Raw genomic sequence first — 72,089 nt, 5'->3', positions numbered from 1 at the left:
AAACTCAAATAAATCCATCTGCCTCTGCCTCCCAAGTACATATTAAAGATTTAATTTTCCTGGGATTAAATATGTATACCAGGGAATGAAGGAGCATATATAGGGAGAGACAGCTAAAATTAAGGGTCGTTTGAGATGTAGTATGGAAACCTTATATAACAGAAGCTTCCTAAAATTTATATATATGAAGGTGAACTAAATAAAATCACCAATAATGTAGAGAGACATAGTCCCAACAGACCATCTCTTGACATCAAATGAAGCTGCCAGTACCAGGATTGGACTACCTCTAATTAGGTCGTTGACCAAAGGGGTTCCATGAAAATCTCCAAATAACCCATGCTGCTGCCAAGACTATAAGTTGCTCTCCACAAACTGAGAGCAAAACCTCATTGCTGAAGACACCTACACAACTCATTGAACATGGAGAAGTCAAGCTAGTGCCCACACAGAGCCTTCATACCTACATCTGTTAGTGTCTTTGGTCCAGGAAGATATTCTTCACACTAACAAAAAGAAACATAAATAACAGTCTCAACAATGTTTAAAAGTCCACATTCAAAGTCTCTTCTGAGATTCATGCAATCTCTTAACTGTAATTCTGTACAATATCAAAAATCAGAAAACACATACTTCTAACATATAGTAGCACAGTATATACATAACCATTCCAAACACAGGAAAGGGAGCATAGTAATGAAATACTGGACCAAAGCAAGACAGAAAACCAGCTGGGAAAACTCCAAACTCTCCATGTCTGATATCAAAGCACTCTTCAGATCTCCAACTTCTTTCTCCTTTGTTGACTGCAACACACTTCTTTCTCCTGGACTGGTTCTACTCCCTGTAAGAAGTTTTCCCTGGTAGGTATCCCATGGCTCTGGCATCTCCAACATCTTGCAATCTCTAAGACAATGCAGGCTTCAATTTCATAGCTTCACACAATGGTATCTCTAGGCTTCCATTCAGGGACACCCGTGACATATGCCTGGCCTCCCTCAGCATAACCCTTCTTCTTCTTCTTCTTCTTCTTCTTCTTCTTCTTCTTCTTCTTCTTCTTCTTCTTCTTCTTCTTCTTCTTCTTCTTCTTCTTCTTCTTCTTCTTCGTTTTCTTCTTCTTCTTCGTTTTCTTCTTCTTCTTCTTCTTCTTCTTCTTCTTCTTCTTCTTCTTCTTCTTCTTCTTCTTCCTCTCATCCTCTTTTCCTCCTCCTTCTACTCCTCTTCCTCCATCTTCTTCATCTTCTCTTTTTTTTTGGTTTTTTTATTTGTTCGTTTTTTGAGATATGGTTTCTTTGTATAGCCCTGGTTGTCCTGGAATTTACTTTGTAAGGCAGGCTTGTAATAGTCTATTCTGTCTATTCTGTCCCTTTAAGACACAAGCCATGCCAACTCCCTCATCCATCTGCTGAGGCAAGCTGATCTTCAGCTTCCAGCCTGAGTCCCTCCCCTCCCCCCTCTCTCTCAGCTTCACTGTATAAATAAAGAATACTAATGACTTGATCTCTCAAAGTGTTGAAGCAATTAACTGAGTTGTCCTTGTATCATCTTAAAACAATCTTTTGCCTTCTTACCCTTTCGTATTGGAGTACAAAAGTGTATGGAAAATTAAATGCAGGTGATTTTAGTATTCACTGGAATTCCTTTCCAATACTATCCTATGTCTCTGTTTTATTATTTTACTCATGTCTTCATATTCTTTACTAACTTTTCGGATCCCCATGACCCTACCTGGGCAAGTGGTATTTTTGTTGAAGCTGGTCTCTAACACTCTATAAATCAGACTGACCTCAAACTTAGAGATCTTTCAATTATATCTTTACCAGCTTTCAGTTTTCCATAATTTTCTTCACTGCTTAACCTTGACTGTCCTTGAACTTGCTCTACAGAGCAGACTGTCCCCAAACTCAGAGATCCATCAGCCTCTGCTTTCCAAGTGCTAGAATTAAATGTATGTGTCTCCACTTCCTGGTGCTCCTTTTCTCCTCAGATTGTACGTTTTGTAATTTGCTGTGTTCAGCTTACTACTTTTCATTATGAATCTCCATTAGAGTTACCACTAAAAACCTCATGACACAATCTATACTAGGCTGTTTTGAGATTTCCTGGGTTCAATGGAATTAATCTAAAATTCTTCATTTTAGCCTCATACACTCCTCAAACAAGGGCAAAAGTCAGTCATTTTTTTTACCAAAATATCAGAAGAATGATCTCTAGGTATCATGCTAAAATTCTTCTCATCTAAAACCTCATGAATGTGCACACTACTACCCAGTACCAATTTATCTTTGTTAGGGTTTCAGTTGCTGTGAAGAGACACCATGACCACAGCAACTCTTATAAAATAAAACCTTTAATTGGGGTGGCTCACTGACAGTTTCAGAGGTTCAGTCTATTATCATGATAGGGAGCATCGTGGCATGCAGGAGGACGTGGTGTGGAGTAACTAAGAGTCCTACACTGAATTGTATTCAAACTATCACACCAAGCCAACTACTAACCCTTTGATCTACAATGGTGTCCAGCCTGCAAGATATGAACAGATGGCTCAAAGCTTGTGGGAGTAACCAACTAATAACTGGTTTGACATAAAGCTTACTCCGCAAGATGGAACCCATACCCAGCACTGCATAGGTAGGCAAGAACCTGAGACTAGAGAGCCCAGGGATCTAGGGTAAAGCCAAATACTACTCTTCTACTAAAAGAATGTAGCAATGAGGGGCTGGAGAGATAGCTCAGCGGTTAAGAGCATTGCCTGCTCTTCCAATGGTCCGGAGTTCAATTCCCAGCAACCACATGGTGGCTCACAACCATCTGTACTGAGGTCTGGGGCTCTCTTCTGGCCTGAAGGCATATGTGTAGGCAGAATATTGTATACATAATAAAAAATAAAGCTAAAAAATAAAGGATCTATCTGATCTTTAAAAAAAGAATATAGCAATGAAATGGATCCTAACGGCATTCTGCTATACTCATGGATCAGTGCTTAGTTTAACCATTATCAGATGCTTCCTCCCACAAAATATGGAAACAAATACAGAGACCTACAGCCAGACAATATGCAGAGAGTGAGAGACTCTGCAACACACAGCCTTAGAGGGGATGTCAGGAAACCCTGTGGAAGAGCAGGCATACAGTGTTAAGAGCCACAAGAGATAGAGGACAGACACATACACATACACACACATGACCTTCAAAGCAACAAGGTCAACTCACAGAGACTCAGGCAGCATGCACAGAGCCTGCACAGGTCTGACAGGTCCTCTGTATATATGTTATGGCTTCTAGTCTAGTGTTTTATGGGATTCCTGACTGTGTTCAAACAAGTGCATCTCTGACTTTGAGCGTTCTCTTAGGCTGTTTATCTTCTGCTTGTTGGTTTTGCCCAATTCCAATGTGCTCAGTATTTTTAAAATCTTATTATATTTTATTAAAAAGAAAACACACATATTGTGTGTATCTAATTCCTGATGCTGAGGAAGTAGAGACAGGTACATCCCTGGGGTTGTCTGACCTACTGCCTTGCTTAGCCTACTTTGTGAGTTCTAGACACTGGGAGATCTATCTTTTTTAAAAAGTGTGTAGCAGTGAAGAAAGACAGAGACACAGAGCTCAGCTAAGTACTATATATATGAGTGATGAAAAGGATAATCTTAACTGGGTAGAATGAAAAAATAAAAACACAGTACAATTGTTGAGCCCCCAAAAATCCCTGATGCACGCTACCAGCTCCTATGTGAGTTCTTGTTTGTTTAATCGTTTTTGTTTTGTTTTGTTTTTCTGAGATTGGGTCTTGCTGTGTATCCTAGGCTGGCCTCAAATCCATGATCTTCTTACCTCTGTCTCCTAGGTGCTGAGATCACCAGAATGGGTCGCCATTCTCAGATTCCTATGTGATCTCTATGATGCTTTGGAAAGAGCATGAACTCTACATCCCCCTCTCCAGAGCATCAGATGGGAGCTTCTTCCTGCATTCGTTTCCTTAGTTCTGCAATCAAAGAAATATGTAAGCAGACAAAATTATCTGGGTAGATCTTCATGATAAAGATGTGTACCCATTCAATAAATGTGATATATATTTTATTCTGGTATCTGACCTGTTCTGCTGTTAATATGTGAAGTAGTCCTGGAAACACCTTTCATGTCTGGGGAGAGAACTAGAATTTTCCAGGTCCTGTATGTGTCAGGCACTGTGCTAAGTGCTTTGACGTTTGACATGCTAAATTTTAATTTATCCCTTGTAACCCTGGAAGGTAGGTATTCCATTCTAGTTTTGCATATGGAAAACTCACACCTCAGTGAAGAGCAAAGGCTGGACGACTGATGATAATTCCTCAGGTAAGTGTATGAATAAGATATGAGCTCCTCTCACCGACACTTATAAAGGCAGCCACTCTAAATATGAATAAAACAAAGACATTTCTCTTTTTAGATGAAAATTTTAAACATTACTAGAAAAATACAGAATCAAAGGACTAGGTGCATTTTAACCTGAAGATACAGCGAACAGCTCCAAATATTCAATGGGTTGTAACCCAAAGAATGGAAGACTTGTTTAGTATTTCTTCAAAAAACAGAACTTGAACAAAGAGATAAATATAATCAACCAAGAGGTTAGTGAATCACTGTACAAAATACATAACTTTTCTTAATAGCTTTAGCCCCATGTAAGGCGTTTTGCATTAAACTATTCTCTTTTAGTAAGAGGGAGAATTACAACCTCACGTAGTTTGTAGAAGCCTCAAATAACTTACATCATAAGTTCTGTGCTGATGGCTACGAATGTCCTCATGCTATCGGAAAGAAAGTCTAAAACTGACAAACCCGTTTACTATGAAAACTGTCCATGTGATCCCTCCGAATCCTTCAGTATTCTACACAGGTAAATCTCTAGGATGGACAGAAAAGGCAGCTAAGCCTGCTAGGCCACAGGAACTAAGAAAATTTAAATGAACCACATCACATGGACAGGCTCCATCCAGATCACTAAATATTACAATATGAAAATAGTTTCAACTTCCTAGGATAGTATTTAAGGACAAAATTCATACATAATATTTTACCTTCCATACACTTCTACCGTAATGCAATGTCTCTTCTCTCCCGTCATTGTATCAAAATAGAAATCTGCATTACAAGATATAAATTCCACTGCGATAAGTTGCCTTAAATAATGAAAATAAGAGCATTCACATGTATAATAGAGTACTGAGAGTATGTCATAATACATAAAACATTATCCTTGGCTGTTGGGAATTACTCTACTGCTTACAAAGCACCTTTGCTGCGGGATTCAGTTAAAAGCAATAACTCCGTATCCCACTGAAAAGAGGCCTCCTAGTGAAGGGAAATTCTCATGGTTTGTCTTTGGTGAGGAAATTCGGCCTTCTCTGATAATGATGCGCACATGAACAAGCACACCTGGCTTTTCACTTCTTAAGTGAGCCATGTGCTCAGGTTGGAGAAGCCAAGGAGTTAGCGAAGGAGGCGGCCACTCCTGTACCTGTGCTCAGAACTCCGTGCACCTCCTTCATCGGCCTTAAACGATCCTGATACTACCGTGATGCAATTCAACCAACTGGGCACCTTAATTTCTTTCAGCAATTTTCCTTCTGACATTTCATCAGTGGGACTGCCAAAAACAGGTCCGTCCCTGGTAACAATATAGCCTGTGGCACACTGAATATCCCCACAAATCCCTTCCGCCTTGCCTGCAGTGACAGGAATGCCCACAGCACCTTCAAAGACTGATAACTGACAGCAAAGAATGAAGCACCATCAGTCACTTGTGCAGTGACCCTTTCTTGACGCTTCCACAGCATCAAACCTCTGAAAACTTCCCAGAATCCCAAAAGTCAAATTATGTAAGTAATTACTCTGACATTGAAAAGAAGCCTATAGATATTTTGTCATGAGTGTGATATAAACCTGGCATAAAGTTTTACATTAAGTTAATGATTAATGTAACAATTGTTTATCACAACCAACATGGGGCTGATACCTGGCTTCTTAGAGTATAAAATAATTTCATTATGTCTTTTGTCATTTCTGCACTGGTCACTTGACCAGAAAAAAGTTAGCAATGAGACGCTACTGTAAGACACTTCCACGGTGTTGGTTTATAAAACCAGACATCCAGCCATCCACAGTAGATGGATAAAATTCAATGGAGAGCAAAATCACATGCAGCTCTTTGATTATGAAGTGGTGACTGAGGCAGGCATCTACGACCAAAAGCAGTATACCAGTGAAGGAAAAGCCAACATTTTTGCTCATTCCACTAATCCATATCCATTCCTTTATCTAAAACCCTGTCCAGTAATGTAAAAGTAATCTTCAACCATAATTCAAACTTGCCATGTCTTCTAAATCTTGCAGAAAAAATATCTGAGTGATCATAACCTTCTGTAGGATTCAATGTTAAATAAATTTTGATTAAAGACATATTTCACCAGGCCTAGTGGTATGTAGATACCTATATTCCCAGAACCTTGGAGATAGAGGCAGGAGGATCAAGGACTCGAGGTCATCCTCAGCTTCATAGCAAGTTCAAGGCCAGAGTAGGCCTTCTACATCATTCCTATCTACAGTACCTATGAAACAATAGGTTCCAGTTCCTCCTCATGGTCACTGTGAATTCAGCCCTTTGTAATTAAGTCATACACCCTTTGTGCTTTTGTGTTTGGTTTCTTTCATTTAGTATCATGCTTTCAGAATGACTCATTTTTAAAGTAGCCAGAGGTACAGAGGTACATGAAAAGAAAAAAAGCTACGTATTACAATTGATCGTAGCTAGATTCACTAACAAAAAGTCAACCGATACAAAAATCCAAGTGTATAGCAAAGGATAAAAGGGCATCAAAACTTTCCTCAAGGGGTAATCTTCTGAATAAGAAAAATGGTGAAAATAAAAAGCTAAAGATGTATCTTGCCTGTGATGTCATTCCTTCGGAACATTGTTTGTCATTTTCCAGAAACTAATCAACATTAGACAAGGCTTTCCAAAGGCGTTGCTTGTGCTTAAATATCAGGAGTCTGTCAAACATCACAGAAGTCACTGAAGCTACTGTACAAGATCTACAGAAACAAGGGCAAAAGCAGAGGAGCGCTTTAGGGCCTCCCAGCTGGCAACCTTTCAAGTCCTAAACAGTGGAACGTACCCTGATTAGCATTCTAATATCAAAGGGAAAGCGTGACTGTCTTGCTGTTCTGAAGAGCCCCCAGGGAAAGGCAGAAGAAGAACAGGAAGTGTGCTTGAAACAAAGAAAAAAAACTGAGGAAGATGGAGGCATCAAGGTTGGCCACTTATATCAGAGCAACAAGCCTATGTCATTTCATCCCTATGCCAACTACAAGGCCAGTCCTGATTGGTCTGTCACCGTGGTCCTACCACCGAGCTTCTAACTCTAAGCCATCCTTCATGGAGAATGCTTAATCACCACAAGTTAAATATCAGCATGGGCATTTTTCTTTATCAAAATCCTTGTATTCTAGTACACCCAAAGTCCTCAATCATTCCACTCCTTGTGTTTACACAGAGTTTTAAAACAGATCTTGTTTCATAACCCAGTCTAGCCTGGAACTTACAGGAATCCTCCTGCTTCAATCCCTAATACTAGGATTAGAGGTGTGGATCACCATGCCCAGCCCATGTCATTTGAGAGACAGTTCAAACACCTGGAAATCAGCCATGGCATCTTTCCCTTTCCACCTAAGGAAAACTATTCCCTGGTTGTCCCAAGTTGCTACTGAATGTAGACACTCACATGTGCTACTTTTTAAAAGATAGATAAGTTGAAAAGGCCAAAGTGATTGCACACTGAGAATCACAGTCTAACTAACTGCCCATGTGGCAAAGTAATAGTTGTTAGATATCTCTGGTTCTCAGTTCCCTCAACAGTGTTCATGTCACTGAGTGCACATGTTAATTACACAAACTAATCTGGCTGAAACATCCAGAGCAGTTCTGAGTGCTCTTGACAATGCTAGACACTGCTGAACCTCATACAACACTCATGCATGTCTTTTGGATGAAGCAATCAGCTAGAATTAAATAATAAATGTGGCCAAATAGAAGGTGCTTCTAATCAGCAGCTTTCTTTTTAAAACTGAAAAAAGCTACTTATTTAGTGTGTGTGTATGTGTCTGAGAGAGAGACAGAGAGAGAGAGAGACAAAGAGAGAAAGAGACAGAGAGAGAGAGGATGCATGCCACGGTGTACATATAGAAGTGAAAGTTTCTTTCCCTCCACCATATGAATCCCTGAGATCAAACCCAGCAGAAGTTTTGGTAGCAACTGTGTTTACTCTCCGAGCCACCATACCAGTATCCACAGTCTTTGACAAAAGATCACCTTTTTCATCATGATTTCCAGAAATGAAATTCTCCCCTGCCTTTTTTCTTCTTCTCAGAATAAAATTCAACTCCCCCAAACAAAAAATAAGTAAATAAAAGAGCTGGATAGGAGAGAAATGTCTGCAATAAGTGGTTCTCTTTTGTCTTTCTTTATATTGTTATACAAACCCTACATGTCTTTTTATTGATCCTTCAATCTCAGAATCATGAACAACAATCTCCAAAAGATCAGTCACTCAGCTTTCTTGAACCACTCAGCTTTCCTAGGGGAAAAAAAAATGCCCCTCTCAAACTTTGTCAAGGGAAGAAAACATTAAATAATAAAAACAAGTTAATATACACATTGGTGCCAAGATGTCCCCAGCCATCTCTAACTTGTGTGGCTGTTGTCTGAAGTTCCTATTGTATCCAAACCAACCTTTATCATCCTGATTGGCTCTTTGGTTTTTGCAGTTTCTATAAAAGTTCTTTGAGAGCTTCATAGCATATTTTTTGATCATAGTCATTCTCTTCCCCCAAATTCCTCCTGTATTCACCTCACCTTCCCCATTCATCTAATTTTGTGTAATATTTTAAGCCTTCGCGGCCAGTTTGTGCTGCGTAAATATTCTTGGCTGTGTGGTGTTTCACTGGGGAGTCATTGACTTATCAGATGTGGAAGTTTGAATGTAACTGGCCCCTGTAACCTCATAGAGACTGGCACTATTAGCAGCTGTGGCTTTGTTGGAGTGTGTATGACCTTGTTGGAGGAAGTGTGTCACTGTAGGGGTGGGCTTTGAGGTTTCCTATGCTCAGAATACCACCCAATGAGTTAGTCAACTTCCTGTTGCCTGCAAAATGGAGGACCCTCAGCTATTTCTCCAACATGCCATGTGCTCCCCATCATAATGATAACAAACTGAATCTGTGAAACTGTAAGCAAGACATCCCAATTAAATGTTTTCTATATAACAGTTGCTGTGGTCATGGTGTCTCTTCAAAGCAATGAAAAAAACCTAAGACACTGGGGGTTATATGTATTTACTGACTTCGAGAATTCTCCCTTGGCTTCCTACATTTATAATGGGTATCTCCAACCCAACCACTGATCGTTATTCTTGCACTCTGTTAGCATATTTAAATCTATCCTTTGAACCAGAAAAGAAAGATAAGTGATCTACAGTAAGGAAAGTAAAAGAGATTCACAGTGGGGGCATGTGGCCTGTCTGTTACACTCTGGCTCCCTCTGTATGGCTCCTCAAGAACTAATGAAGACTCCCCACTCACCCTAGCATCCTTCTCAATTAACTCAGATTGGTTCAAATTAAGTTGCTCTTCAAACAGTATGACTCTTTTTAGGTATTTTTCATGTCTTAAAGTAAAAAGTGAAAGTCCCCACAGTAATTGGCCTTATCTGTGGCACATTCTTTCACTGTCTTTACTTAGTTATATTATTTTAGCAAAATGACAAATCAGGGCTGGGAAGATGGCTCGGCAGGTAAAGGCACTTGTTGCCCTGTCTAATGACCTAACTTGATTTCTGAGACTCACAGGAGGAAGAAGAGAACCAACCCCCACAAGTTGTCCTGGGATGTATGTCCTGTATGTACACCATAGGGCCCGCACCAACATAAACACACACACAATAAATAAATCTAACAAAATTTTAATGATACATCATATTTTATAACTATTCCTAGAGCCTTCAAACAGCACAACTGCTCCATCAACACAATGTATTTTTCTTAGTAATTTATTTTTCTTTAAATTTTTATTGGTTCTTTGTGAATTCCACATCCTGCACCCCAATCCCACTCATCTTCCCATTCCTTCCTATCTACCCTCTGTCCTTACAACACCCCCCAAATAAAACAGATTTAAAAAAAAGTCTTACTGTAGATGCTGTGGTATGTCACAGTGAGTCAGTCACATGCTATATTTTTTAGTCCACTCATCCTTACCTGCAAATGTCATTGCAATGAATCATTGCCAGGCTTCTGGCTTCTGCTACACTGACAATACAGGATTTTCACTGGGACTCCTTTTGGATATGCTGTTGCTGCCCTGTGTCGTGGAGATCCTGCAGCTTTGGATCTGCAGGACTGGCCATGCTCCAGCAGATCATAGATGGGGCAGACATTGGTGTGGGCCAACTCATAGCCCTGAATCTGGATCTGGGTGATTGCTGAGTTGGTCAGCCTATCAGCTCTCCCACAGCCTCACCACCAGGGTGAGCTCTCCAGCACTGCCCTGGCTACCTCACCCAATGCCTCAGGCAGCAAGGGGTGGAGCCAGCTCTTCTGCTTGGAACACTGCTTGGCAAATGAGGGGCAGGACAAACTCTCCAGCTTTCATGCCCTCAGGACCAGCCTACCCACGCCCCTGCTACCTGGGCCAGGCCTACTGTGCTGCCCAATTGAGATGCAGGGCCTGCTCTCCTGCAGGCTGCATTCAATGAAGAGTGGTGCAAACTCTGTGCAACCCTTGGATATCAATGTGTTTTGCAAGGAGGGACCGCTTGTTCATCCAGGCCTCCCAGAACCAAAATAACCATAGAGAAACTATATTAATTAAAACACCGCTTGGCCCATTAGTTCTAGCTTCTTATTGTCTAACTCTTACATCTTAATTTAACCCATTACTATTAATCTGTGTATCACCACAAGGTCATGGCCTACCAGCCAAGTTTCAGCATGTCTATCTCCGGCAGCTGCTCCATGGTGTCTCTCACTCCACCCTTCCCTCAGCATTCAGTTCAGTTTTCCCTGCCTACCTAAGTTCTGCTTTGCTATAAGTCCAAAACAGTTTCTTTATTCATCAGTTGTAATCACAGCACACAGAGAGGACTCCCACATCAAATGTGGTCCTAGGCAGCAGTCCAGACCAAGGACAACCACATGGCCTTTGGTGGTAACATGGGCCATGGACATCGACACAGAACCCTGCTGCTGCATGGCCTCAGACATGGCCCTCAGCAGCAGTGCAGGCCAGGACTTCATGGGCTACTCTTATCAGGCCTTTCTCCTCCACCTTGAGTCTCCAGATCTGCGTTTCTTCATAGTGCCCAAGCTGCTCTGCTTCTCTCTCCCTCATCGCTGCACCCCATGCTTGCACAATCACAATGGCTCCCGCTGTTTGTGGACCATGTGTTGGGTGGGGTCTCTGGGTGTCATATTCCTGTCCACTCTGAGGGGCAGTGGGTGGAGCGTCTTGGTGTCTTTAAGTGTTTCTCCAATCTAATGCTTCCAAAGGAAATAAATCTCTTGCCAAAGTTAGACACAGCACAGTGAAACTGTAACTCAACATAGTATCATCCAGTCCGCGGTTGAACCACCACCCTCGAGAGATGAGCAGAGAGGCCACTGATGAGAAACAAACACAGCAGGACATGTCCAGTCACATGTGGGTCTTTGCTCTGCGGGTACACTCTTCTTCTTGGGCTAGGATGCGGCTCTGGGAGACACAGCTACTCATACCATGGTCAGCTTTCCCAAAAGAAGGCATAGGCTCATTAGCACTTGTGTTTGTTACTGGCTCTATTGATGGGCAGTGTGATTCTCCTCTTTCCAAGGAGCAAGCACAGCCACCAGCTCCCTTCCTAGACCTGTTCTGGCGCACTTCAGAGCACACAAACCCACTTATCCACTGCCCATTTGCTTGCTTCTTTCTCCCTTATCTCCCATCATTCCATCATCTACAAACTCGCTTCTCCCTGAATCATCTACTAACTCGCTTCTCCCTGAGCTCAGCCTGCCATGGGGCCATGGCATTGTCTTTGCACTTCCAGGCAGTGGTGTGTCCAGAGCCAGCTAGAATCGGGCCAGGCCCTGGTGTCTCATTTCCCAGAATCCAGCATCCAGGATCTATTTCTTGATCATCCCAGTCATGGTGCCTGCAGCTCTCACCATTTCTCACACAAGGTCATTTCTTCAAGGCATTTGTGTACATGTTCAGCTGTGTGTGCTTGTGAGTGTGTGCACATGCCTAGTGTTACTTTCCACTTACTGTTTTGAGAAAAGGTCTCTCAATGATCTAGGAGCTAGCCAACAAGCCTGAGAAATGCACCTGTCTCCACCTTCTCTGAGCTGGGATTAAAAGTATTACAAGTGCCACCATGCCCAACATTTTTTCATTTTGGTTTTTAATGCATTGATGTACATGTATACATGATGTGCACGCAGTCCATTGGCAAGAGGCCAGTGCATCCCCCAGGGGCTGGAGTTATACAGCAGTCGTGAGCTGCCATGTGAGTGCTGGAAACTGAACCTGGGGTCTCCAGAAGAGCAGCCAGTGCTCTTAACCCCTGAGCTATCTCTCCAACTGAAGCTCTTTTTAAAACCGGGCTCTCGGGGAGAAGCTCGGGTCTAAATACTTGCATGACAAACACTTTATTTTTAGCAACCACAACATGAGTGAGCCATGTTCCCAGCCCCATTTTTCAGAATTTCATAAATCCCTTCATTTTCGACTGAACAGTAAACTTTGCAATTGTTTCAGCAATTTCAGCAGGAGATAGAAAACTCCAGTGGCTTCCCATGGCCTGGCCTCAAAATTGACTCAAAGGCAAAGCAATCCTTCATTTCAAGAAAAGAAAATTCAACACATTACACTCACAAAATGTACTCACATAAACAAAGGAAAATTAGGTGTGATTTTTTTTATAGCCAACCAAATCCAAATTAAACTTTTGTGTTTCCTTTCCTTAATTTAATCTCCCAAGAAAGATCTAGCAATCTTAATGAAAGAGCCCCTAACTTGTATTTCATCTGATTTGACAGTGTCCACATAGCTCCCAAATGGCAAAAATGTATGATGTGGGAATGTTGGCTCTAATAGGAAAAATACAGCGTGGAAAGGAACTCTGAATGTGCTGGAGGCAAGACCCACAGTCAGCTAGCTGGTGGGGGGTGGGGAGCACCATCAGTACCCATGCTCGCTGCTCATGCCCCCCCTGTGAGCAGCCATGTTAGCTAAAGCGAAAATGTCACAATGATGGATCAGAACTAGATGCTCCATTTGGAGCCAGCCTGTGATCTGTCACTATGTGAAAATCCCCTTCTCCCTGGATCTGGGAAAGATAAAGGAGATAAAATCGCACATTATTTTTAAGCCCTGCTTTAGCAGGCTACAAACATGAAGCCTTCTTTAAGACATCATGGGACTCAGCAGAGCTGATGAGTCGGTGAGTTGAGCTAGCTAAAGTCCTCTAAGCTTTCGGCTCTTCATGCTTTTCAGGTGTACAACTGCTCCCCCCCCCAAATAAAAACCAGCTAACACCTGTTAACTTCAGCTTTACTTCCTATGTGTCCCCTTCCTGCTTGAACAGTGGACACGTTACTCCTCTCCCGCAAGCTCACCCAGATTCTAATCCACAAGGATCCCTCAGGTTCTTTTCAAATGGTGCCTCCGTTTCATTTCCAGTGGAAGCCCTGGAGAAAGGCTCACCTCTACCAATCTATCTCCAGCGAATATCAAATCACATTTCACCACAGAGATGTTAGTGAGACTTTTATCGGCTTTATTAAAGCTGTAAATTTTGATTTTAAAAGCTGCCAATGCCTGTGCTCCTGGAGTCCTCCAAGCACAAATTAGTTTCTTGTCCTTGATGCTCAGCTTCGTCCCCTGAGCAGTCAGAACAACAGGACACCCCATGGGCCACATATGGGGAATTGTCCTATAATTCAAAACAGCTCGATGATATTTCTGTTATGCTATTAGATTCATATTAGGCAAAAATGCCACAGCTCTACGTAGAGAGAAGAACTTGTATCTAAGAACTGCAGGCCAGGCAACATCACTGAAGGCACTGGTCTTAGAAACACGCAATCGATACTTTGAATTGCTTGAAATTATCTACCCAAGAAGCCCAACCTCATGCCTTCCTCTTCCTTCTCTTGTTTTTAGCTCTTCCATCTTGTAGCAGAGTCAGCCCCACTTTGGACTGGATTCCACCACTGTCTCGCTCCTCCTCACCCCTTAGGAGCCTTTGCCTCCCGCCCCCACCAATGCTATCCCCTGAACGCAGAGAGGCATACTTTTTGAAGGTACCTTTATGCCTTTTGAGTTTGAGTCTGAATATCAAAACTTATTCATCTTCTTTTCCACCTTCTGAAATTCTAAATCTCTTTTGTTGAGATTTATCTCACATGAAGGTGGAAACTAAAGAGTTGGCTCCACGGTTAAGAGCGCTTTCTGCTCTTTCAGAGGACCTAAGTTCGGTACCCAGCACCAACATCAGGCAGCTCTCAACCACTGTAACTCCGGGTCCAGGAGATCTGATGCCCTCTTCCGTGCTCCATTAGATATCCCCACATGTGGTATACACTCATACAGACACACATACACATAAATAAACAGTAAAATAAATCTTAGTGGTGTTGGTGCTTTTTAATCCCAGGACTTGGGAGGCAGAGGCAGGTGGATTTTTGAGTTTGAGGTCAGCCTGGTCTACAGACCAAGTTCCAAGACAGCCAAAGAACACAAAGAAACCCTGTCTTTAAAAATCAAAAACATAAAAAAAGAAAAATAAATCTTTATTTTACTTCTTTTTAAGTGTGTGTGTGTGTGTGTGTGTGTGTGTGTGTGTGTGTGTGTGTGTGCAATCATGCCATAGCCACTGAGATCAGCAGTGTCACAGCTTCTGAGGCTGGAGTTAGTAATGGTTGTGAGCCACCTGCTGTGGGCTCTGGGCACTGAATGTTGCTTCAACAAAAGCTGAGCCACCTCTCCAGCAAGGGCCAAGTCTCTCTCTCTCCCTCTCTCTCTCTCTCTCTCTCTCTCTCTCTCTCTCACACACACACACACACACACACACACACGTTCTAGTCGCAATGGGCTCTAACCACCCTTTTCTTACCCTCTTCAGACTTTGTACTTTTCTTCCTTTACCTCCTGCTCAGCATCAGATGACCCTGGCCATCCTCATTAAACAGTTCCCAGTACAGTATAAAATGGAGCAAACTTCCGGAGGTGTGTGCAACCAAAGGACAACTATCAGGAGTTGTTTCTCTCCTTCCACCACGTGAACTGCAGGTTTCAGATTTTGTGGCAAGGCATCGCCTGTGGAGCCACCACACTGGCCTCCAAAACTACAGTCACAGAACCTAACTAAAACCCCCAAATGCATACATGTTTCAGTACTATTGAAGAGACAGACTATACCAACAGGGTGGAGTGCTGATAAAGATGGGAAGGTTGGTCACAGGGATATTTTCCTCTTCCCTAGTTGTAGGTGTTGATGCTGGGAACACAAAGCAAAGTGGGGAGGGGGTGCCTCATCAGCCTTTACATCCTCAGCACCCGGACACCACCTGAAACATGATAAGTCTTACATGCAAGTAAGAAACAAACATTCTAAAATTCAGCTTAAGCTGGGCATGATGGCTGTTGCCTATCATCACATCACTTAGGCTGCAGGGGTGGGAAGATCAGGCGTCCAAGACTATCCTCAACCACACAGTAAGTTCAAGGTCAGCCTGGGCACCATGAAGCCCCAAATCAAAACTAAAACCAGTTGGTAGGAGTATATGCACAACAAACCATGTTTTTAATTATATTTTTAATAATTATCAGTGTTGATGGCCACGACATTGGCCTGTTTTGTTCATCGCCGTGCTTTAGACCTTAGAGTGAGTGTGCCAAGTCCCATTAAACAGTTCCCAGTAAATTATTAAATGGAGCAAAATTCTGGAGGTCCTTAAAATCCAGTTAAACTTGGGACTCCATTTTACTATTGATCAGAAGTCACTACAAGGCTTCAAGCCAGAAAGCTATATGATTAGATTCAGTTTAAAAACCCATCTGGTGGCTGAATAAGGAATTAAAAAAAAAATGCCGGGAGAATACAAAGCTGCTGCTCATGTCTACAAGAAACACAGCAACGCTGCAGCCTGGAGTAGCAGCCGCAGGGCTGGGGAATGAAGGCTCATCCGACAGAAGTTTTCTGGGAGAGCTGATGAGGTGTGGGTTCAGACTTGGTGCCGATGACACGGCTAGAGGGGTGGGGGGACAGAGTGACAGATGGGTGGGAAGCTGTTGATTACGCAGTGGAGTGGTTTTCAGAACAGCTCTGTGCTGTTTTTATCTGTCAGAGGCTCTTATAGCTGAGATATCTACACAAGTGTCTAACGGACAACAGACTGCCCAGGAAAAAGGCTAAGGAGAAGTAGTTCCTAGGAGTTAAGACATAAGTCAGTGGTTATGGATCGACAGCCCAGAAGCCCTTGGGATATTTTTGGGTTTGTTTTTTCTTTTTGCCAGCACAGGAAATTTTTTAATTTGGGGGCTTAGCTGGAAACCTTTCCAAATAGAAAGATATCACATTTTAGAAGGAAAAAAAATTTCAACTTCTCATCATGGTTGGAGATCTGATAAGATGAAACTCGAATTCTCTCGAACAAGTCAAGAGCAAGACGTGGGGGGTTCTGGGAGTGGTCCCTTAGGTGCAGTATTCTCTGCCGGTCCCCACGAGGCCACATTCTAAGCTCCACCCTCCGATCGATGTTTCCACAATCTTCACGGCTGTGTAGGTGCTCGTCTTGGAGAAGAACTAGGCGAAAGCGAAGAGTCTCTCACATTACTCCTTCTGTTGTGAGTCAGAAAGCTAAAGCTCCTGAAACACTGAGGCGAAGGGCCCGCTACTCGCCTCGCCCCTCACAGTATATGCCTAGCTCCTCGACGCCTTTGGCACTGGGACCCATGCTGGCATACTTTCAGAATATACTCCAGATCGCCCTAGCGGTACCAGAAGCTCAGCACAGGTGCCTCGCTGCAAGGCTGAAGAACTGAATTCCATCCCCAGAAACCACAGAGAAGGAGAGAATTAACTCTTCCAAGTGATCCTTACACCTCCACGTACACACTGCAATACATATGTGCCTGTACGTACAAAATAAATAAACAGATGATAGCAAGATTGACAGATGGATGGATGGAAGAGAGATGATAGATAGATAGATAGATAGATAGATAGATAGATAGATAGATAGATAGATAGATAGATAGATAATAGATAGATAGATAGATAGATAGATAGATAGATAGATAGATAGATAGATAGATGATAGATAGATAGACAGATAGATGATAGATAGATGATAGGTAGATAGATGAGAGAGAGAAAGAGAGAGAGAGAGAGAGAGAGAGAGAGAGAGAGAGAGAGAGAGAGAGAGAGAGAGAGAAGATAGATGATAGGTAGACTCTCTTGACAGTTTATTTGCAAAAAAAAATAATCCAAACTACTTGAAAGGCTGAGGCAGGGGGATGGTAGTTTCAACTTCTACCTGGGTTATGTAAAATGAATGCAAGGTCGATCTGGGAAACCTAATGAGACCTTCTTTCAAATAGTAAGTAAAAGGGGGGTGCTGGAGGTACAGCTCAGTGCTATTACACTTGCCTAGTAGTCGTAAGGCTCTAGATTCAATTAGGGGAGAGAGACAGACAGAGAGAGACAGAGAAAGAGAGGCAGACAGGTAATCAGACTGACAGACAGACAGGGAAACACAGAAAGAGACAGAAACATACTGGGTAAGTTAGTTAACCGTTCTGTAACTCAGAGTCAAATAATAACTGAGTAACCAATTCCTTAGCTAGCAGGAAGTTATTAGGTAAAGCACTTTAAAGAATGTGAGACGCTAAAATGGAGGGGGTTACAAACGATTTTCGTTGCTTTCTGGAGATGCCAATAGCCTGTGAGTTGACCCGTTCTCATCCTGGAAAGTGCTCATCGGCTCCCTCCCTGTGTGTTAATATCATAGACAATTGAACAAGTGTGTTTGATAAGAAAATACTGAAAGAAAAATGTTTCTGTGTTGAACTGCCTCTTCGGAGACTTGCTTACTTTCTATAAGTGTCCAACAGGGGAAAGCAACTACAATTTGGAGACATTTTCCTGAACAGCCTGGCCCTCGGAGCCTAGGTACATCTTACAGAAACCAGCTGACATTTCAGACGCGGTGCCTGTATCACCCAGGTGATAGGCGTTGCTATGGCGCCCTCTTGAGGATGTTCTGCCTGGCACCTCCCACGCGGATACAATGTGGATTGCGATGGTTCTCAACCTTCCTAATGTTGTAGCACTTTAATAAAGCTCCTCAGATTTTGGTGACCCCCAACCTAAAAATTATTTTTCATTGCTACTTCATAAGAGCAATTTTGTATTGTTATGAATTATAACATAAATATCTGATATGCAGTATGGTCTTAAGCGGCCCCTATGAAAGGGTCATTCTACCCGAAGGAGTTGGTTGTGAACCTATAATTTAGACAGTGCCTTTAGCCCCAACTAGGGGTGGCTGGATTCTGCTGTTATATGTCTGTGTGTGTAAGGACCTCTCAACTGTGGGACTTTTGAATCAGGATTCTCTTACTTAACCAGCAAAGCAGCAGAAATTGCCTAACGGTGCTGATGGAGTGGTACCTGTGTTTGTGACAAAACAAAACTTTGTTAGGAGGCAGAAGTTTTCAAAGTTGTATTCTGATTTAATGTAGGAGGAGGCTGCTTGTTTGTCCCGGCAGCCCAGAACCGAAATAATCACACAGAAACTGTATTAATTAAATCACTGCTTGGCCCATTAGCTCTAGCTTCTTATTGGATAGCTCTTACATATTAATTTAACCCATTTCTATTTATCTGTGTATCACTACAAGGTCATGGCCTACACCAGCAAAATTTCAGCATGACTATCTCTGGCGGCTCCATGGCATCTCCCTGACTCTGCCCTTCTTTCTCCCAGCATTCAGTCCAGTCTTCCCTGCCTACCTAAGTTCTGCCCTATCAACAGCCCAAGGCAGTTTCTTTATTCATTAATGGTAATCCGAGCATACAGAGGAGACTCCCACATCAATTCAATATTTATTTATTTGTTTAATAAAATATTAGATTACTACTCTTTGGAAATGACAATGAGAATGAGCCCGCTGAGTGCAAGGCAATGAATTATATGAAAGTTTTCAAATGTAATTTAATAATATGATTAAATACACTAATCAGACTGGGGAGGGGGCTGTGAAGAGACCTGATCTTAATATGTTAGTACAGAGTTGTATCAAACTTCCAGGCTCAAGAGATCCTCGCACCTCAGACATTAGAGTGCTGGGGCCATAAAAAAAAAGCCACCATACCCATCTTGACGTAGTAACTAGATATTGTACGCTTTACAGGAGAGGAAACTGGGGCTCAGAGAAATTAGCAAAGTTCAGGAGATTGGTAAAGGATAAAGCTGGGGTCCAATGAGTAACAAGCAAACATAAACATGTATGCATATTGTGCTTATGTATGGTCCTCAAGAGGTCACGGTCCTAGAGGAGCACAGCGGCCACCTGCAATCCTAGCATTCTGGCCTACACAGTGGGCTCCAGGATGAGGTCCTGGCTCCAAGTGAGTATACGTGGAAGCCAGAAAACCAAAATCTCAGCAATCCGTGGTGACTGACATGTAGACCACAGTGCCCTTACCTGCTAAAGTTCCCAGTGTCTCTCAAAAGAGCACCACGACCTGGGAAAAAAATCTCCAATACACAGGCCTTTGGAGAAAGCCCATCTTCTATCCAGAATACATATGCCCCCATACAAGATGGTCACATAAGGAAGAGAGGGAGAGAAAGAAGTGGAAAGGGGGATGTCTCCAAATACATCCGCACCCTTTTCGAGGTCCTTTTCTTATCATTTTATAGACTACACTTGACATAAGGCTATGAGCAGAGCTTTAAGGGTGCCAGGAAACACCTTTATTCCACAGTACAATGTATACAAATTAAATAGCAGGGAGCTGGCAAGACAACTCGGCAGAAAAGCGCACTCGCTGCCAACCCTGTCAACGTGAGTCTGACCCCTGGGAACCCACAATCATGAAAGAACTTATTTCCACAATCTTTACACACACACACACACACACACACACAACGACTAAAATTACTTTTAGTAGTTGGAAATATATATATATATATATATATATATATATATATATATATAGTCTAAGCTCTCTTTACTGTAATATTTCACTTGGTCATTTATTTCTTCAGCTTTTATAAATAAAATTATAATTTATTGATTTTTGTTGTTGTTATTGTTTAACCTAGAGCATTTTACTAGTAGAATAAAGCTATTTGTTGGGACATGGAGCCTGGGAGAAGTTTCCCATAGATTCATGTATTTCCCCTCTCTCCTAGGTAACCCAGGGAGTATATATCCTGTACTATTTTTTTTAGGCAAGGTGTGATATTTGTCAGGCAGAGTCCGGTTTCTTGAACTTCTGATCCCTCCACTTCCTCCTGCCAAGTGCCAAGATTCCGAGAACACACCACCACACCCAGCCAACTTGCCTTAATTGTTCCCCCTAGATTTACTTATTTAACTTGTTTGGTGTGTGTGTGTGTGTGTGTGTGTGTGTGTGTGTGTGTGTGTGTGTGCTTAAATATCTATAGTCATGAAACTGGAGAGGAGGTAATGAGAGAACAGGAAAAGTTCTTAAAGGAAATGGGAATAGAAAGGGTAAAAGCACCCATGTACTAAGGAAGCTGAAGTTGAGCAAGGGAGATGGTTCGCCCAGTAAAGGCACTTGCTGCCACGTCTGAGCGCCGGGATTCGTTGCCCAATGGGAGGAGAACTGATTCCCAGTGTTTGCTCTCTGACCGACACGAGCGCACTGTGGCACGCATGTACCCACACACACATATGCAATGAAAGAAGAAGAGCCCAGAGAAACAGGAAGAACGGGGAGGATGCAGGACAGGCAATGGGGCTGGGCATGAATGAGAACACAGTATCACAACGTGGATGAAGATGACTTGATGAAGTCCATTGTTTATATAGCTTAAAAAATTAGTATTTGAAACACTGTTTCTCAAACACTGTTCATTAGTAAGCAAGAAACCTGTGTTGCCTAATATAAGTACATCTCTATCTGAGCAGATGAGTAAATGCTAAATTGCAGGCCACAGCCTTAAAAAGCAGCAACAGTTCAGGCTGATACAGCTTCTTATTAAAGCAAACATTATGTTGACATTTCCCCCTTTGTAAGAGCTTACAAGCTTTACCCAGTCACGAGTTAAAGCATCCCTTTGTGTGTGCACACCTACGGGGATTCCAGAGATCAACCCCCAAGTCCAGCTCCACCTCTCACTGAACCGAGAGCTCACCGATTGGTCTGGGATGACTGGCCGGCCAGTAAACCCCATCTTCCTGTCTCTACCCCCAGCCCCAGATTCAGAGACACTTGCCTGGTTTTTAGTGGGGTTCCCCATTCGTGCTAATGCTTGAGTGGCAAGCACTTAGCACTAAGCCATCTCCCCCAATCTAAAGCGCCCTTTAAATTTTTAGCATCTGATAGGCTTAACTGGAAAACCCAGACAAGCTGGAAATTTGTTCAAGAAAATGTATTTACATTCCAAATAGAACCAGCTGCTAAGTCCTCTCTGAAGCTGAGTTATGTCTAAACCAACAAATCTGAAGACACACAAGCACTAAATGTGTAAACATTTAATCTGATGCAGGCAAGGTTGCCTGCAGGTTGTCTAAAGCCTGATTCTGTCCTCTGAAGCTCTGCGTGCGGGCTTGCTCCCTGCGTGAGGACCTGAAGCCACAATCTGGGTATGCTCAGCTGGAGACAAAATCTTCCACTCAGTCTTCCCTTCTTAAAGGCACACTTGTTAGGCGGTCTGTGAATTAAACAACTGGAATTCTGCTGTTGTTGTTGTTCTTGTTCTTGTTAGCAAAACAAAAATCTTTATTTTGTTTCTATTGCTGGGTAAAATTATCGGAAGCATGGCTGCATAAATTAGCAACCTGTGTCCATGGCCAAGTTCTATAGTCCAGCCAATCAATAGCTTTTTGAGAGGAGTCTGCTACCTGTGATGATTGACGTCTATAATACAAGAGCTTTGGGGCAGAAGCAGGAGATCAGGAGTTCGAGGTCATGCTCAACTACCTAGTGAGTTTGAGGCCAACCTGGGCTACACAAAGCCCTGCCTCAAAAGAACAAAGCAAAAAAAAAAAGTAGGAAGCTATAGATTCGTGTTTTTGGAAGCACTGGTAATGAATAAAAACCACCTTGCCATAGATGGAGAATCCTAGAGTGAGTGACTTCATGTGTGGAAGTCCAGTCTCAGAGTCTGGCAGCCTCCTTCAGGGATGTGAAATAAAAACATTTCTTTTCTTCACTTTGCAGGCTTATCAAATAGTGTCATCTGAGGACACTGAGAGATGAAATTTGTCCACTAATCATATATATAAGTGTGCTTTGAGGAAATGATGTAACAAACAACTCCATCCTCTGCTTGATCAGACCAAAGCCAACAGATCTTAAACAAATCCCCTTAAGTCCTTCTAGGGTATTCCAAACTGCATTTAGTTTAGAGAAATGAGAGCGAAAAATCGGCACTCACCTAGCATTTGAATTAGACCTTCCAGCAGCAGCTGAATTACAAAAGCAAACTTGAAAGAGTTTGCTCCACCTCTCTCCCTTCTGATGTGGGATTTCCCTCTGTATGCTGGAATTACCATTAATGAATAAAGAGATTGCTTTGAGCCTATAGCAGAGCAGAACTGAGCTAAGCGCGGGGACGGGGGGGGGGGGCACTAAACTGAATGCTGGGAGAAAGATGGGCAGAGTCAGAGAGATGCCATTAGCCCTGCTGGAGATAGACGCTGGAACTTTAGCTAGTAAGCCACAGCCACATGGCGATACACAGATTAATAGAAATGTGTTAAATTAATATGTAAGAGTTATCCAATAAGAAGCTAGAGCTAATGGGCCATGCCGTGGTTTAATTAATACAGTTTCTGTGTGATTCTATCGGGGCTATGTGGCTGGGAACTAACTAGCGGCCTCCTCTCAACACCCTGCCTCCTCCACCCACCCTGAGATGAGTTCATAATGAATATAATGATGCTGGCTGAGATTTTCCAGCCCACTCACATATATGCCCTGAATATAACTAGGTTTAAAAGGTTATAGATGTAGGGCCAGGTAATGTTAAGGGCATTTGCTGCCAAGCCAGATGACCTGAGTTCGATTCCTGGAAGGCACACTGTGGGAAATAAGAGTCGACTCCCACAGTTCTGTGCTCTGAACTCCACTTGTATGTGTACCATCCCTGTGCAGGCACACAAAAGGCCAGAAGAAGCCTTTAGAACCCCTGAAACTGGAGTTACCCTTGAGTCACCCCATAGGATGTTGGGGACCAAATCTGGGTCCTCTACAAAAACTATAAGTGCTCTTAACAGCTGAGCTAGCTGTTGGGGGGGGTGTTTATGGTTGGATTTTTTTGTTGTTGTTTCTTTGTTTTGGTTTGGTTTTTGGTATTTAGTTTAAATTACACTATTTGTGTCCCATTACATCTGATTCTGAGCCAAGTAGCTTTTATGTTGCTTTGCGTGAGAGAATTTTAGGAATTTGCTTTAGCTATTAACTTGTTCTTCTTATAGAAAAAAATAACTTCATGAAGAATGAGAAACGAAAAAGATCGGAACCAAATAAATAGGAAAAAAGCAAACAGGCAGCTTCTAAGAACTAATGCTCAGGGCACAGTTCCCAGCACTCACATGGCAGCTAACAACTGTCTGTCACTCTGGTTCCAGGAAATCCAATGACTGTTTCTGGCCTCTGTGGACACTGCATACATGTGGTACACAAACATACATACAGGCAGAACACCCATACACACAGAATAAAAATAAATAAATAATTTAAAAAATAAAAAGGAACAAAGTCTGTTTACTTTACTTCAGAAAGACCCTTAAAGTTGAGGTCCAGGGCACTAAGGACTACGGAAATGCTGGACTATATGTCAAGCACCCTGCTTACTACACAAAGTGTGAAATATGAGACAAAAATGTCTGTCTTCATAAAACTACCCTCGAACAAACCATCAGCAGATACACACTGGGTGATGGTGACAGCCACATACATGGACTAGAAGCATAGATGTCTGTTAACATGCTCTCACACGGCAACAGAGCTGTGGGAAAGTATTCATGCATAGAAGGAGATGGCAGAGATGAGAGAGCTTTCTAGAAAGTCAGAAAGCGCCATCTAAGCAGAGACTGAAAGAGTGGAAGGAACTAACCAACCATTAGATGCCTTGTACACACAGGTAAAGTCCCTGAATTGGGACATAACCATCCTTGCTGTGTTGGAGGTTAGTGTGGTGGGGGTCTAGATTGGCACAAACACACACAGACACGCACACACAAGAAGAGAGTATTTTTATAAAGGTCAGCATGAAGGGGCTGGAGAAATGGCTTAGTGGTTAAGCATATACACTGTTCTTATAGAAGTCCCAGTTCAGCTCCCAGAAACTAACTCACACAGCCCACAGCTTCAGCCCCACAGCATCCGATGCCTCCACAAGCACCTGCACGCCTATGTGCATAGCCCCACACAGACAGACACATGATTAAACAAATTTTTAATATTTTTAAGGTAGGTATGAAAAAAAAAGGTCAGCAGTTAACTCAGACAGCCTGGAAGCTGTCATAAGACCCTGAGCTAAGAGAAGGAAAGGGAGGAGCATTTGAGCCCGAAAGCTAGAGACTCACTTAAATGTCATGATGTACAGTAACTTGTGTCTAACCCTCGTACTCTGAAGGGTGAGGCACAAAGATCCTGTTGTCACGACCAGCCCAGGCTGCACAGTGAGACCAGAAAGGGAAGGAGGGAAGAAAAATGAGGAGGGGTAGGCAGAGAGAGAACAGATCAGAGCAGAGGGTTTGGATAGAACTGGCAATCAGAAAGGCTTATATTAACTCTTCAGCTGCCACGCTAGGAGCCGTGACTTCTACATCATGCCTTTAAAGACGAGACAGTGACGCCCAATATAAACTTCTACACCTAGTGTACCAGGACTTGTTTTCTAGGGTGGTATCTTGTCTTGTGTTTATTTTGGCATAAACAAAATCCTAGACACAACTTAAATATTACTCTTGGAGATGAAATAAATAGTGAACTTAATAACTTCCTAGATAAAAATTTTGTTTGATTTAGCTTTGTTTTGTTTTGTTTATGTAGCTCTGGCTGGCTGCTCTGGAACTCACTATGAAAATTGGGCTGGCCTTGAACTCACAGAGACAGAGAGAGATGCTGTTGTCTCCCTGGTGCCAGGATTAAAGACACTGCCACCATGCCCACCCCTCCTGGCAATTAAAACAACTCACGTAACTAATGTTATGAACAATGAAATTAATTGCTATGTGCTACACTATGTATTAGAATTTCTTTTCCAAAACCTACGTAGAAAGTGTCCATAATTCAATTAGTAAAATGTTTCCCAGCATGTATACGGCCCTGAGTTCCATACCCTGAACTGCACAAAACTGGGTGTGGTGGTACACACCTGTAATCCCAACTCTCAGCAGTGAAAATGGGGGGGAGGGATCAGAAGTTATCCCTGGCTAACGGTTAGTTTATAGCCAGCCTGTGCTACATGATCCTGCTTTAAAAATAAAATAAAATAAAAATTAACTTCTAGATAGTAATTCATAGTCTAAAAGAAATGTCTGTGAAAGTAGATAGTATATATACACATACATAAACAATATGGATAAAATGACTGGCAGGAGGGAGTCCCCGAATGGATGGTTATCATTGCGTGTTTGGAGAATAACACCCAGAAGTTTTGCTGTTTTACTTTGAAAAGAAGTTGGTTTTCCCCTTAGATTGAGAAAATTATTAGTTTGATGCTAAATGGGACAGGAGGAAAAAGAGAAGGAGGAGAGAGAGAGAGAAAATATATCTGCTTCACTTCTCTGTGATGACAGCACCATCTAATGGTCAAAGTTAGCTTCTTTTTTTGTTTATTTTTTGTTTTTATTTTTCAAGGCAGGGTTTCTCTGTGTAGCTTTGATGGCTTCATTTTTTAAGATTTGTCTTCTTTAACTGTAAAAGGATGTGAATCCAGAGTTGTAGTGCCCAGTCCCAGTGGATACAGCTACAATATAGCTCCTGCACCTAAGGCTCAGGGATCATGGCCGAAGAGGAGAAGGAAGGACTGTGAGAGCCAGAGGATCAGGGAGTCTGTTGTGAGACTATGTCTCCTAGGAATGTCAGAAACCACACCCATAAAGCTCAACCACATGGCTTCATAAACAGACCCTGAACAGAGATGACACCACCAGACACGCCAAAGTGGATGGGAAAGCACATAGGGCTCGACCCTACACAAGGAACTACAGGCAACTGAGAGGGCAGGGCAAGGCTGCAAGGAAGGGCACCCAGCTAGCTATTCATATCAAGGCTATCTCTGAAAGCATACACATGGCTAACGTTATCCACACAGAGCAGGTTAAAAATTAAAAAACAAAGAAAAAGAGGTCGTGACCTTGAAAGCAATCAAGGTGTAGTATGAGAGCTGGCTGGGAAGGAGGAAAAGGGAAGGCGGTCATATGGTGTAATTATAATCTTTAGAATGAATTTTAAAATATTTTGAAGAATGAAAAATGATGCGATTTTCAGTATTTTAGTATTAGAGTAAAGGCAAACAACCACAGTGGCATGAAGGTGGGGTATCTAAAGTATAATGTTTAAAGGAACATGCCATTGCATACTGATTCAAACTTGTACTCCCAGGACTTCAGAAGCTGAGACATAAAGATAGCAAGAATCTGTTTCAAAATATGTAAATAGACAAGCCTTCATAACTATGTAAAGGGTTCATGGCTTAGGGTAATCTCCAAGATATAGGAAATAAAAATTTTAAATATAGGATATATGAGTTATAATATATCTCCTCTGCATTTTAAAAGCATGCTGTTTGTTTACATGCATAGACTCTCCCTGGACAGGCACAATGGCCAAGGACGCTGGCTCTCTTCAGTGAGAATAACTGTATGGGCTTCAACATGGGAAGAAACTTTTCTCCTGTGACCTTTTCAAGATTTTAGCTTTATTAATATGACATCAAACGTTTTAGATTATGTGTATTTGTTTTTCCTAATTGAGTGTGCATACTTGGCACTGTGGAGGGGAGATGAGGGCTTCAGATAACTTGGTACAGGACTTACAGATGGCCGTGAGCCAGCATGCAGGCTGGGAACCCAACGCAGTTCTCTGCAAGAGCGTAAGTGCTCTTAACTTCTGAGTCGTCTCTCTGGCCCTGAAGGATAAAGTTCTAAAAGCATAAAAGCTAAGGGAATTTTACTCTGCACTACTGTCAGAGCCCAGCACTAACGTGTTTCCTAGTCTTTAGATGATGTATCTGACCACAGGTTAAAGTGGGATTTTTCTTGAAATAAAACTCAGACAGATTCAGATAATCTCTTTGGAGTGCTGGTCCAAAAACTCTCCAAAATAAATATCCTGGGACGAACCAAACAGAAAGTTCTCTACTGTTAAAAAAAAAAAAAAAAAAAACCATGCTTTCCAACTCTGCAACATCATCACTTCAGGGATTATTGGTTCCCTAACTGAGAACTAGGGGTGCCCAGCACAAGAAGGTACTTACTGCTAGAACATGCCTGAGCCCTAGAAAAAGAAGCCAAGATCACAGACCCGGTACAGTAACAAGATCAATGGTATTAGACCAACAGTCCATCACAGAGTGATCATCAAAACAACATACTTGGCTGCCACCAAGCCCTCACCATGACATAGAGTCGGGGAAGATTGACAGGTGGTAATGTCCATGTGAGGACTAGTACTTGTTTTGACATTATGATCAAGGAATGCTGATCAAAAAAAATTAAGTCAGGTTATTGATTTCTAATGTTATTTTTCTCTTTGTTTGATCATGTTTGGACATGATCTCATGTAGCCCAGGTCAAAGACTCTGTGTTGTGGGGGATGACTTTGATCTCATGATCCTGACACCTCCACATCCAATGTGCTGGTATCACAGGTGTGCACCCCTTGATCTGGTTTATGCGGTGCTGGGGATTAAACCCGGGGCTTTGGGCATGGCAGACAAGCATTCTACCAGCTGTGCCGCAGCCCCAGTCTCTTTACCCCAAGCTTTTCAACAGTGTTCCCATAACCTGACGCTTTACCAAATCTGTGAAAGGCATGAGTGGTGCCATTTACATCGTGAGATGGTTACAAAGAGACTCAACAGTGAGCAAAAACTAAAACATAGAATTGGGTAGAGAAACAAGGAGATCAGCTTTTTAAATAAATCATCCCTCCTAACAAAGAACAGAGGAGGCCTGGGTAACCTGCAGCAGGATTAAAAGGAGACCGGGAATGGTCATTTCCTTAGGTACATGGGCCCTTTGGGTCCCATAGATTCTGTCGGATCCTGTGCTTTCTCAGTAGACACTTAGCATACTAGAATAGTTTTAAATGATAAGAACCAGGATGTTGCCAGTTGGGGTGGCTCATGCCTGTCAGCACAGCATTCAGGAGAAGGGGGCCAGGGAGACCAGGAGTGGATGGTTATGCCCAGCTATGATGGGTGTTCAAGGGTAGAGTGGGCTGTATGAGGTCTTGCTCAAAAGGCAAACCAACCACCAAACAAACGGAAGAACTAGGATTTTTGATTTTATGCCATAAACAAAAGTAAGTAAGTCTCCAACAGAATGGGGTGACTGTCCTCTAGACAGCCCGGCTCCACTCTGGTGGAAGAAAGACAGTAAAATGTCATATGTACCTCAAAGTTTGAAAACAAACTCTTGCTGACAGACATGCATGAAGTGCATAGCATGGCCCCAGGAGAGCAGAGGTCAGCATTTCACCTTTAGAATGTGGTGCAGGAGAATTGTCTGTATTCTATCAATCATGTATTTTAATAAAATGCTGATTGGCCAGGCAGGAAGAATAGGCAGGTCAACCAGACAGGAAGTAGAGGCAGGGCGATGAGAACAGGAGAATGCTGGAAAGGAGGAAGCCCATTCCCCCTATTCCAGCCCAGACCACAGAGAATCAAGATGTAACCTGCCTGGCTGAAAGGTACCAAGCCATGTGGCTAACATAGATAAGAATAATGGGTTGATATAAGTTATAAGAGTTAGCAAGAAGCCTGAGCTAATGGGCCAATCAGTTTTATAACTTATGGAGATCTCTGTGTGATTTTCTTTGGGGCTTGCTGGCTGTGGGGTACTGGGAGGGACAGAAACCCCCAAAAGGCAGGCCCTCATGTTACAAGGATGGTGTTAGAAACTTATTAGAACAGCTTACAGACTATAGTCTGACAATGTCTGTCTATAAAGAATCTAGTTAAGTTGTTCAGTTCACAAAACTGGATGACTCAGCTGTTCTCCCATGCACACCAGGATCGTAAAGAAGCAGACTTTATTGCCAGTGAAGGAATGGACTTTGTAGCAACGGTGAGAACAAACAGGTAAAGAGAGAAAGTTTCCTTCTTCCATGTCTTATATATAAGCAGAAGGTGTCGCCCAGATTCAAGGTGGATCTTCTAAGCTCAAGTATCCAGATTAGAAGTGGGTCTTCTCACTTCAAAGGATTTAATTATGAAAAAAAAAATCCTTCACATGTGTGCCCAGCCATTTGAGAATCAGTTATTGTCATATGTAGTCAAGTTGAAACTGGGAATAGTCATCTCAACCTCCATAAATTAAACCCACAGAAGTCAAACGTTAAAGTGTACACAAAGCAAATGGTTGATAAAGATATGAATAATTTGTATTGGTATGGATTTTGTTTTATTGATATAAATTTAAGGTTAATTTTATTATATGTATATGTATTTCTGATATTGATTAAGGTATTGTGATTGTGTAGCTCATTTAAAATGTAATATATAATTAAAAAAATATAGGTTGTTAATGGATAATCATCAATAATAGTCAAGCTTGTAGTCATGTTAGTTAGATTTCTTCGATATATAGAGATATATTTCAGTTAGATAGGCAATTTTCATATCTTTCAAAGACTATGAAGTATGACATTTAAAATGTTTTAATAACTTAGGGATTTTCATGACAATAAAATGCATCTTCTCCTGGCAGCACCAGCTACTTCAAGAGGAAGATGAGCATTGAAGAGGCTCCTTATGGAATTTGTTAGCCATTTGAGTAAGAAACTGCTCTTGCCTGGATTGCTTCACTGTACATGCAGTACCCACAGAGAGATGACTGCTAAACTTGCCCAAAGGTGAGATAATCCTTCAGGGTTCCTGTTTCATTAAAGAGTCTGTGAAACATTCTACAGGACACAAAAAAGTGACTAAACTGTCTTTACAATTTCCTGCTTCATGGAAAAGTCTGCTAAATACTATAGACCTATAAGCTAAAGATAAATGCCCCAATGGTACAAAAGAACTTTGGGTAAATGTCCAGGCAGCAAGATGTCTCTGTCAGTTCTAGAGTTTTAAAAGTTGTTTATAATACACTTCCTGTTTACTTAGGTAATATTATATCTTTCTGGAGTTGAAATAGATAGATAGTTATAGTTGTAGTTTTCCTTTGTTATGATAAAAAATAAAATAGATATAAACATTGTAACTATAATTCTTGCTTAATAACTATCTTGTTATATGTAATTTTACTATGTTAAAGTTAAAGCTTTCCTCTCCCTTTTAAACAAAATAGGGGAAACGGTGTAGGAGGTCCTTCTGTTTATGTGCTGCTTTCATTGGTTAATCAATAAAGAAACTGCTTGGCCTGATATGGCAGAACTTACATAGGCAGAGAAGACAGAACTAAACTCTAAGAGGAAGAAAGCAGAGTCAGAGAGCCACCATGGAGACGCCAGGTCAGACATGCTAAATCTTTCCCAGTAAGCCACGACCTCATGGTGTACACAGATTATTAGAAATGGGTTAAATCAAGATGTGAGAATTAGCCAATAAGAGTCTAGAGATAACAGGCCAGGCAGTGTTTAAATAAATACAGTTTCTGAGTGGTTATTTTGGGTATAAGTTAGCTGGGTGGCAGGGATGAAAAAGGGACACCACTCTCTGTAACAAGTGGTTTTTGAGAATTAAAAGTCAAAACTGACCAAATAGTGTCATGGCAGAAGTACACAGGGCCACCAAGCAATCGGAGTCAAAGGGAAGACTGTAAACCCCTACTGTTTGTGTTTATGGAGAAAGAATCTTGTAACCAGTCCAGATTGCAAAATGAGCCTCCATCTAAGCCAAGTGGATAGTAGAACTTGCTGTATTCATGTAGCATTGATGATGAAATTACAGAAGGCATCGTGGGGACTGCTACACCACAGAGACCAGCAGCAGTTAGCAATCACCCACCTTGCCAGAGGGATAACTGTGATGAGTCTCAGGGCAATCACTCTTCTGCAGGCTCCTTGACTCTGTCCTGTAGGCTTGATGACTCAAAGATTTGGAAGACACACAACAGAATCTTTTGGAATTTCTGCAAATCTAATTAAACTCTTACACAGTAAAAGAAGAAAGATTAAAAGTTATTCTTTTATGGGTTAGGAGTCCAGTTTAAAACTAGAGCTCACACTTAACATGTGGAAAACCCTTGGCTGGGTCCCAGTCACAGAGCACAAACTTTGTCTCTTTCAAACGTGTAGAGACAGGGCCCTCAAGAGTCTAGAAGAAGTGTGCCCCAGAAGGGAAAGGTTAATGGCATGTCAGTTCCTAATTTGTCTGGAGACACAAAAGATTTCTGTCCAAGACTTTGTTAAAAAGAGGAACTCTTGTAGGGCAGAGGTGGTGCATATCTTAGATCCCAAAAGTTTGGAGGCAGAGGTAGGCAGATCTCTGTGAGTTCAAGCCAGCCTGGTCTACAGAGCAAGTTCCAGGACAGCCAGGGCTACACAGAGGAATTCTGTCTCGAAAAAAAACAATGCAAAACAAAACAAAAAAGGAAAACTAAGGGCAAACACAGGCACCAATAAGCTTTGTCCTTTACCCTTCTCTCCCTTCCTAACTATTACATTCCATTCCTAAGCTAGGTCCATTACCTTATTTGGCCATTGATTCATTCGTCCAACAATGAAATAATCCATTATTTGGCTGTTATGTCCAGTCAGGACTGATCCTAGCATTAACTACCCTTTTTCTCCTTAAAAACCCACTCCTGCAATAAGTAAGTAAATAAGCCCACCTTCTGTTACTGCAGCAGCTACTGCTGGCCTTTACCCAATCCAGAAACAGTCTACCACCACCCCAGTCCCAACCTCCACCACTTACCCCTCTTGACTAATAAATCTCCTTTGTGCTGAGAATTTGGTATCTGGGCCAGGAAAATGGTTGAGTGGATAATGTTCTTGCCTCACAAACATGAGACCCTCAAGTCAGATCCTCAGGATCAATGTAAAAGTTAAGTAATGTGTTATTTAGGGTTTCTATTTCTATGAGAAGACACCATGATCACAGAAACTCTTATAAAGAAAAAACATTTCATTGGGGCTGGGCTACAGTTTCAGAGGTTTTGTCCATATCATCATGATGGGGCACCGTGATGTGCAGGCCAACATGGTGCTGGAGAAGGAGCTGAGACTCCTTTATCTTGATCCTCAGGCAACAGAAACAATCATATACCACATTGGGCATAGCTTGAGCACATAAAAGACCTCAAAACATGCCCTCACAGTGACACACTTCCTCCAACAAAGCCACACCTCCTAATAGTGCCACTCCCGATGGGTCAAGCATTCAAATACATGAGTCTATGGGGGCCATACTTATGCAAATCACCACAAGGACAATAGTAACAACTATAACCCAAGTGCCAGAGGTTGGGGGAGCAAAGACAGGAAGGAAGGTCTCAGAACTCACTGGTCAGCAAGACTAGCTGAAGCACCAAGTTCCAGGCTCACTGAGAGATTCTGTCTCAACAGTAAGACGGAAAGTGACAGGGAGATACTGGGCGTTGAATGCACTGCACAACTGCACACGTTTACACGCATGTATGCGTCTATGATGGCACTGTGCACACTGTGACACTGCACCTTAGCCGGCGTCTTCTCGGCAATGGCAGTCCTGCCGTCTTCTCAGTCTCTAGTCTGTCTCTTACTGCACACCAGTGTGCTGGGTGTGATAATGTGTCACGTCAGCTCTAGCCATGCTTCTGATTTTGTCCTGGGTAGCCATCATGCCTTTTTCTAAACACCAGGGGCAGGCTGGATGTGGAATCCCGTGCCAATCGTTCCGAACCCTGCTGTTCCAGTCCAGCTCCTTTCCGTGCTGCCAAGAAGAAGCCAGGAAGAAGGCTTTTTCACTGGACTTCTTTGAGGTCCTACCTAGGCTTTCTGAAACTTTTTTTCCTTTAAATTATGTGTGTGTGTGTGTTTGTGTGTTTGTGTGTGTGTGTGTGTGTGTGTGTACATGTGGAGGGCAAAGATCAACTTGCAGAAGTCAGTTCTCTCCTCCTGCCATGGGGATCCGAGAGATCAAACTCAGGTCATCAGGTTGACAGCAAGCACCTTGACCCTAGCAGAACCGATCAGCAGCCATCTCCATTTATCTTCAGTTTAGTGGATTTAACTTGGTGTTTCTGTGTGGCATCTGCAACTTCCTTCATCGCATTAATTTTATTGCATTAAAATTTGGCTGATATTTCACAGGGTATTTTCCCTTTTCCTTCCTTCCTTCCTTCCTTCCTTCCTTCCTTCCTTCCTTCCTTCCCTCCCTCCCTCCCTCCCTCCCTCCCTCCCTCCCTCCCTCCCTCCTTCCTTCCTTCCTTCCTTCCTTCCTTCCTTCCTTCCTTCCTCACTTCACTTAAGCTTCGCCCATACCTGTGTAGAGTACAAGCTAGGATCGACATATGAAAAAGATAGGCATTTTTGGCTTTCTGAGTTTAGGTCACCTCAATTAATATAACACTTTTCAGATCCAGCCATTACCCTGCAAATTTCACTAACAGAAAATATTGAATAAGAAGAAAGAAAGCCCAAGAGCTCCTCACTGTAGGGCAGTAGCAGAAAGCCCTGAAAAGGGACCCATGAAAACAGAACCCAAACTCAGCAAGCAGGTACGAAGTCTGAAGGTAAGCATGGCTGGGAAATTACCTGCGTGCTAAATTCTCTTCCCTCCAGCCGGGCTGTGTCCTTAAGGTTAAAGGATACATTAAAGATCAACCACAGTCTTATGTCACGCCCACAAGGCTCGTGCGTGCCTGCCCACGGGTAGTGTTTGCCGGCTCCCGTCCTATAAGCTAGTGGTATTTGCAGATAGGTGTGTGATGGAAAAAAGTAAACAGCGGAATACTCACACCACTTCCTGTTTCCTCGTCAGTTCTTCACAAGGAAGTGAGCCTTTATTTGTTTATTCTTCGCCTTGAGAATGTTAATTCACATCGGAGGAGTCCTGATTAAAAGCCAGGCAGATTAGGGAGCTCGGGCAATGGACTAGCATCCTAAACCCACATTTTCATGGCCTGCAGGAGAGCCAGTGAGACCTCACACTAACAGGCCAAGTTTCCTTCTAACCTGACACACTGAAGACTCTTGTCTACACCAGCCTCACCGGTCCTTCCTGGCTTCTCTCGGGATAGGAATGTTTCTGGTAAGTGATTATATGTGTTCAGTGTTTTCTTTGCCTTAAAATGAAACTTTTTTATTCATTCACATGGACTGTTAAGATGTTTTCCTAGTCCAGATACAAGAGTCTGCTGCTTGTTTCTTCCTGAATGTATTTTTTTTAACAGTAAAAAATATGTTTTTACCTTCCCAGAGGAAGAAGGACACTGTCTACTTTGCTGGAAACATGTCCTGAAAGGGGCTTCCCTCTCCTCTGCTACATTTCTCTGGTTCATCCTCATTTTTTTCTCCAAAGCTAGAAAATGTGTATTTTTGTTGAATTCACGAGCAATTGAACAAACTAAATTAAACCACAAAGCTTTACTGAGTTCTGGTACTTTCTTACTGTGGAAAACGCGGTACCACGAAACAAGAAAGAACTACAAAGAAAAATGCTGGGCAACATAGTTAAATAAAGTCCTTCTTATTTATTGTGACAATTAAAAGCAGATTAAATGATAGCATTTCCTCTTAAATATATATCTTTATATAATGACCAGCTGATAAAAATCTGTGGCCCACATTATTTTTCTACATATTTAATCTAAAAATTTTAGGAAGGATGTACAGGTATGTATACATCTCCAAAGGTCACACTGAGTGAACCAACAAGTCAGATTTGCTCATGATGTGATAAGTGTGGAAGTTTTGCTTGCGTCAGGATAGAGAGAAAATGATATTGGATTGTTAACAATTTTTAAGGCTCTTTGGGGTGCAATACTTATTATATATATGTATGCATTTACAATGTTTTTTTGGGGGGGTTGTTTGTTTGTTTTTGTGCCTAAGGTCAGTTATTTAGGCCTTCAGTGGCAATGCCTTTGTGTTCCTAGAGTTTCATCTTGAAAGTAGTTTCGGCCTGAAAGAAAATAGAGTGACTGCATCAAGAATATCCAGAAATAAACAATATGGAAGTCATGATTGGCACGCTGCTGTGCTAGCTGCCTCTCTGGCTGTCTACAATCCATCTATCTACACCCCCATCAGTTTAGCTTCATCATGTATATGATGTATTATAAAGTTAAAGACTGCAGCAAACTTAAGTCTAAACAGTGAAGAAAATATGTCACTTGGGTTCACCATGTTACCTTTTTCCTAGGATAGAAACTCCTTCCCAGTGGCATAGAAAGGAGACCTGGCGACAGGTCCGGAAGGAGTTGGAGTGGTAAAGGGAGGTATGGCCAAAATATATTGAATCCACCTGTGAAACTCTCAAAGAAGAAAATTTTAAAGACCCTTCAAAAATTCCTGGCATAGTTGTGTACACCTTTAATCCCAGCAGTCAGGAGGCAGAGGTCAGCAGATCTCTACAAGCTTGGGGTCAACCTGGTCTGTATCATAAAGAACCTACCTCAAAAAAAATCTAGTGTCAACTGAAACGCATAATATTTAACGTGGCATTTGGTGAGTGTAATACAAATCTCTGTCGAGGTATAGAACACCACTCTCACTCCCTATCTAGAAAATTATTCATTTTCCTATCTAGTCAGTCATTATTCATTCCCCACAATGGCAAATATTCTTCTCCTCGATACACTATGTACACACACGTAGAGTTTTTAAAGACTTATTTGTGTTGTATCAGTATTGTTGAATGGTATTTCACTGTGTGAATCTATAACAATCTACATGTGAATTCTCCGCTCGATGGACACCTAAGCCTGGTCCAGTTTGGGCTATTGTGAATAAGCCTGTCCATGAATCTATGCACATATTTTCTGGATGTGTTTTCAGCCTCTTATGTAAAAATATATGGGAATAGAATTGCTTGGCCCTAATGTAATTTTCATTTTGATTATATAAGATACTTCGTATAATTTTATCACCCTCAAAAACATTGTGTGAAACTGGGCAGGCAGGTTAGACTCTGTGAGTTTGAAGCCAGCCTGGTCTACAGTGAATTTCAGATGGTCTAGGGTTACATAATTAGGTCCTGTATTTTTAAAAAAGCTCTAAAAAATAACAATAATAATATTAAATAGTATTTAGGCTTCATGACATAGTATAAGTAATATATTCTTGTCTCTAAAACTATTACAAAAAGATAATAAACAATTTCGTCTCTGGAGCCAGGTAACAAGCTGAACTCTCCCTTAGTTGATTTCTCTCCTTCATATAATTCCATCATTAAGCCGTCATCAGCACCATAAAACAATTAATTGCAATCCACCCTTGAACTTTGGCAAGGCTTATCTTGTCGATTTACAAAGCTGGTCAGAAGTGGATGCCCTTTGGAACCTAGCTATCCGCTCTTAACACACTGATATGCACACTGTAAGAAGCCATTCACAGTCCTCATACCTGTATAATCTAGGGCTATGAGGAGCTGGGTCAGTGAGTGTCCAGCAGTCCAGTGGCCACTGGCGATGAAGAACAGGGGGTTGCCTGCCTCTCAAACTCAAGACAATCTAATGAAGTCTCTGCTCTTTTGTCTTGCCTGCCCCCTCCCACATTCCTCCACCCCCTGCCATCATTTCCCGGGTTCTAGAAAGAAGTGCCTACAGAAGAGACAAAAATACATTACTTTTTCAGATCCTGCGCCGTACCCTACATTCACAGAGTTCTGCACAGGGTCAGGAAGTGATGAAATGAGAAACTCAGAGGCAAGTCGATCTTTGGGACTTGGAGGCCAACTTGACGTACATAGCGAATTCCAAGCCAGCCAGGTCTACACAATGAGACCTTACCTCAAAAAGGAGAAGTTTAGGGAGCCCCAACATCAGGATCCAGGTCTGACATCCTAAATGAGCAATGCTTCTGAATTAGGCATGGCCACACACTTCTCCTGTTTTTAACATCTACCAAATTCTAATAAGGTAGAATGACTGTCTAATTTCATCAAAATGATTAGATACACACATTCAACATCACCTCCAGGGAGCCAGGCCAGGTAGCCCACACTTTGAAGCCTAGCAATTTAGAGGCTAAAGCAGGAGGATTTCTGAGTTTAAAGTCAGCTTGTCTTGAAACAACAAACAAAAAACACACAGGACATAGAGGCAGGAGGGTCAGAAGTACACGGTCATTTTACATACAAGATCGAGGCTAGTCTGGACTACCAGGTCATTTTACTTACAAGACCGAGGCTAGCCTGGGCTACAAGATAAAAAATATTTCTTCATGTGTAGCAAACAGGTCACCTCGATCTTGTCAGGCTGACGAGCATGGAAGCAGCTGGGCTCCGGGGAGATGTGACTCCACCCTGTGAATAAATGAACTCTTTGAAAATCCTGCAAAGAGGAATTCTGCTGACACCCGGTCCCAAGCTGAAAATGGAGCTCAAGGGAATCTGAAGTTGGAAAGTCTGTGGAGATTGATTAGTTTTCAGTCACGGAACAATCCAGATCGCTTTGTTAGAGTAAAAATTTTTTAAATCCCCTAGAGTAAAGGGGATTTAAAAAATATTAAAATTTTAAAAATATTAAAGTCCCAGCATGAGAAGAGAGTGCCCATACTCAGGAGAGAAAAGCTTAAGGATCTAGGAAGGCACACCTCCGAGAGCTGCCAGCCACTAACGTTTCCTTCAGCAACATGAATGTCTACTGCCTGAAGAATTCCATGAGAGCAGCAAAGGACAAGCACAAACCCTTGGGTGGCTTCTAATTCTTCCAAGTTTTTATTTTGTCTTTTATAACCACAAATCAGTTTTAAAAGTGGTAGTGGCGCATGCCTTTAATCCCAGGACTTGGGAAGTAGAGACAGGCGGATCTTTATGAGTGCAAGGTCAGCCTGGTCTTCAAGAGCTAGTTTCAGCACAACTAGGGCTGTTACACAGAGAAACCCTGTCTCAAAAAAACAAACAAACAAACAAACAAAATATATATATATATAATACTATATTATCATAAATTATATTACATGTGATCTTATATATAACTATATATACATTATAAAAAAATTATATGTAATATCATATATATATTTATTTATAAAATTATAGATAATATCATATATTTTATAGAGATACAGGAAGTGATATTAAAATGAAGCCAGACAGGCATGATGGCACAAGCCTTTAATCCCAGTACATAAGAGGTTGAGGCAGAAGCATGACAAATTCCAGAAAAGCCTTCATGAGAGAGACAGAGAGGCAAAGACACAGATTGACAGTCGTGGTAGTTCATTTCTGTAACTCCACACTTGGGATACTAAAGCAGAAAGATTGCAGTAAATCTGAACCCAGTCTGGACTAATAGTGAGTTCCAGGCCAATCTGGCATGAAGCCTGAGATCCTGTTCAATAAATAAATGATAAATGAATATGAAATGTTGGAATAAAAAAAGCAATATTTATTTGGGTGAGAGTAGTCACTTTTTAATTTTTACTTTATTTTATTTATTTACTTTGAGGCAGGACCTCACAATGTAGCCCTGGCTGGCCTGAAACTCAATATCTACACCAGGCTAGTATCAAACTCATAACAGTCCTTCTGCCTTAGTCTTCTGAGTTTGGGACTAAAAGTGTGTGCCACCAAACCCTGCCCATCACTTTTAAAATAGCCACATGAGGGGCTGAAGAAACCACACAGTGTTTAGAACCACTTGCTTATCTTGCAGAGGACCTGAGTTCCATTCGTATCACAAGGGCCTATAACTCCAATTCCAGGATACCTAACTCCCTCTCCTGGCCTCCTAGGGCCCTGATAGCCACACACACACACACACACACACACAGAGAGAGAGAGAGAGAGAGAGAGAGAGACAGAGAGACAGAGAGACAGAGAGACAGAGAGACAGAGAGAGATAAATACACATAAAATGAAATACATTCCTTTAAAACACCGGTAGGCGGAGTGGAAGAGATCACTCAGTGATTAAGAACACTTGCTGCTCTTGGCGAAGATTCTAGTTAGGTTCCTAGAACCCACCAGGTGGCTCATAGTAGCCTGTAAGCCCAGCTCTAGGGGACCCAATTCCCTCTCTGGACTCCATGGCACCCACGGAGATACACACATCTACATTCACAAATGCCCATGCACACACACACACACACACACACACACACACACAAGTAATTAATTAATCGTGTAGACTAGATGGGATGACACACTTCGGGTCCCAGCACGTGGAAACCAGAGACAAGAGGATCAGGAATTCAAGCTCGTCCTTGCTGTGGCTTTACAGTAGGCCCGAGGCCTGGAGCTCCATGGCATTATACAGTATATATAGCTATATACTATATTAATAAGTATAGATTATATGTATTTAACACCCAATAGAAAAGTCATGGAGCTAATGAAATTTTAAAGCCAAATACAAACTGAGACTAAATTTTAAAAGAATCGTTTAACACACAAACCTACAAGGGCAATTCTCGACAGACGCAGGAAGAGAACTGAACAGCAAGGGCTGTGCTTGTTAAGAGTGCCAGGCTCCATTCACATGTCTCACTGCAGACAATCCTCCCTAGAACTCTGATAGCTGACTTTCTAAACAAACAGCTAACAATAGTGTGTGCTGCTCCTACAGGACAGAGAATCTCATTCCAGGCAGTGTTCTCAGCAAAACTTAAATGAAGGCACAGACCACTTGGTCTTTAACCCTGTGGGTGTGTATGTATAGGAAAACATCAAGCCGTCTCCCCTAAATATACATAATTTTTATATGCAATTATACATCAATAAAGCCAAAAATCTTGTGGGTGGCATAAATCTCAAAGAATTCCTGAAACATGGTAATAAGAGAATGATACAGAAAGATCTTAGATGGGCAGGATAGGTGGTTTTCATCCTGATAATATGAAATTAAGTGGAAATAAAGACTCTTGGAGGTGATGGTGCACACCTTTAATCCCAGCATTTGGGAGGCAGTAGCAGGCAGATCTTTGAATTCTAGGCCAGCCTGGTCTATAGTGCGTGTTCCAGGATAGTCAGGGATACACAGAGAAACTCTGTCTAAAAAAAAAAAATATTCTAGAGGTTGGATAAATGGATTTGTAGTCAAGAGAGTCTCCTAAAGGGAGGGAGGGAGGGAGGGAGGGAGGGAGGGAGGGAGGGAGGGAGGGAGGGAAAATGGAGGGAGGGAGGGAGAGAGGGAGGGAGGGAAGAAGAGAGGGAAGGAGGAAGGAAGGAAGGAAGGAAGGAAGGAAGGAAGGAAGGAAGGAAGGAAGGAAAGATCCAGTGGGTTCAGACTAACGGTAGATACAATATGAAAATAAAAATAAAAGCTGAGCATGGTGGAACATGTCTGCAAGCACAAAATCTGAAAGGCTGAAGTAGAAAGATCACAGGTTCAAAGCCAGTCTGATGTATATAGCAGGACTCTGCCTCACCAAACAAAACTAGGGACTGTAGGGTTAAATGGTAAAATAGATGACTCTGGGTTAAAAGCACTTGCTGCTTTTGCAGAGACCTCTGCTTCTGCTCCCAGCACCTATGTGGCAGTTCCAAGTTATCTGTACCTTCAGTTTCCAAAGGACTCTATGTTGTCTTTATTTGGGATACTACTGCTGTGATTAAACACCAAGTGTTGTAATATGGAGTGGCGGGGCTGTGTCCCCGGCACCCGGCTGCCCGCATGGCTAGCTTTACCCGAAATAATTACACGGAAACTGTATTCTTTTAAATACTGCCTGGCCCATTAGTTCCAGTTTCTTATTGGCTAGCTCTTACATATCGATCTAACTCATTTCTAATAATCTGTGTAGCTCCACAAGCTGGCTTACCAGGAAAGATTTTAACCTGCATCTGTCTGGAGTGGGAGAATCATGGTGACTGTCTGACTCAGCTTCTTTCTCCCAGCATTCTGTTCTGTTTACTCTGCCTACCTAATTTTATGTCCTATTAAAGGGCCAAAGCAGTTTCTTTATTTAACCAATGAAATTAACACAAAACAGAAGACTCTCCCCCCATCATTTCCCCTTTTTCTGTTTAAACAAAAAAGAAAGGCTTTAACTTCAACATAGTAACATTACATATAACAAAACAGTTATCAAGTAAGAATTATAGCTACAATATTTATATCTACTTTATCTTTTATCGTAACTAAGGAAAACTATAAGTAACCATTCTTCAACTCCATCAAAGACTCCAGAAGGATATAATATTACCTAAGCAAACAAGAAATCCAAAACTCTAGAAATGACAGAGACATCTCGCTGCCTAGACTAGACAGTCACCCAAAATTCCTCTGTACCATTGGGGCATCCATCTTCGTCCTTCAGGCCCATAGTATCCAGCAGACATTTCCACGAAGCAGGAAATTTCAAAGACAGTTCAGTCACTTTCTGCTGTGTCCTGCAGAACGTCTCGCAGACTCTCATGAGTCAGGAACCCTGAAAGACCATCTCACCTTTAGGCAAGTTCAGCAGTCCTCTCTTTGCGGGTTCTCTGTGTCCAGTTTATGCAACAGTCCAGGCAAGAACAGTTTCTTGCCCAAATGGCTATCAAACTCCATAAGAACCTCTTCAATGCCCATCTTCCTCTTGAAGTAGACTGGTGCCGCCAGGAGCAGACATGTCTCATTGTCATGAAAAGTCCTAAGTTATTAAAATATTTTAAATGCCATATTCTGCAGCCTTTGAGAGATATGAAGAATGCCTATCTGAAATATATCTCTATATATCTAGAAAATCTAAGTAACATGGCTACAAACTTGACTATTATTTATGATTATCTATCAACAACCTATATTTCCTAATTATACATTACATTTTAAAAATGAACTACACCATCACAACACCTTATTCAAGATCAGAAATACATATACATATAACAAAATTGACCTTAAAATCCATACCAATGCAAATTATTCATACCTATATCATTTCCCCCTTTAAATGTAAAAGAACATTTATAAACAATATTTTGGGAACATGGGCACAGTTTTTTCTCTCCAAACTGCTTCCTGCTGAATGGGGGTGCTGTTAATCAGATCATTTAGGGTGTAACCTGTGTGTCAGGTTTATCTCAGTTGGCAGTTGAGTGAAGTAATTTTTTGAGGGTGTTCACAGCAACTTTTTGGGAGGTCGTGGTCTATCATACCATATCGGGATAGAATCAATCCACAGGGTCTGGTCCTCTGTGAAAACAAAAGAAGACCCTCTCCAAAGCATCATATCCTTAGACCCAAATTTTGAAATCATAATACCCTTATATCCATTCTGGTTCAGCTTGGCAGCCCATGTAATGAAATGTTTCTCTGTACTTAGCTCCTTCACAGTCAAAAATTTTAAAGAAAACACAATGTACATAATCCAGACTCTCTGTGAATTTTCTATTTTTACGTAGCTTATTTTTCTTTATTTCTTTTAATCTATAACTATCTGTACTCTGTCTCTTTAAAGACTTTACCTTTTTTTTTAAACCATTAACTTTATTCTCTATATTCTTTTTCTTCTCTCTCTCAAGCCTACGTACATTCATCCAACAGTGTGGTCTTTTATGTCTGAATCTGTTTTATTGTAAATCTGTAACATTTTTTTACTATCCAACATGGAGCATTTCTTAAAATGTTAAGCAGTTCTTAAAAACTTAAGTTGCGCCATGTGGAGGTAATACGGTAATAAGGTACAGCCTGTTTCCTGCCCAGTCTAAACCTTAACTGCGCTGTTTTTATGGTAATTACGGTAGTTCCTGTCTGAGACCAGCACAGTTCATCATGGCGGAGCTGAGCAGCTCCTGCCTCAGAGCCATTTGGTGCCCCTGAGCCACACACAGTTCCAGGCACACAGTAGTCCACATTGCCATCAACCAAGCCATAGCACATTACTCCAAATGCTCCATTCAAAAGCTCTGTCTCCTGCAGGAGTCAGACAGAGATCGCAATGGCGGCACAGCCCAGAAAGCCGGCATTTTAAAACAGCCAGTTTTTTCCTGCTGCTGAGTCAGGACAATTTCTCTCTGTGGCACGCCACCCACAAACAGCAAAAAGCTGCGTTAAACTCTCTTTTCCTTATTTTTAAGCCTTCTCAGGTTTTTAAGTGGATTTAGTCCATCACGTTGGGCGCCACTCTGTTGTAATATGGAGTGGCGGGGCTGCGTCCCCAGCACCCGGCCGCCCGCATGGCTAGCTTTACCCGAAATAATTGCATGGAAACTGTATTCTTTTAAACACTGCCTGGCCCATTAGTTCCAGTTTCTTATTGGCTAGCTCTTACATATCGATCTAACTCATTTCTAATAATCTGTGTACCTCCACAAGCTGGCTTACCAGGAAAGATCTTAACCTGTGTCTGTCTGGAGTAGGAGAATCATGGCGACTGTCCGACTCAGCTTCTTTCTCCCAGCATTCTGTTCTGTTTACTCTGCCTACCTAATTTTATGTCCTATTAAAGGGCCAAGGCAGTCTCTTTATTTAACCAATGAAATTAACACAAAACAGAAGACTCTTCCCCCATCAACCAAGACCAAAAGCAACTTGGTGGAGGAAAGGGTTTATTTGGCTTATACTTCCATATCACTGTTCATCATTGAAGGCAGTCAGGACAGGAACTCAAGCGGGATAGGAACCTGGATGCAGGAACTGATGCAGAAGCCATTGAGGAGTGCTGGATATTCCCTTGCTCCCTGTGGATTGCTCAACCTGTTTATATAGAACCCAGGACGTCCAGTCCAGGTATAGCACCACCAACAATGGACTAATTAATAAAATGCCTTATAGGCTTGGTGAAAGACCAATTTTATGAAGACAGTTTCTTAACTGCGGTTTTGTAGGGACCTCAAAGCTGACTCAGGACATCCCAAGAACAAGTTTTCAGCACGCAGGAGATTTGTTTGTCCCAGAGGGACAGAGGGCGGGGATAAGTAACATAGACAGGAGAAAGAGGATGAGGAGGAAGAAGAAGGGAACAAGGGAGAGTGGGAAGAAAGTAAGAGAGAGAGGGGTTAGGAATATTTGTCCCAGAGAGACAAAGACTGCCTCTGGATAGAGAAGAGACATAGGCAAATGGCAGTTTATAAAGACAAAAGGGGAAACCCTGTGTTAGGATGATGTGTTTAATTTTAATTGGGGGTGTTAATTAGGTGGGCCAAAAGAGGGTTTTTTGATTGCTAGACTTCAATACTTTGATAGCTGAACGTTGGCAGTCAGCCTCAGGAGAGAGAAGTGGCTAAATAATGTGCCTAGCTTTAGGGATATAATCTCACAGTTTTTATCAAGGTAGAGGGAATGGCGGTAGGGCAAGGCCTGCTGGAGCCTTGTTTGCTACACTGGAGCCAGCTAAGGCCCTTGATGTTTCCTCCTCTCAGAAGGCTCTGGCTTGTGTCAAGATGGCATAAAAATATTTAGCACAGACGCCCTCTTCTAACCGCTACTGACATTGCATACAAGCATTTGAGCGGGCAAACACTCATAACACATAAAATAAATAAGTAAAAAAATACTAGAAAAAAATGGGGTCTGGTGTGTACTCCTGTTGGTAGATCACTTACGTAGCATGCATAAAGTTTAGGGTTCAGTTTCCAGCACTGAATAACCTAGCATATTGGAACACACTCCAGAGGTAGAGCAGGAGGATCCAAAGTTCAAAGTATTCCTCATATACATAGCCACGTTCATGGCCAGCCTTTGACTATTTCTAAAAAAGTAGTATGCACTAGAGAGATGTCTCAATAGTTACGAGCACAGGCTGCTTTTCTAGAGGACTTGAGTTCAATTCCCAACACCCTTTCTTACTCTAGTTCCAAGGGATCAGACACCACCTTCTGGTCTTTGTAGGTACCAGGAATGTATATGGTATACAGACATACGTGCAGGCAAAACACCCACACATATAAAATAAAATATTTTTTAAAGGAAACAATAAACAGACATATACGGGGTTATGGGTAGAAGGAGAAACTAAAAGGCAAGGGTTGTTCAGCTGAGATCTTTGCAAGTCGACCTAACCCAAAACATGGTCTTTCCTGTTTTTAATTGATTGTTCTACTTTAGATAAAACAGGAAATAAAAGAGAGAAAGCATGGGAAGAAAATACAGAATTGTGTCATCTGGGAGATGTTTGTTTAGAAACCAGGAAGGAAGCCCCAGTGGTTTGTTAAATCTTCATAAGAAGGTGGCTTTCTACCTCCGTGCTCGGGAACCAAATGGTAACGGTTGCACGGAGGAGATTTCCACTAGTCTGAGAAAAGTCCCTAACAAGCAGGATCGTTTGGATTTAGTGTTTTGAGTTTGCTGGTGTTGAGCCGCTGTGCTAGGGAAATCCAAGCACAAGCAGGGTACTGTTCTAACAAAATCTTCGAGGGAGAATTCAGTGATTGCGTGGTACTGGAGATAGCTTCCTTGTCTTTGTCTCTGCTGTAAGACAAAGCCACCTAAGAGCAAAAGGGTTGATTTTGGCTTAGAGCCCCAGAGGGACACAGTTAATGACAGGCAGAAAATGCATGGGGACAGGAGCTTTAGGTGAGCAGGTCACACTGCTTGTAGTCAGAAGAAGAAAGAGCGGGAAGTAGAAAAAGGATAGAAAGCTTCAAGCCCCGCACCTACGATGCACTTCCTCCAGCAAGGTTCAAGGCCTTCCGCTGTGAAGTGAAGTACCCACTCCAGCAAGGCGGCAGCTTCTAAAGGTTCTATAACCTTTTCAAAATGCTTCAACAGCTGGCGACCAAGTATTTAAACATATGAGCTTATGCCATGCATTCTACATTCAAACCATAGCAAGAACTTTTAATATTTTTCCCACACCTGAAATTTTATTTAGAGGAAATTTCTCATGGATGAAATGGCATTTAAGTGGGAAGACATGTATGGAATTGTCCAAAGGCCAGGGAAATTAGTCAACATTTAGGAACTAAGGATGTTCTACACTCTAGTTGGTAACGTGCTTGCCTGGTGTGCACAAGGCCTTCCGGTAGCATGTAAACAGGTATGGTGATGCTGCCCCAGAGAGCACAGCAGAGGGATGAGGAGGAAAGCCTTAGCTACAGAGTGAGTTTGAGGCCAGCCTAGGTGACATGAGACGCTGTGGGGGAGAGGATATAAAGGGAGAGGAAGAGAGATGTGGGAAGTTAAAATGGTGGGAAATAGGAGCTAGAGAGATGGCTCAGAGATCCAGAGCACTGTTGCTGTTGCAGAAGGCCAGGGTTCAATTCAGAAAACTCACATAGGGCTCTCAGTTGGCTGTAACTCTAGTTCTGGGTGATCTACTGCCATCTTCAGGAAACTCACATAGGGCTCTCAGTTGGCTGTAACTCTAGTTCTGGGTGAACTACTGCCATCTTCAGGCCTCTACAAAAACCCTGCAAAGCACCTATACGCATAAAACAAAATCATAATTTTTAAAATTTTAATGTGAAGTAGAAGTCATAGTCATTTCTATTCTACAGCTGAAAGTTCAGACAGGGAATAAATTATTAGACGGTGAATAGACAACTCTAGAACACCCGCATATAGACAAACATGTGGTGTTTTCTCAGAGATGAAAAAGATTATATTTTATAGCCCTCTCCTCTTTGCTTTCTGACTATGGATACGTGGCCAGGTGCCACATACTCTATCCGCCATAATGGACTATGTCCCTTCAACAGTGAGTCCAAATCAAGCCTTCCCTTAAAAAGAGAGAGGTTATGGTTGAAAGCCTTGTTCTGCAGACAGCGGTCATCCCACGACAGAAACCTGTACCGCTTCCACATCCTCACAGACACAGCAGAAGGACACCCACTTAACGGCAGTCAGTGCTCATGGAGCAGGTGTGTTCGTGAGACATTTGTCCCAGAAAGAGGACAGAGGAGGGAGCCAGGAAACAGCATCATAATGGGTTAGTGCCAGTCTGTGCGTTAGCTGAAATCTGAGAGAATATCTGTACTCACTACAGCTTTTCTTCCCAAGGCCGTTGAGAATGAGGAAGAGACATACATGGATCTAATCTCCATGGGAAATAGAAAAAGACAAGGTCTCCTGAGTAAACTGGGAGCAAGGGGATCATGGACGAGGGTAGAAGGAGAAGGAGGAGGAAGGGAGAGGAACGGAGAAGAATATATAGCTTAATAAAAACAATTTAAAAAGAAAAGAAAATGAGGAAAAGAGAGGTGGTGACGCAGGCCTTTAATCACAGTACTTGGGAGGCAGAGGCAGGCAGGGCTATGCAGAGAAACCCTGTCTCAAAAAAAGAAAGAAAGGAAGGGAGGGAGGGAGAAAAAAGAAAGAAAGAAAATGAAGAAGAAGAAAGAGGAAGTGTTCACATGAATTCACATGAATTTTTTTCTCTTTTTTTCCTCCATGCCTGTCATTTTCTGATGTGGCCAGATGTTAGAATTCAAATACCAAAAACATTCCTTGGTAACCAGAAAGTTTACCTATTTGCTTGGGTTGTGAATGAGCTCTTTACTTGAACACTGGCAAATGTTTTCTTTGGGTTAAGGCATTCATTTTACCAGGTACCAGGGCCCTCAGTGCACACACAGAGCATTTACACAAGGAAGGAGACTGGATAAGAAGGGCCTGTTCCTCACAGTCCCCACGCCATCACTCTAAGGTGCCACATCACAGAAAAGCAGGGCGCGTAGTGTGAGAGAGAAAGGGAAGGGACAAAGGAGAAGGGCATAGCCCTCTGGAGAGAGGACAAAGGAGAAGGGCATAGCCCTCTGGAGAGAGGACAAAGGAGAAGGGCATAGCCCTCTGGAGAGAGGACAAGAGTAGGAAGGACGCCGCTGGGACTGGGAGACCCTGAGGCCATTTTCCAAGCGAACGTCCTGTCCTCTGGTTGAGGGGTCAGCATGCAGTAGTCTGACTGGTCTCACCTAGACTTCTGAGCCCACATTTCCATCCCCTTGAAATTCAGGTTTCTACACTGAGCTGTTTGTTCATGGGCTTCTCTCACTGACTGAGTCAGGGAAGATTCACGGAAATTTTTACTACAGGCCGAGATGCAGTTCAGGGGTAGTGTGCATCAAGCCTTGGGTGTGAGCCTCAGAGCATACAGCAGACATACAGCAGACATGGTTGTGCAGACCTGTAATCCCAACACCCAGGGAATGGAGGCAGGAGACTCAGCTCAAGGTCATAAAAAGCATGAGACACTGTCTCAAGGAAAAAGAAGTAAGAAAAAGAAAAAGAGAGGAAGGAAGGAAGGAAGGAAGGAAGGAAGGAAGGAGGGAGGGAGGGAGGGAGGGAGGGAGGGAGGGAGGGAAGGAAAGAAGGAAGGAGGGAAGGAAGGAAGGAAGGAGGGAAGGAAGGAAGAGACCTGTGGTCATGGAGTGTTAGTTCATGGGCAGTGCAGACAAACAACGAAACCCAGTGGATCATCAGCTCTGTAATGACAACTAACCAATGTCAAACCCAGTTTCAACTAGAGCACAGGAAAAACAACTTACTTGCAAAAAATAATAATAATAAACCAGCATATGGAGTATACAACCCAAGGGAAAAAAGAGCTGCTTTTCAGATGTTCCACAAGAATTTCGAGAAACACCGTCTTTGTATTTAGACAATTTGTGTGTGTGTGTGTGTGTGTGTGTGCGCGCGTGCGCGCATGTGTATGTGTGCATGTGTGTGTGTGTGTGTGTGGTATGTGATATGTGATATGGTATGTGTGTGGTCTATATGTGGTATGTGCCTATGTGGTGTGTATGTGATATGTATATGTGTGTGGTGTGTATGTGATATGTATGTATGTGTGGTGGATACATGTTTGTGTGGTGCATATGCATGTGTATGTGATATGTATGTGGTGTGGGTATGTGAGTTGTGTGTATATGTGTTTATATTTGATGTGTGTGGTGTTTGGGAGGTATATTTTGTATGTGTAGTGTGTGTATGGCATGGGGGTGCAGTACGTATGTGAGGTATATGTGTGTGGTGTGAGTATGTGGTGTGTATGTATGTTTGTGTGAGTATGTGGTATCTATGTGCAGTGTCTCTGGTGTGCGTGTGTGTGCAGTGTGTGTATGTGTATGTGGTATGTGTGTGGTCTGTATATGGGAAGCTGTGGCGTTGTAGCGTGTGTATGGGTGTGTGGTCTATAGTGTGTGTGGTATGAGTATGTGGTGTGTATGTATGTGTGGTGTAAGAGAGTGGTATGTGCATGTGTAATGTGTGTGTGTTGTGGGTACATGGTATGTGTGGTTTACACACTGGAAACTGAACGCAGGACATCACATATGCTAAGCACATGTTCTGCCACCGAACTGTATCCCGGCCTCGAGAGAGTACATGCTGACTAGTTCCCACACCTTGACAGTCGTGGTAAGAGTGTCTCTGTAGGATTAAGGGCATGGTGGGGAGAGTGCCTGCCCAAGGGCGTTGTCCGTCTGACGTAATCAGGCTCCTCATTCAGAAGTGGAAAGAATCTGACACTGTCGCTACTGTGTGGTATCATCTTCACACAGCTTTCCACTGAAAGGGGGAAAAATGTTATTTTACTGGAATTACAGCCCAGGAGATGCTGGAGTAGAAAGAGCTCACTGTGGCCTGTATCCAAAGGGTGACAGCGGTTATCTCCGCCCACAACACCTACACTAACACCATTGTTTCAGCTAAGGGGCAACTCAGCTGTAAAGCGCTTCCCAGCAGACACAAAGCTCCAACCACTAAGTTAATAATAGACAATAGAATATTATACAAAGCCAGGCATGCAGGCACACACTTGTAATCCTAGCACTGGGAAGCTGGGGCAAAATAAGCACAGTAAGTTCAAGGCCTGCCTCGACTGTGTGGCATGAGCCTGTCTCACAACAAGCAAGCAAAAGTGGGGTTTGGTTTTGTTGTTGTTTCGTGGCTTTTTGTTTTGTTTGCTTGTTTGCTTGCTTGCTTGCTTGCTTGCTTGCTTGCTTGCTTGCTTGCTTGCTTGCTTGCTTGCTTGCTTGCTTGGAGACAGGGTCTCACTTCGTAGCCCAGGCTAGACTGGAACTCACAGAGATCCATCTGCCTCTGTCTCCCGAGAGCTGGGATTAAACTCATGCAGCACCACACTCAGCAAGCAGGAGTGTTAATCCCAAGAACGGAATGAAACTGTGGGACATGTAAGGCCCTTTGACATCAGCATGTTGCACCACAGAGGCACAGTACAGCATCCCTGAATTCAGCCATTCTTCCTTCTCTACCCTTCAGCATGCAGACGCCAGTAGGTGGCGCCACAGATCTCTTTACTTGTCTTTTCCCATTTTCCTGTGTATTAGCAATAAATGTAAGTTCTGGTTTCTGTAACTTTGTAGCAGAATTAATAATCTTCACAGCCTTTGAAGAAGTAGGTTAATACATCAAGTTTTGAAATGCTGATAAGTTAGAAGATGTGCGTGAGCATGTTTCTCTGCTAGCCATGGGGTTAACATTCCCGCGCTCAACTCACAATTCTGTGGGTTGGTTTTGCTGGTGAGCCTCATCTCCTCCCCTCTTTCCTGAATGAGTCTTGGGTCCCTCTGCTCCCTCATATAGCCAGTAGAATGCCCACATTCCCCTTCATGTCCTTCAGAGTAGATCTTGGCTTTGTTTCTTCCCTTTTTCTCCTTTTTTCTAAATTTCACTATTGCTAAAATATTAGCACAGAGCTACAAAACCTCACACTGAGATGTTTCCCCATTGCCATTTGTCCTTCCTCTATCCTGCATGTGAAGATGCAGCTATTATAAAATCAGCTTCAGTCTGTCTGATCCTACTGAGGATCTGTGTTCACTTTAACAGGGCAGTGAAATGACTCAGAGGGTAGAACACTCACAAGATTCATGACCTGAGTTGCTCCCTGGAACCTGTGGAAAGGTGAAGAGAGAACAGACTCCACAAAGTTGTCCTGGGACCTCCATACCTGTGCTGTGGCACGTACATGTGCGCGCGCACATACACACACACACACACACACACATCACCACCACCACCATTCTGAGCCTTCTTTGAAAAAAATGTTGGAATTTTGAGCATGGTGGCACACACCCTTAATCCCAGCACTTGGGAGGCAGAGGCAGGTGGATCTCTGTGAGTTCGAGGCAGCCTGGTCTACAGAGCTAATTCCAGGACAGACAAGGCTACACAGAGAAACTCTGTCTCAAAAGAAGAAGAAGAAGAAGAGGAGGAGGAGGAGGAGGGGGGGAGAGGAGGAGGAGAAGAAGAAGAAGAGGAGGAGGAGGAGGAGGAGGAGGGGGGAGAGGAGGAGGAGGAGGAGGAGAAGAAGAAGAAGAGGAGGAGGGGGGGAGAAAGAGGAGGAGGGGGAGAGGAGGAGGAAAAGGAGGAGGAGGAGGAGGAGAAGAAGAAGAAGAAGAAGAAGGAGAAGAAGAAGAAGAAGAAGAAGAAGAAGAAGAAGAAGAAGAAGAAGAAGAAGAAGAAGAAGAAGAAGAAGAAGAAGCAGCAGCAGCAGCAGCAGCTGGAGTTTTGTGTAGTGACGTCCTGCTCTCCATGTAGCTGCAGTGGGCCTTGAACTCCTATCTTCCTGCGTCTGCCTCTCAAATACTAGGATTATAGGCATATATCATGGTACTGTCCTGTCTTATTTTAAAAATCATTTAAAAATTGCATTTATTTTAATTTTGTCCATATTTTCACTCCAGATTTTAAAAAGTGGGAGGAGGGTGCTGGCGCGGTGGTTCAATAATCCTAGCAGTAGGAAAACAGAGGCGAGGTAGATCTCTGTGAGTTCAGTTCAAGGTCACCTTGATCTACAGAGTAGTTCAGGCTAGTCGAGGCTATGAAGTGAGACAGTATGAGAGAGAGAGAGAGAGAGAGAGAGAGAGAGAGAGAGAGAGAGAGAGAGAGAGAGAGAGAGCTTTTACTTCCAGTCCACAATCTCATCTACAGAATATGTTGAGATCACCTGAATTCCACACTGAAATGAACCTGAGGCCTTAGGAAAGAGACTAACAAATTCCTCCTTACACAGCAGATAAAACCTTTGAGGTGGTTTCTGGTGGGAAGATGTGCCTCTCTTTCTCTAGGTGTCTGCAGAACTCCCCTAGACTATTGGCAGTGTTCTGAACTGTTGGGATTTGTCTAAAATACACAGAAAGACAGACTGCAGTTGTTCCAAGCAGGATAGTCTACAACTGTGTGCGTGTGCATGCATGTGTGACTGCGTGCAAACACATGTGTCTTAGTTAGGGTTCTATTGCTGTGAAGAGACACCATGACCGCAGCAACTCTTAGAAAGGAGAACATTGTGGCTGGCTTACAGTTCAGAGAGGTAGTCCATTATCATCACGGGGTGATGGCATGCTGGCATGCACACAGACAGGGTGTCAGAGCAGGAGCTCAGAGTTAATACATTTTAAATCGAAGGGAACAGGAAGTGAACCGAACTAAGTGCAGCTTGAGCAAAGGAGACCTCAGAGCCCATCCCGGCAGTGACACACTTCCTCCAACAAGGCTATACTTCCTAATAGTGTCACTCCCTTTGGGGGCCATTTTCCTTCAAACCACCACAGTGTGTGTGTGCTTGCATTCTCACAGAGACCAAGGACACTGGGTCTTCCTCCATCACTTGTCTCCTTAGTCCTTGTAGCCAGCGTCTCTCACTGAACCTGGAGGTAGGCTGTCAACCACCAAATGCCCTGATCCTCCTGTCTCCTTCCCCCACAGTGCTGGGGTTATAGGTTCGTGCACTGTCACACCAGGCTTCTTTCTGCTTTTTAAGATTTTTATTGTTTTCATCATGTGACCGATGGGAGTGTGTGCATGGGAGTGCAGGCACCTGGGGAGGCCAGCAAAGGGAGCCAGGCCCTGGAGCTGGAGTTACAGACAACTGAAAGCCACCTGACTAGGGCTAGGAATCAAACTTGAGTCCTTTGGTAGTGCAGTACATACTCTTAACCACTGAGCCATCTCTCCAGTCCCAGTGTTACAATTTTTCCTAGGGAACTCTCTCCTATCTCTATATTTGTGGCCTAACTTGAAGTCTGAAATTAGTATTTTTCTAGTTGAATTGTTAACATCCAATCTTTATTTGGTTTCAGGTTCAGATTTGTGATTTAACCCAGCAAGGATTGCTAAAAAAAAAAAAAAAAAAAAAAAAAGATAAGTTTCAGGGTTGTAGCATGACAGGCCACTTGTTGGGGTTTCTGTCCCGTCCGGTCCCCCAGCCATTTTAGTCCCAGAGAAAATCACACAGAGGTCTCCATAAAATTATAAACTTGGGATTTTTACACACACACACAAATACCTTTAATTATATATTTGCATCTATTTGCCAGGTCATTTCTCCCCTTAAAGCAAAGACATTTTACTCTGAACCTGTATATAGTCAGAGCAGATGGATGCCAACCTTATTACTTCAAAAGATCTAAGAGGGACTGGAAACGTGGCTCAGAAGTTAAAAACACTTGTTGTTCTTCCCAAGAACACAAATCAGATCTTAGCACCCACTTCTGGCAGCTCATAGGTGCCGGACTCCAGTTCCAGGAGAACCAATGCCCTCTTCTGACCTCCAAGAGCACCCTAATACACATATAAATAATTAGATAGATGATGATAATAGATAGATAGACAGATAGATGATAGATAGATAGATAGATAGATAGATAGATAGATAGATAGATAGATAGATAGATAGATGAATGGATGCTAGATAAAACAATATTTTATTGAAAAAATAATAAAATATAATAGGGCAAGTGAGATGGCTCAGCAGGTAAAGGCACTGGCAACATAAGCCTGAGAGCAAGAGCTAAATCCCCACAACTACATACATGTTCAAGGAGAGAACTGACTCCACATACGTGCCACAGCACAGGCATTTACAGACACATCATCCACACATGCGATAGTAAATAATAAGAAGTAAGGTGGATCTGTTTTTACTAAGCTTCAAAACAAAAAGTCTTACAAAAATGTGTGATCATAGGCTTCAGATCCCTGTGTCCTTTTCCTATTTGTGCAAAGCAAATTTGAGTTAATCATGCCAAATTAATATGTAAAACATACACAACACACACCGTTTCTTTTTTAAAAGGTTTATTTCTTTTGGTTTTATGTATATGAGTGTTTTGTCTTCGTGTGTGTGTGTATACCTTGTGAAAGCCTGGTGCCTGAAAAGGGCAGAAAAGGGTGTCATATCCCCTGGGGTGAAATTCCAGACAGTTGTGAGCCACCATGTGGGGGCTAGGAACAAAATCCAGGTCCTCTATAAGAGGAGCAAGTGCTCCTAACCACTGAGCCATCTCTCCATCCTCGTATTCTTGGTTTATGTTTGTATGCTTGCTTTTGGTTTGGGATAGATATGTTTTTTATACAGAATTTGGGCTCTATAGACTAGCCTGGTCTCAACTCACAATTATCCTACGTGGGCCACCCTAATACTAAAATGACAGCCGTGTATCACCACACCAAGCCATACTTCATTTTCACCAAGGCCAATTAAATCGCTCTGGGTACATGGGTGCTTTGATAAGTTTTAGCATATGTGTTCGGTTCTAAAATAATAATTGCTGAGCAGTTCTCTGGATTACGGTGTCCCTAAGACGATGTTTGTTTCCTACTGTAGGTGAAAACACCTTTGGGCTTCCATGGAGCTTCCATTCACCAACCTGGAGATGGCGTTCATTTTACTGGCCTTCTTCATCTTTTCTTTGTTTTCTCTGGCTTCCATCTACACCAATCCTAACGAAAGGAATGAAGGTAAGACAGAAAAGAGAGGGAGAGCCCTTTGTGGCCACTGTCTGTCTTTTCCTTCACAACCATCTTTCTTTGTGACTGGATTTGCTTTTGTTTCCATTCTGTGTATGAGAATGAGTATGTTTGGTTTTATGGTTGGGGTGTGTGTGTGTGTGTGTGCATGTGAATTTATGTGTGCATGTGTGTGTGTATATGTGTGCATTTGTGTATATGTGTGCATGTGTGTTTATGTGTGCATGTGGGTGCAAGCATAGGCGTGTGTGTGCATGTTTGTTATGTGCTTTTATGTGTGTACATGTGTGTATGTGAGTTTATATGTGTATGTGTGTTTCTGTGTGTGTGCATGTGCATGTATGGGTATGTGTAAATTTGTATGTGTTTGTGTGCATATGTGCATCTGTGTGCGTGTGTATGTATGCATATGTGTGAATTTGTGTGTGAGTTTATGTGTGTGTGCGTGCGTGTCTGTGTGTGTGGTTTTATTTAAGTGTGTATGCTGGGAAGAAAAAGCATTCAAATTTTTTTTTTAATTCTCTTCAGCCTCTGGAATGTAGCTTAGTTGTGGCTGGGAGATAGCCAGCTGCTGGAGGGCTTGCTACCCCACTGGAAGCCCTAAGAACTGCAGACACCAGTTGTGGCAGCACATATCTGTAAACTATCACTCTGGAGGTGGAAGCAGGGGGATCAAGGGTTCAAGATCCAGCCTGGGACACAAGAAACTCTGTCTCAAAAATGAATTAGTTCTCATTAAAGCTCAAGAATACATAAAATGAAGATATAGTTTAAACCCCAATGCCATGTTTTTGCCAATAATAGCAGGTGTTGAAAAGGAGGCATATGAATGTGTTAGCTGGTCCAGACGTCACCAAGATCCATGCAAAATAAATAATAACTCAGGGAACATTTTTGAGACCAAAAAGTTATACATGTATGTATAAATACATGCCAAAAACATTTTAGATATTTCTAGAGAATAAGATAAAATCATAAACAAGTTATGATTGTAGATGTTTGTTTGTTTTGAGTCAAGGTCTCACATGTAGCCTTGACTGTCCTGGAACTTACTACATAGACCAAGATGACTTTGAACCCATAGGGTTCTTTACCTCACCAGTACTGAGATCAAAGACATGTGCCAACTTGCCTGCCTGTGCTTACAGCAGTTTGTTTTGTTTTGAATTTTTATTCTTTTATGTGTATGAATGTTTTGCCTGTATGTATGTGAATGTATGCATGTGGGCTTAGTACATGCCTGGTGCCCGAGAAGGTTCAAAGAGGCACTGGACCCCTTGAACTGGTGTTACAGATGGTTCTTAGACCTTGAATGAGGGCTAGGAACTGAACCCGGGACATCCGCAGGAACAGCAAGCTCTCTAAAGCACTGAGCCGTCTCTCCTGCTCTTTCCCATTTGTGGATTTTAACCAAACTTTTTTCATAGACTCTTGTCTGTGAGAAGTACTGTCTGTGAAATAGATGATGTCTCATAGACATGCAATGGTGAACAACGGATTAGAACACGAGGGGCCCACGAAATACATACTCAGCTTCCTGCCAAAATCTTCAGTGGGAATCCTAACTGGAGTCTGTAAAGCCTTGTTCTTGTTTCACAAATTGCTTGGATTGTATTTGTTTAAAATGGATTTGGCTGACAGAGTTAGGCCAAAGAAGCATTTACTCTAACTGGGTAATAATGTGTTTCCCTCATATGGTGGTGACTTTGGGACTGACATAGCCTTCCATGTTGTCTTAAACCAAGACTATGTCATTGCTTCCTTACCATCACTAACCTCCAGCTCCACATTATGGACCAATCCAGAAGACTGGAAATCAAATTTTTGGTCTCAGTAGTCAAACACCTAGCCAAAATTGTGAGTCTGTATTTCCAAAGCAAAAAAAGGTAAAACCAATAATGCCTGTTGTGTGTGTGTGTGTGTGACATTTAATTAATTAATTTTATTTACCTATTTATTAAGATGGGGTCTTACTATTGTAGCCCTGATGGCCTGGAACTCACTTCCTGGACCAGACTAGTCTTTTGTTTTGGTTTTTTGGTGTTTAAGTTTTTCGAAACAGGGTTTCTCTGTGTAGGCCTGGCTGTCCTGGAACTCACCCTATAGATGAAGCTGGCCTCGAACTCACAGAGATCCACCTGCCTTTGACTCCTTAGTGCTGGGATTAAAGGTGTGTGCCACTACACCCTGCTTACTTATTATTTTCAAGATAATATTTAATACTTTGAAAATTTCATGCATATATCCAACACCTTTACATCACTTCCCCTCCAACTTCCCATGGACGTCACTCCAACAGATTCTCTCCCACCATCATGTCTTTTTTCTTTCATTTCGGAGCCACTGGGGCCAGTTACTACTGCTCATGTGTGCATGGATATGGGCTCATCGGGTCATCCAGTGGCCATGCCCACATCCGGCAGCCACCAACTGTCAACAGTGTTTCAGCTAAGGGCGGGGCCTGAGGTGCCACAGCAAAACCCATCATTTTGTGTGCTAAGTTTAAAAATTAATTTTTAAAAATACATTTTGAGGTTGATGGTGTAGAGTGTTCACCTAGGAAGCACAAGGTTCTAGACTAAATCTCCAGTACCACATAAACCAGGGGTGTCTGTAGACACCAGTAATAACACTACGTGGGAGACAAAGGCAGGAAGATCAGAGTTACCCAAAGTTTTATAAAAAGTTTACGGCCAGTGTTGGCTGAAGATCTTAGGTCAAAAACAACAAAAATTAATAAATAAAAAGTAGAAAAACAAACTAAGCTTCCTGTACACAGTTATACATTCAATGACCATTTATCATCCAAGAAATTAGACACCCACTATGATCTCTAAGCCTAACGCAGGAGAGAAAGGTAGACAATGCTGATCACTACTCAAGCTCTGTGCTTGAGGAAAACAGCTGCACCTCAGATACAGCCCCCACTCTTTTCTTTCCTGAAAACCCTGCCCCCCGTGTCCCACAGCAGCACGGCTTTGTCTGGAAGAACTGCGTGTCCCCATTCTTAGAGAAGACTCACTGTCGTGGCTCTGGGCTGCAAGAGCCTCCTGAGGACCTCGAGTTTACCTGATACCGGCACAAGCAGGCCTCTCCACCTTGTCTCAAGCAGTTGGCACTGGCTCCACACACTCCAGCTCTTTGTCTTACAGTTGTTGAGACTGAGATTAGAACTGTTTGTCCCTCTGAAGCTAGCGGGAGATGAAGATAAATGCTTCCTGGGAGGCTGACTGAAGGGTCATTCTTGAGATGGCCGTGGACCCAGGAGTCGGTCACTCATCTGGAACTCCGATATGTCTCTCCCTAACAGGCTCAGAGAAAACTACCCGCTGGAGTTGGGTGGCTTTGAATCTGGGGTGCTGCCCACATGGCATTTGGCTGACTCGAGTCAATGTCTCTATTTGTTCTTTCATGTTTTTTCTCTTTTACCTCTCTCCTTTCTTTCACAAAAATACGGCTCCTCTTTATGATCCCCTCAAAATGGGCATGTTAGATCACATAGCTTCTTAGTTGGGTTACAAGTATTGCATTTTTTGAGGAAAGAGGTAAATGTTCAGTATAAGAATCTCACTAGGAGGCCGGTGAGATGGCTCAATGGGTAAAGGTTCCTGTCGTCATGCCTGGGGACATGGGTTTGATTCCTGGGACTCACATAGTAGGAGAGAGGTGACCTCTGACCTATAAACGTAGGCATGCCAGCTTATGCATGTGCGAGCTCTCTCTCTCTCTCTTCACACACACACACACACACACACACAATTTTAAAAAAGAATCCCTCTAAAAAACCATAACTCAGTGAGAACAGAATACAGAATTTAGTGACGAAAGTCCACACCTGGATCCTTTCTGCTCATGATCCATGCGTGATCAGTGTCCGCTGTGAGAGAAAACAGATTGTAAAAGATTAGATGAAATGAAATTATTGGCTCATCAGAGGCATTTGTTGCCAAGCTTGAAGGCTTGAGTTCCAATCCCAGGGTCCTCATGCTGAAAAGACAGAATCAGCTCCTGCAAGTTGCTCTGTGACCACCATATGCATATGCCACACATGTGCTTCAGTAAATATAATAAAAATATTTCAAATTAACCAGGTAGTGGTGGCACACACCTTTCATCCCAGCACTCAGAGAAGCAGAGGCAGGCAGATCTCAGCGAGTTTGAGGCCAGCCTGCTCAATAGAGTAAGTTCCAGAACACTCAAAGCTGCACACAGACACGCTCTCTTGAAAACAAAACAAACAAAACCAAAATAAAATTAAAGGCTTTATCTTCACTGAATCATTTCCTTGAAAAAAATGTCAATAACAAACAAAACAGGTAAAGCAATATTTTATACAAAATAAGATAATTTTATACTCTGTACATCACGTAGAGTGTTCTATAATGTGCAGATTTAGTCTGTGCTCCAGACAGCTCTTTAGAATGCTACCCGGGACACAGGCGGTTCTGAAGGATCCATTACTGAATGCCGTAGCAAATACACTCAGCTTATTCCCTTAGGCCATCTCACTGTGTGCTTTCCAAATTCATTAGCGTGATGTAGTCTCTCTCTCTCATTCTCTACTTCTTCCTCCTAACTGCCATGATGCTTTGTGTCTATTTAATCATCCCAGCCTGTCTAAATCTATGAAACAGACATTATTACTATATTACACCTAAAAATCCTCAAGCATACACACTGTAACCCTTCACATAAGATTCCACCCCCTGCAGGATGGTGGTGGTGCACGCCTTTAATCCAGCACTCAGGAGGCAGAAGCAGGCAGATGTCTGTGAGTTCTAGTCCAGCCTGGTCTACAGAGTGAGTTCCAGGACAGGCAGGGTGACACAAAGAAACCCTGTAGCAATAAATAGATAAATAAATAAATAAATAAATAAATAAATAAATAAATAAATAAATAAAATTCCATGCCTTTGTGAAAGAACAGAAAGCCCATTCCGGGCTGGTGTGTACACAGAGGCATAATCCAATACGACTCAGGCAGGTGGCTTGCCCTTGTTGTCCCAGCTCTAAGGAGGTGAAGACAGGAGGATCAAGAGTTCAGGGCCAGCCTGGGCTGCATAAAACTTATCTCAGCAGAGGGGTGGGGCTGGAGAAATGGCTGTGTGGTTAAGAGTACTCGCTGCTCTTACAAGAGGACCCAGGTTTGGTTCCCAATACCCAAGTGGTGACTTGCTATCACCTGTAACTCTAGCTCCAGAGAGCCTGACACTCTCTCCTGGACTCCTCAAGCACTAAGTACATACATAGTACATATACATACATACAGGAAAACACTCATAAATATAAAATAAAAACAGTAAACCTTTAAAAATAATAAGAGCTGTGTGTGGTGGTGTGTACCTTTAATCCGCAGTTGAGAGGCAAAGGCAATAGAATCTCTGAGTTCAAGACCAGCCTGATTTATAGAGCAAGGACAGCCAGGGCTACATAGAGAAACCCTGTCTCCAAAACTAATAATTATAATAATAAATAAAATCTTAAAAATACTCAGCTGAGTTTCTATAAACACCCCCCAGTAAACAGTAAACTCAGTGTCATACAGCGCATACTAAGTCAGAACAGTACGAATCTATATTGGTAGTTCTGAAGGATGGTTCTCAGTGTGTACTCAATTACCCATCAACAGCATCATCATTCCCTGTGTCCATAAACCATATATTCTAATCTCGAACAAAATGTAACCAGCATGGATGTACTCACTTGGCAAAAGAAATTATGCAATGGATGCCGAAGCAGATGCAGACACGTGGAGGCAGATGTAACTGAGTGATAAACTGTTCACCTAGTCTGTATGGGGCCCTGCGTTCTCACCCGCTACACCTTGAAAAGCGTTTATGCACAGGCAGGCCTGTGCATTTCCTCCCTTGGTATTATCCAGACCACAGTGTCTTTTCCTTCAGTGGTAAAGAATCATGTCAGGCTGCTTCATGGTCCTTGGCTGTCTAAGCTGCTCGCTGTAAAGCTGCAGCCTCGGTTTCGGAGTAACTGGGGTGATACCCGGTGTGTACTTTAGAGACTAGCTCGCAGTGTTGCAGGTAGGAGCCATTTCCTGCCTGAATTACACTGTCGTCCACCTGCCTTTGAGAGCTGTCTTGTCTAATGACAGGAGGAAGTGATAAAATGCTAGAGAGCCCACAGGGAGTTATAAGGATGTTCTAGGTAAGCAATGATCCTTCATCAAAGGTGTGTGCACAGCCTCCTGGCAAACAGTGGCCGCCCACCTCCCCATGCCAGACACTCCCTTCCAGGGTAGCCGTGGGAACTGCCAGATGGAGTGCCTTTGAGACTTCATCTGCAGGCTCAGCTCACAGACCAAGCAGCAAAGCCAGAGCCTAAGGCCCATGGGTCACCAACGCAGATCAAGATAAAATTTTAATTATTGCAGAATTCTTTAGCTAGACTTGAAAGCCCTATATACATTAAGAATTCTCTTAAAGCCTAGTGTAGTGGTGCACATCTTTCATCCCAGCACTCAGGAGGAAGGGGCAGCCTGGTCTACGAAGAGTTCTAGGACAATCAGGGTTCTATAAAAGAGATCCTGCCTCTATAACAATAACAATGACAACAACAATAATAATAATATAAATTTATAGGGCTAGAGATATTGATCAGCGTTAAGAGCAGAGGACCCTGGTTGGATGCCAAGTGCCAACAAGGCAGCTCACAACTCCAGTTCCACAGGACCCAGTGCCCTCTCTGGTCTCCACAGACACCAGGCATTTATATGATGTGCACCCTACATGAAGGCAAAACACTCATACGTATAAAATAAATAAATAAAATAGTTTTGTAAATAATTAATTTATACGGCTGGGGAGATGGCTCAGTAGTTAAGAGCACTGGAGACTGCTCTTCCAGAGGACCTGAGTTCAGTTCCCAGCGCTCCTTTCAGCCAGCTCACAAACTACCTGTAAAGCCAGCTCCAGAGGTACCTGACACCTGTTGCACTCACTTGCACACATAATACACACATATAATAAAAGTGGAGCTTTTTTTAAAAAAAAAGGAATTTATTTCTAATCTTTGGTGAGAGTATACTCCCGTAACCACAGTGTTTGAGAGATAGAGGCAGTAGGCTCCTAAGTTCAAAGTCAACCTAGGCTACAATACAAGGGATGTGAGGAGACCGATCAAGTTACTTAGATGCTTCAACTGCTGTTGTCCAGCTGTACCAGTGTGACCAGAAAAACCATTGCAGCCCTTTCTAACTAAAAGGACGAGATGGATGGATGGCAGGAAATAGATCAGGGTGGGTCAGGCCCCCGTCCTTCCCATGCACACTGCATGACTTGAGTAAATCCCGTAAGTGTTGTGAGGCTGCCCATCTTCCTCTGTAAGTTAGTGGAGAGAGTACCCACATGGAGCTGCTGTGGGAGCTGAAATGTGACAGGTAAAATGTGATCAGGGGTGTAAAAGCCAACACTTCCTTTGTCAAGTTGCCTCACTTGAAGGCTGTTCTTGCTCAGGTCCTCTAGTTGTCTGTGATCTTTCCTGTGGCGTGCTCTTGTCGGTATCTCTGTGACTGTGTTAAAGTGTCTGTGGCCTCTTGAGATGATTGATGTCTTTGGTGTTCTCAACTGAACTCTCTTCAGGCATTTATCTTACACACACACACTTAACCTACTACAAACAAGTTGAGTTGGTTGAAATGAATTTCACGTCTGTAGTAGTTTTTCTAAAGCATTACTGGTTTGGTTTTGTTAGGTTGGGGGTTGGGGTTTTTTGCAGAGGTTTAGGAGGCGTTGTTGTTTTAAAGGGGGGTACGATGTTTAGCTTTGGTTTAATGGCGACCTTTGTGGCACCAAATACAGCATGATGACAAGAAATATTCATTGAGAACCTGCTCGTAGATATGATGGCTCAATATTAGTTGAGAACCTGTCATAGATATTATAGCTCTTCCAAAGAAATGATACTTACTTTGCCCTGGAAGGACTGGCTAATCAACACCCCCCCAAAAAAATGCTCTAAAAAAACACACTTATGAATTCTAGAATCTGTGTGGCTATATCCTTAAAGGAATATTGACAAAGACAAAGCATTGAACAACCAACAAATGTTCCGCCACGCTAGGACAGGTTCAGGCTATCTCCTTACAAGTCCTATAAATGCCTGCATAGATATTTCCACTCAACAGCTGGTCACCGGGTCCCTCTGTTGACTGATGGGTTCACTGCCCTGACCACAAGCTTTTAAATATTCATGAGGCAAAATCCCCGCACATTCCAGTGACTACATCATCTCTCACTGTTTATCTGATGCTAAGCATTCACATTAACCTCGCAGAAGGATAGAGTTTATGCCCCTTGCGCCACGCATCACATCGCCCTCCCTAGCCCCCAGGCCCTCTGACGGCCAACACTGAAGACTACCATATACATTGCACTGTAGCAGAGGTCAATTTTGTTTTGTTTTGTTTGAGACATGGTCTCACTGTGTAGCTCTGACTGGCCTGGAACTCACTAAGTAGACCAGGTTGGCCTCCAGCTCACAGAGACCTACCTCTCTCTGCTTCCCCGAGTATTAAGATTAAAAGTGTGCACCATATGTGACCCTGATCAATGTCTACAGATGGATTCTGAAAGGTACCCCATAGTCAACAGTCATTTCTTGTGCATTTTGTCATCACTGATAAGTGAAGAATCAGTAAGAAACTGCACTCCAGGTACGGTGGTGCACACCAGGTACGCACCTTTAATCTAAAGGAGGAAAGGAAGGAGGGAGAAAGGAGGGTGGGGGAGGAGGAAGAGAAGGAAAAAAGAGAAACCTTGCAAAATATTTCTGTCTACATTTGTTTCTAGTTATTTTGGTGGTCACGGTAACAATTCAATAATAGTTGAATAATAATTAGTTTATGGCATCAAAAATTTTAAATTGAATTCAACTCTATGTCCATTTTTGTAAAGAAGGGGAGGGTGCTAGCTGAGTTGGGGGTATTTTGTGGTTTTTTTTCCTTCTTTTTTTTTTAAGATTTATTTATTATGTATACAACATTCTGCCTCCATGTATGCCCGCACACCAGAAGAGGGCGCCAGATATCATTACAGATGGTTGTGAGCCACCATGTGGTTGCTGGGAATTGAACTCAGGACCTCTGGAAGAGCAGCCAGTGCTCCTAACCACTGAGCTATCTCTTCAGCCCCCGGAGGGTATTTTGTTTAGCTGAGACAGGTCTCTTTATGTAATCCTGACTGGTATAGAATTCTCTATGTGGACCAGGCTAGCCTCAAACTCTCAGAAATCTACATGCCTCTGCCTCCCTAATACTAGGGTTAAAAATGTGCACCTATGTGTGCACGTTTGTCCAACTATCTAGTTCTGTTATTTTTTAATATTTTTAGATTTTTTAATTATAAGTGTGTGTGTGCACGAACATGTGTGCAAGTGCCTACTGAGGCCAGAAGAAGGCACTGGATCCCCTGGCACCAGTGTTACAGGTGCTATCAGAAGCCTGCTGGGTTCTGAGAACTGAATTACAGTCCTCTTCAAGAGCAACAACTTTTAACCACCAAGCTGTCTCACCCCATCTCTTTATCTCTGTTCTGAAGGAAAAGACAAAAATGGAAATGTGTGGTTAAAAGGGCATGTTTGGGGTTGAGAGGTGGCTTCGCCATTAAGAGTACTTGCTGCTCTTACACAGCGCCACGTTCAGTTTCCAGCACCCCCATGGCAGTTCACAACTGCCTGTGACTCCAGCGCTGGGGTACCTGATGCCCTCTTCTGGCCTCCATGGGCTCCTGTGCACACATACATGCAGTGCACATAAACTCAGACACACACACACATACTCATAAAAATAAATAACTAAGCCGGGCGGTGGTGGCGCACGCCTTTAATCCCAGCACTCAGGAGACAGAGGCAGGCGGATCTCTGTGAGTTCGAGACCAGCCTGGTCTACAAGACCTAGTTCCAGGACAGGCTCCAAAACCACAGAGAAACCCTGTCTCGAAAAAAAAAAAAACTAAAATGTTTAAATAATGTTAAAAAACATTTTTAAAAAAGAAGACATATACTGCCAAATAGTACAATTTTGTATGTTGTATATATACATCTATATGGGGGTTTTTAGATTCATTTATTTTGTGTGTATGAGAATTTTGTCTGAATGTGTATGGGTGTGTTCACAGATCAATTTATCAATCAGTTCTAGACAAATAGAAACACATGGGATGGGTAACTCTGGAGACAGGAAGTAGGAGAGGAAGCTTAAACCCTTCTGAAGTGGTTGACAAAGAAGCACTTTCCCATCACGATGCTATGCTTTCCCTGCACGTTCAATAGTAACACACACTGTGCGACAGAAGGTTAGAGTCTGTGCCCTCGTAGCAGGGAGCATGGCAGCAGGCAGGCAGGCGGGCATGGTGCTGAAGCAGAAGGGGAGAGCTTACATTTGTGTCTGCAAACAGGGGGGAAAGAAAGAGAGATAACTGGGAGTGGCCTGAGCCTCTGAAACCCCAAAGCCCAGCCCCAGTGACACACCTCCTCCAACAAAGCCACACCTTCTAATCCCTTCCCAAAGGGTTCTACCAACAGGGGACCAAGTACTCATACATGTAAGCCTATAGTGGCCATTCATCATTCAAACCTCACAGGGAGGAGGATCCCCGTGTCCTTCCTCATCTAGTGACAGCCAAGGAAAGTTAATGAGAATGAGCAGAGGAAACGTTTTTTAATTCAAGATTCACTTATTTTTATTTTATTTATATGAGAGTCTTGCCAGCATATGTGTATGTGCACAGTGTGCTTGCCTGATGTCCTGGGAAGCCCAAAGGTGGCATCAGATCCCTTGGAAGTGGAGTGACAGATGGTTGTGAGCTGCCATGTGGCTGCTGCGAACCAAACCTGGGGCGTCTTCAAGAACAGCAAGTGCTCTTAGCCACTGAGCCGTGTCTCTAGACCACACATAATTGTATATTCACATTCAGGGACCAGTGAACAAAGACGGATGCAAGCTTACTCTACCTGGGACTACTGAGGACAGGAAACAGGAAAAACCAAAGGACCCAGGAAGGGTAAAGGAGTCTGATTGACTGAAGCCCCTTATCAGCTGAGGAGCAGGGATTCCTATATAACTAACATTCTCTGTGAGGACTGTCTATGGGGATGCAAGGCTTTCTTTTTATGGAGAAGACTATCACCTTAGTAATGAACCACACTCAGCCTGATAACCTCACTCATTTTCCAGACATTTCCTTGGAATCTCACAAACAAGACTTACTTCACCCTGGTTTACAGTTAAAAGCGTCTTAACTTTTCCTCAGCCCTGTTGATCTAGAATTTTACCTTATGAGTTGTAATCCTATCCAATGTGTAGGAGCCACTCTGTGGCTGCATTTAGATCCCTTAGCAACCCTTGTATCTTCAAAAGCCATCAAAAGCCAGAGTGTATGGCTAATAAAGACATCGCAACATGATTCACCTTCCAGAGGCCAACATCTACATTCTCCAGGGTCCCCTTTGTTCCTGAGCACCCCTCCTTTCTTTCCATCTTTGTGATTAGAATCTATTTTTTAAAATATCTTGTCCTGTGTGTGTCTGTGTGTGAGAGATAAGATAAATGTGAACATGAGTATACACTGGTGTGGGTTTGTGTGTTCCGTGTCACACGTTGGAAAGGACACAGCTTCTTAACCCAATCTAGCTGGCCAAGAGGTTCTGGAGGGTCTCCTGTCTTTGCTTCCCATTTCCAGTTGGCACCCTAAGGCTCCAGATGTGTGACTGATGTTTCTATGTAGGCTCTAGGGATCTGAGCTCAGGCTGTCAGGCTCATGCAGTGATCACTTTTATATTTAGCCATCTCCTCAACCCCTACATAAGAAATTTGAGGCCAGCTTTCTACACTTAAGGCCTTATCTCAGAAGAAAAAGAAGGGATGGGGGATGGAAAGATGACTCAGTAGTTAAGAACAGTTACTACTACTTCAGAATAGACAGGTTTGGTTTCCAGCACCCATGTTGGAGATCACAACCATCTGGAACTCCAGTTCCTGTGGGTCCAGTGCCTCCTTCTGACCTCCGCAGGCACTGCATGCACTCAGGGCATTTGAACTCATGTAGGCACACACATGTACACATAAAAGTCAAAAATTTAAATACCTTGTAGTTATGCGCGTGTACGTAAGGCACATATACATGTGCATGCGTATAGAGGCCATAGGTCAACTTGGGTGTCTTTCTCAGTCACCCCACCTTGATTTGTTTGTTTGCTTGTTTAATTTAATTTTATGTAGATAGATGTTTTGTTTTCACGTACATCTGCACACCAGAAGAGGGCGTTGGATCCTGTAAGACTAGAGTTTTAGACAGTAGGAAGCCGCCATGTGGGTGCTGGGACTTCAACTCTGGATCACAGCTCTCCATCCCTTCCACCTTGTTTTTTAAGACAGGGTCTTCCACTTTACCCCGAGTTGGCTTCTCTGCTCTCTGCCTCCTGCCTCTGCTTCCCCAGCATTGGGATTAGTAGCATGTACTGCCACGCCTGGCCTTTTTACTCAGAATATAGTGGTTAAACTCAAATCCTGAGGTTTACCCAACAAGCAGTTTGTCAGAGGAGCCTCTCCCTGGCCCCAAAACTGTCTTCTAACAGGGTCAAACTGAATCATAATGGCTTCTCCTGAAGTTCTTTTCTAGGGCAAAGGTAAGAATTTAGCTTTACCTGAGTGGAGATGCTTAAAAGATAAGGAAACTTCTCAGCAGGTGAACAGGGTTGGAATAGTGTCCTTGCCCCAGGGCTGCTAACATTTTCCATAACAAACATTTCATGAATAAAAAGTAGACTCCTGCTCCAGACAAAACAAAATACTGAGGGAGAAAGGAAGGTGTGGTGAAAACCCAGGAATGTGTGCGGTGTGTGAGAGAGGAGGGTGGGGAGCCCAATGTGAAGAGCATTATTTTCAGTGGAAGCTTCTTCATCTTGTCTCGCTTCATTACATTTTAGTGTGTGTGTGTGTGTGTGTGTGTGTGTGTGTGTGTGTGTGTGTGTGTGTAGGTAAGAGTGCCAAGCACACCTTGGAGGTGAAAGGACAGCTTTTGAAAGTCTGTTTGCTGTTTGCTCCTTCCACATGAGACCAAACATTGAACTCAGACTGCCAAGCTGGGCAGCAAATGCCTTTACCCACTGAGCCGTCACACCAGCCCCAAAATTCTCTACCGCAATGTGGCATTTCAAATGAACTAAGGTTTGATTGAATGTAAATTAAATGTCTTCGATAGCAGAGAAAAATCATCCCTAGGAAAAGGACAATTATGATCTTCAAGACGTAGGTGAGACCTGTGCCTTCTCCATCAGAATGAGAAGCAGGCTTGGGTTCCTGTCTCCCAAGCTGTTTCCATACCGTGAAGTCACTGTTGCCTTATACTGTGAAGTGACTGTCTTCTGTGCGGGCCATGTAGCACAACTCTGCAGGTAGCAGAGAACACGGGCTCAACAGTTTCTATTGACGCTGTCGGAAGTTAGAACGCCAGATTGCCTGAATCCCAAATTTACTTCACGAAAATGAGGAAAACTCATCTTAGGAAAAGACTACGTGGTCCTCACTGGCCAGTTTGAAGATTCTCTACTAATATGCACACTGTTAGGAGTAGGTGTGTTTTCCGCAGTGTTTTTGCTTTTCACTGGCCCTGACACGCCTTCTGCCTTTATGAACAAAATTATGAAGCCAAGGCCATAAAGGGGACCAAAGTCATCTTATCAGGTCTACTCACCCAGAAGCCATTAACTCAGCAGAAATGAGATAAGGCATAGGCTGCCGTGGGTTATTTCTGAGGCTGTTTCAAGTTTGTTGTACATGAAACCAACGCATCCTGTCAATATTAGCACTGCAAACAGGCGTGCGTTAGCGAGAAAGGCGGTTCGTAAAGATAGACTTACACAGGATTGTCAGTACGCTCAGTTGTGGGCTGGTTGGTGTGCAAATACGGCACGGTTTGGAAAGCTGGTAACATATGGTTCTTCCACGTGGATTCCAGGACACAGAAATCACACAAAACCAAGTCGTTCCTGATACATTCAGTGAACCCCTTCTGAAACTAAAGTCACAGCGAATACTGGGCTACCCCTAGAGACACCACGTGTATGAACCTCCACCCAAGAATCCCTTCATGAAATGTATAATGCAGATAATTTCTTCCTTTGTTCAAAATCTGGAGGGTAGTCTAGGGCTAAATAAGGTGTGTGCTTAGGGGTTAGGTTAAATGGCGTGGTAACCTGGGTTCATTAAAAGTTTAAATTTTTAAACTGAAGCTTTTAACAGATCGATAACGCTACAGCTAGGAAGGGAGCTTGAAGCTACAAAGGTGACGCCAACCACTGGGCCTGGCCACAAAGGCCTACACCCCACAGCTACTTGGGTAGCTGAGGAAGAAGGATCATTAATTCGGGGTCTACTAGGGTTACAGAGTGAACTCAAGGAAGTCTAGGCAACTTTTCAAAGTAAAAAGAGGCCAAGTAAGTCTTACAAAAAAGTATGGGTCACTTACATTTTTTAAAAATATTCTTTAAAAAATATTTTAAGACTGTAGTTTATTGGTGAGCTCTTCCCTAGCATGTATGAGACCCCAGGTAAAACTCCAGTAGCACAGGCACACACAGAATTAATATAGTTACTAAGTTTGTTACATAATACTGCTTTGAAAATCTCACAAACTGTGCTTCATGGGTGGTGAGATGGCTCAGCAAGCGAAGGCAGTTCTGCAAGCCAGAGGCCTGAGTTCATCTCCAGGCACATGACAAGAGGAGAAAACCAGCTCTCTCAGCTGTGTAGTCCTCTGACTACACACACACACACACATACACACGCACACACACACATACACACATGCTCACACACACACATACACACGCACACACACATACACACACACACATACACACACACACATACACACGCACACACACATATACACACATGCTCACACACACACATACACAGGCACGCACACACACACACACAGACACACACACACATGCTCACACACACACACACATATACACACATGCTCTCACACACACATACACACGCACACACACATACACACACACATACACACGCACACACATACACACGCACACACACATATACACACATGCTCACACACACACATACACACGCACACACATACACACGCACACACACATATACACACATGCTCACACACACACATACACACGCACACACACATACACACACACATACACACGCACACACATACACACGCACACACACACACAGACACACACACACATGCTCACACACACACACATACACGCACACACACATATACACACATGCTCACACACACACATACACACGCACACACACATACACACACACACATACACACGCACACACATACACACGCACACACACATATACACACATGCTCACACACACACATACACAGGCACGCACACACACATACACACACACACATGCTCACACACATACACACGCACACATACACATACACACGCTCACACATGCTCACACATACATACACACGCTCACACATGCTCACACACACACATACACACGCTCACACACATACACACGCACACACACACATACACACTCACGCACACACATACACATGCACACACACATACACACGCTCACACATGCAGACACACACATACACATGCATACACACACATACACACATGCTCACACACACACACACATACACACATGCTCTCTCACACACACATGCACACTTCTTAAAATACAGTGTCTTTTAGAGTCAAACATTGGTACATAATTCCAGCATTTAAGAGACCAAGGAAGGAAAAGCACCCTATTAAAGCCAGCTTGTGCTACATAATAAGACCCCATCTTGAAAAGAAAAAAACAGAAAGAAAAGGTAAACAGTTACCATATGCCCAAGGAATTCTGTATATCCAGTAGTTATATTCATACAGAACATTTATATAGCTATTTATACCATTATTCATAACTGCCAAATGACAAACAAAACAAAAATAGAAAAAAATAACAGAACTGGGATGAATATGATCAAATATTTTATGTCCATGTTTTAAAATAGCATAATGAAACCCATTATTTGGTGTAGCTTACATATGCTTATATAAAACATTTTTCTCATTTTTCCCTTTTATTGAAAATAGATTATTTTCTCATATAATATATCTGATTACAATTATCCCTCTCCTCTCCTCCCCTCCCAGTTCCTCCCACCTTTGCTGTCTCTCATTAGAAAAGAAGAGACAGCCGGGCAGTGGTGGCACACACCTTTCATCCCCGCATTCGGGAGGCAGAGGCAGGTGGATCTCTGTGCTGCTAGGAATACACACAGAGAAACCCTGTCTTGATAAAACAAAACAAAGAAAGGGAAAAAAGAAGGAAGGAAGGAGGGAGGGAGGGAGGAAGGGAGGGAGGGAGAAAGGGAAAAAAGAAAAAAGGAAGGAAGGAATGAACAAACGAACGAACGAACAAACGAAGGGGCTTCTAAGAGATAGCAACCAAACACGATAAAATAAAATATAAGATTAAACAAAAGCTATCACATCAGAGTTGGAAAGAACAAAGCAACAGAAAGCCCAAGAAAAGGCACAAGACTCAGAGACCCACTTGTTCTCACACTCACTGAAAGCCAAAACATACCCAGAGGACCTGGTGGGGCCCATGCAGGTGCTGTGCTTACTGCTTGTGCCTCTCTGAGATGTAAACATCTCTAAGAAGAAAAAGCAAGCCAAGTATCTTTCAACAGGCACATAGATAATCACAGGTAAAGGGACATGCCTGGTTGTCATTTTAAGACAGTTACACTACATCTCCAACGCTGTCCTTGAACTCATAACGATTCTCCCACCCCAGCCTTCCCAGTGCTAGGATTCCAGGTTCTTGCCACTGTGCCGCACCAGGCTCCCTACAACCCTGGCAACAA

At 42.7% G+C, this 72,089-nt stretch overlaps 1 protein-coding gene across 1 annotated transcript; it reads left to right on the top strand.

The window, feature by feature from the left end:
- Positions 1 to 34,370: 34,370 nt before the first annotated feature.
- On the top strand, positions 34,371 to 63,989 carry Smim31 (small integral membrane protein 31). Its single transcript, XM_075984661.1, has 4 exons — positions 34,371 to 34,695; positions 51,262 to 51,336; positions 55,043 to 55,199; positions 63,894 to 63,989. Exons 3-4 carry the CDS (start codon positions 55,065 to 55,067, stop codon positions 63,987 to 63,989), a joined length of 231 nt encoding a protein of 76 aa, XP_075840776.1. The 5' UTR covers positions 34,371 to 34,695; positions 51,262 to 51,336; positions 55,043 to 55,064.
- Positions 63,990 to 72,089: the final 8,100 nt, after the last annotated feature.

The sequence above is a fragment of the Microtus pennsylvanicus genome, chromosome 9, assembly GCF_037038515.1.
Source record: "Microtus pennsylvanicus isolate mMicPen1 chromosome 9, mMicPen1.hap1, whole genome shotgun sequence".
In the NCBI taxonomy this organism is placed as follows: Eukaryota; Metazoa; Chordata; class Mammalia; order Rodentia; family Cricetidae; genus Microtus; species Microtus pennsylvanicus.
This window is presented reverse-complemented; position numbering and strand designations above follow the sequence as displayed.

What these genes read in the sequence shown, in the direction of transcription:
- Smim31 (XM_075984661.1), top strand. Translation starts at nt 55,065, where the DNA reads ATGGAGCTTCCATTCACCAACCTGGAGATGGCGTTCATTTTACTGGCC. An exon ending in AGACAGAAAAGAGAGGGAGA is followed by an intron (nt 55,200 to 63,893) that starts GCCCTTTGTGGC and finishes TTTAATCTAAAG; the next exon opens with GAGGAAAGGAAGGAGGGAGA.